General features: G+C 39.3%; 7 non-coding genes across 7 annotated transcripts; all 7 read right to left on the reverse strand.

The window, feature by feature from the left end:
* Window positions 1-43,539: 43,539 nt before the first annotated feature.
* trnal-aag (transfer RNA leucine (anticodon AAG)) lies at window positions 43,540-43,621 on the reverse strand. The gene has a single exon. It is a non-coding gene; the product is annotated as a tRNA-Leu (tRNA).
* Window positions 43,622-45,420: 1,799 nt separating this feature from the next.
* On the reverse strand, window positions 45,421-45,492 carry trnam-cau (transfer RNA methionine (anticodon CAU)). The gene has a single exon. It is a non-coding gene; the product is annotated as a tRNA-Met (tRNA).
* Window positions 45,493-45,985: 493 nt separating this feature from the next.
* On the reverse strand, window positions 45,986-46,057 carry trnam-cau (transfer RNA methionine (anticodon CAU)). Its single transcript has one exon. It is a non-coding gene; the product is annotated as a tRNA-Met (tRNA).
* A 2,926-nt stretch (window positions 46,058-48,983) lies between these two features.
* Window positions 48,984-49,055, reverse strand: trnam-cau (transfer RNA methionine (anticodon CAU)). The gene has a single exon. It is a non-coding gene; the product is annotated as a tRNA-Met (tRNA).
* Window positions 49,056-51,766: 2,711 nt separating this feature from the next.
* Window positions 51,767-51,848, reverse strand: trnal-uag (transfer RNA leucine (anticodon UAG)). The gene has a single exon. It is a non-coding gene; the product is annotated as a tRNA-Leu (tRNA).
* Window positions 51,849-65,291: 13,443 nt separating this feature from the next.
* trnam-cau (transfer RNA methionine (anticodon CAU)) lies at window positions 65,292-65,363 on the reverse strand. The gene has a single exon. It is a non-coding gene; the product is annotated as a tRNA-Met (tRNA).
* A 372-nt stretch (window positions 65,364-65,735) lies between these two features.
* trnam-cau (transfer RNA methionine (anticodon CAU)) lies at window positions 65,736-65,807 on the reverse strand. The gene has a single exon. It is a non-coding gene; the product is annotated as a tRNA-Met (tRNA).
* Between the last annotated feature and the right edge of the window lie 6,282 nt (window positions 65,808-72,089).

The following is a 72,089-nucleotide window of genomic DNA, read 5'->3' on the forward strand; positions in this document are numbered from 1 at the left end:
AGTGTAAACATCTTGTTGCAGGAGATGCAGTTCTCGATTTCATGTATTTTAAATTGGCCTCAACACAACACTGATTTTGGATCCTGGTGCTGGTTAAAGATCAGTGAAAAGGTACCCCATGAAATAATTTTAATTTAAGACACTACCAAAACAATACTTGATTACAAGAATCAGATGTGCTTCTATTCTCTAAATGAATGAGTCCCTATGCTGACCTAAACCAGACCACTAAATTTTGTTTATGCTGTTGTTTGCATCAAGGATTAGGACCCTACATTGATCTGTATTTTGTAACTTTGAATAGCTGAAGCACAAAATTATTTCACCTGTATTCTTCACTTAAAGAACTCCATGTCTCTGAATATATGTATAGCTTAAATTGATTATAACGACTGACATGAAAGTTGTGAAATTCAACTGATTACAGTATCAGTTTTCTCAACCCTTCAAGCAAATTTTTCTGTTAATGAAAGTCAGGACTTAATGAGCTCACAATAACATTTTTATATCAAACCATACAACATGAAAATTAACCAAGTGGATACTGGTGAAACAAAAGCAGGATAGTCACAAATATTTGATACTGTCACAGTTTCAAGGTTCATGTTTTTGCCATTATCTATTAGTTTTTGACTCCAATGAACTACTTCACGCTCTACATACTTGGCTATATACATCATAAATGCTAAATTAGAAGGATAAATTAAATTTCTGTAAAAACCAGATAAAAAAATTTTCATTTCTAGAACCCTTCGAAGCCAGGAGACACACTTTGCATCCACGTCCCTTCCTCTCAAAGTATTTATTGCAGCACTTGACCTTTCCAATAGTAGTTTCTTGTCTGTGCAACAAAGTGTCAGTCAGAAAAAAAAAAAATATATATTTTTAATTTACATTGAATTTATTTACAGTTAACAGCCTGCAAAAAAATCCACATTAATCTTACACCGATTACGCTTGTTGATTTATTCATAAACTCTTCATCACATTGATATGTTAATGTTTTCATGTGTTAAGATCTGCATAGAACAGATACAGCATGTATGGCTAGCCCTTATAAGGACTAAGGTAAGAGACTCACGGTAGAGGACATGAACTTACCCTGAAAATATCCAAAGGCCTACATGGTTAAACAACCCAAGATCTGTAGAAATCAAAAGCATTTCCTTCTTAATTTATTCATTTTAAATAACTAAACCCCGTCTGTGAGTAAAATACTGAATCTATTCTGGTTTCCCTCTGCTGACCTAAAGGTGTTGGAGTGTGAAAATAATAAATAGGTTGAAAGAAAAAGCCCTAAAGCCTTGTGCACAACAGAACCATTGACTATGCTGCTTATTGCTGATTGGTAGGCAGCAGTGAACAGCCTCTCTAAAAGCTAACATGTCAACACTCTCTCTAATCCAGAATGTGCAGTAAAACTTCTGTACGGCCAGTTAACAGCAATGTGAGAGTGCAGTCAAGTCCCACACAAGTGCACAAACGACATTTGGAGGATCACACACACACACACACACACACACACACGCACAATGCTTGGTACATCAACATGGTGCCACTCAGTCATTTTGGTGATTTCATGTTGACCTATTTAGTTCAAAACTGCATTCCTATGGGCGATTAGCATAATATACTGTGTGCGTGTGCGTGTGCGTGTGCGTGTGCGTGTGCGTGTGCGTGTGTGTTTGAGCTGATGCCAGCCTTTGTTGGTTTCCAATGCCAGCTTTTGCAGTGTGCACGCATTTGATTATGTGTGTGTTTCTGCATGTGTGCTTTGTGCAGTGTTTGTGTGCGGAACTGTGTGTGTCTGTGTCTGTGTGTCAGTATGGGTGTGAGGCAGTGGTCTGAATCCATGGAGTCTCATTAATGGTTTCATTAAGGCCAGGGAGATCTCATTTGGACTGAGTGAATTATTCAACCCGCGAGTCACTCAGACCCCCGTAGACACCTGCAGACACCACCCAGGTAAGGAGAGAGAGACGATGAATAGAGATAGAAAGGAGGAACTGACTGAAATTGTTATTTAGTTCACCCAAAAAACAGAAAAAAGAGTGGCAGAGAGGATAGCTTAGTGCCGAACAGATTGCTAAGGGACACATGGGTAGAGCAAGGAACACAATAGACATGAAGTCTTGTCAGCATGTGGATAGGTAACTCTGATTTCTGTGGAACAGATGGAGACATGAAGACTGGACCATGACCAGTAGGTTTGGGAGGTATAAGGTGTGATAACAGCTGTTGAATCCATAATAAATGCTTTATTGTATTTAGATAAATAAATAAGAGTTTTGATGTAATCATTAAATTGCATTCCTCTGATTATACAATGCAGTGATGAGCCTTAACAGGAAGAACACTTGCCTAATACTGCCCAGCTACTGTGGACAGAGGACCTTCCTTTGTGTATGTCCTGTATTTTGCATCCTTTGGGTCCTGTGTATTGCTGGGTGGGGCCTTCATGGATTGGGATTATGGGAATTTGACAAACCTGGAGGCCAAGTCAATGTGCTGGGCTCCTGATCATGTTCCTCAAGCCATTCCTGATTGTTTCTTGCTTTGGGGAAGCTACTGGTGTTGGGAAATCCCATTGCTGTGACTGTTGTGCAATGTTTATGAAAGTGTTAAAGTAACATCTATGTGAATGTCAGGACCCAGTGTTTCCCTGTAGAACTTTACACTGTAGAGAAGATCAATGTTAGCCACTTCACCTGTCGGGGGTTTCGATGTCTTGGCGTATTACTTCAGATAATTTTTATGCTACTAAAATGAAATCTGAATGGTAAGGAATGCTTCAAGGTGTTAAATAAGTCTAGCCCAATGTATCTGAATCTCAATCCACCTTTTTTTTAATTGGATTTGGATGAACACTTTATCATCCCTATCCATCTTTCAATGCATCTCCTGTGCCTATGAAGGGACTAAATATTTACTTTGACTGATCCAGTTTGTTCATGTGATGCTGTATGGTAATTTTGTTATTGCTGAAACAGCAGAAAGTGCAGACAGAATCATATTGAGGCAGGTATTGTGTAGCAGTCTTTTTATTCACTTTGTGTTGAATCCAAATTATTGAAATTTTTGATAAGGTCTGGTAGTTGAAAATAAGCACTTCAAACGCAAGAGAGACAATTTGCTGCTAAATATGATCCTTTTTGTTGAACTCAAATGTGTTTCTGTCTATTGCCTTTGAGCAAAACTCTTAAGTCCAGTTTATGCTTTCTGGGATTTAATATATTATATATATTTTGTGCATGAAGAAGGTCTGCAAACTTACAAAGGCTAAAATCTAACCCAAAGGGAGTTAACCTTCTCAAAAAACATTGATTCTTATCTGCTTGAAATGTCTCGTTTGAAGTCCAGGCTTTTCTTGCTGTGTATGTTCATGCTTATCTACATCACTGTGTAACAGATTTGCATAACACCTGCAAGGCAAGTTAAAAAAAAAAAGAATGAATAGTTGCCTCATAGTCAGCCATTATTATCTCACAAGAGCCGCTTCTGCTAGAACTACATCTCTCTGCCTATACACAGTGATCTGAGGTGATGTTACTTACAGTTGTGGTCAAAAGTTTACATACACTTGTAAAGAACATAATGTCATGGCTCTCTTGAGTTTCCAGTTATTTCTACAACTCAGATTTTTCTCTGACAGAGTGATTGGAGTGGATACTTCTTTGTCACAAAAAACATTCATGAAGTTTGGTTCTTTTATGACTTCATTATGGGTTAACAGAAAAAGTGACCAAATCTGCTGGGTCAAAAATATACATACAGCAATGCTAATATTTGGTTACATGTCCCTTGGCCATTTTCACTTCAATTAGGCGCTTTTGGTAGCCATCCACAAGCTTCTGGCAAGCCTCTGGTTGAATCTTTGACCACTCCTCTTGACAGAATTGGTGCAGTTCAGTTAAATTTGTTGGCTACATGCATGAAAGTCTTTGGTATTTATGACTTTTCTGAAGCACTGATCGATATCGTGATGCACCTAACGGCTTTGTTTACATTTTCGGCGGAGTTCTGACTTATGGCGAAAATCAACTTACGTAGATCAGTAGGAACGGAACTCCAACATAAGTGGAGGATGCCCTGTAATGTGTTCTCCCTTTGAGTTATTGTTAATTGTTCATGAGCTGCATATAATGTGAAAAACACCGCTGACTGATTGGAGATGGGTTTTTGTGTGGTACATTTTGGACAGAGTGAGTTGCAACTGTATAATCAGCCTGTACATGTTTCTTTTATTTCTTGCACTTATTCATTCGGTCCTTGGTCCTAGTGAGGATAGAATTGCAAATGTGACACCGCATGGTTGCTGTACTGAACATATTTTATTTTGTTCCAGAAAATAAGTCAGTTAGCGCACAACAAGGTGGTCTGCTGTCATTCTTCATCACTACAAACAACGCAGAGAGAGATACAGAGAAAGACCAGAACGGCCACACAGGCATATTCTAGTAAAATTAAATGATGAACCTGTAAATGTGCATAATACAGGCTCTTTTAATAACCTCTAACTCTAGCAACTTGATTTTGGCCCAGTGTAATTACACAGTAATCTTTGTTAAAGCTTGCTGTTCACTTGTTAGTGTATTTGAGGTGCCTTAGCTTTTGCCTCTGCTTACCTCCAAGGGGAATAATCTGTTGGTTTACAACCAGTTTAATAATCAGACTGTTCATTTGTTGCCAGGCCAAACTCCCTTATTGTTTTTCTGTCCCCTAATCTAAAGGTTGACGTTGATGAGTTACCAAAAACAAGACACTCTGCCGCCTCATTGCTCACCTTTGATGCACTGAAACTCTCCCCTGTGCATCTCACATGGATTGTTTCAGGTGCCTCATAGCAAAACTGAGATAGTAAAAGCAGTCTTATCAGTGTGGTATATGTATACTCAGCCAAACCTATCTCGCAAAAGCTAAGGTTGAATAAATACACATTTAGATTATCCTTCTGGTGCAATTCTAGAGTGAAAATATGAAATATGGTAGCAGATATTGGGAAAATGTAATGATCTACCCAACAACATCCGTTTTCAAGACATTAAAATGATGGAAAGTGTTGAGATTGACGTTAAAGAAGCTTTCAATGCTCATTCTTATTAATTTTTTTGCAAAACTTGCTTGAAGAATGGATGGAAATACAAACAAAGGTGTTTATTTCCCCCTTTGTTCTTAGCTTCTGTTTTTCTTCTCCTGCCTCTCTCTCTGTCTCTCTGCCATCTCCTCTGTTCTCTGAGTGGCACCAGCCATCATTCAAATGTGACATTGCAACTTTTAACCTCAAAGTACTGTTTGGGTCTAAAGAAGCACAACAGTGTTCTCATGCACACAAACAGACACACTCTCACACACACCTTCTCTAATGCACATTTCACAAACCGCACCTCACCACCACACTCATATATATACACGCACACATATTTCTTTAACACACACTTATGAAATGCACAACTTCCCTTTCTGCAGTGGACATTCAGAAAACCCACATGGACCAAGTCCACACAAACATGTGTGCACATACACAAACATACGCAGGGCAATCAGTATGACTAAACAGCCTGTGTGTTGCAGTGAAGGCTCTATCAATCATTCCTGAGGTTGAGAGCAGGTAGGGAGCCCTAATAGCCTTTGTGAATGCCTCTGTGTGTGTGTGTGTGTGTGTGTGTGTGTGTGTGTGTGTGTGTGTGTGTGTGCAGGTGTGTATAGCAGTGAATGATGTGTGTGCAGCAACTAGTGTGTGTTTCTGAGGTAGAGAGGAAGGCAGGGATTACTCATAGTCTGCAAATGTGTGTGTGTGTGTGTGTGTGTGTGTGTGTGTGTGTGTGTGTGTGTGTGTGTGTGTGTGTGTGTGTGTGTGTGTGTGTGTGTGTGTGTGTGTGTGTGTGTGTGTGTGTGTGTGTGTGTGTGTGTGTGTGTGTGTGTGTGTGTGTGTGTGTGTGTAGACGAGGGCTGACTGAGTGTAGTGTATTGCGTCTACTTACAGCCTCCCTCTCTCGAAATTGACCCTCCGGACTGTTCCCTCCCCTCACATAAGGTAAATGGGGTTTCTGACTGAGCTGAAAGGTCAAGATGGTCCCCAAACTTAAATGGATTTTTATTTCCATTTCAGATTTAAAAAATGATCCATCAGAAACGAGAGAGGGAGTCTGAGGGAGGCGTTATCACACAGGGAGGTGGCAGTGATAGGTGTGCAGATGCAGCGGTGAACGATGAGCCATAGGATGATGTTGTTGATTATGATGACAATGGAGTGAGATAACATGGAAGGGCAATGAACTATGCAATGGGACTGTTGCAGCAGAGGGGAGGAAGGGGAGAGGCTGCAATGCTGATGGTGGTCTGCAACATGAGATATGTGGTGACTGTTGGAAATAGTGGAAATCCAACAGAAAGACAACAATAAGCTCATGGGGGAGAGAAGGTAATGGTGGGAAAGACCCCCATGTTCACAAATTGTGATCATTCACTCAGTCAAAGAAGATACTGATAAGGTCTCTTCTTGGGGATTTTCTTGAGTTTTCTGAGCTTCACCTACAACAGCAGCTGCCAGTCTCCTGCACAGCTGCCTCTAACTCATTGTTGGAATTCAGCTGCTTAAACTTTTTCATTTTGACATTAAGGAAATCAGGTAGTATCGACGTATTCTAAACCCTCTTAACCACAAAATTCAACAAAGGGTTTGAAAGACGTGTTAATTTTCTTCTTCTTGTTTTAAATTACACCATTTAATCAAGCCAGAGACTGTGAAATTTGGTATAATTCTCAGATTTTCAACTTTCAGACTGTCCTTGAACTAATCACGTTTGACTTGCAGTCAGTTTCAAAACGTAGCTAAATCAAAGCTTAAATACATGGTGTTAAAAAACAAACAAACAAAAAAGAAATGCTGAATTTTTCATGTTTCATTTTGAAAAATTGCCAAAAAATTGACCATCCATTATTTATACACCGATGCAGATGTGGAATGAGTGTGTGCGTGTCTTTCAGGTGTTGCACATGCAAATATCGTTGTACCATTTGGTACAATGACAATAAACCTTCTTGATTTCTGATTTCTTCCCCCCACAGTCCAAAAAAAATCCATCCATTCCTCATCTATACATCGCTTAATCCTCATTAGGGTCGTGGGGGGCCTGGAGTCTATCCCAGCTGACTGAGGGCAAAGGCAGAGGACACCTGGACAGGTCACCAGTCTGTCACAGGGCTACACATAGAGATAAACAATCACACTCCCATTCATACCTACGGACAATTTAGAGTCACCAGTTAACCTGAGCATGTCTTTGGACTGTGGGAGGAAGCTGGAGAACCCAGAGAAAACCCACGCATTCACAGGGCAAGCATGCAAACACCATGCAGAAAGATCCCAGGTAGGCCGGGGATCTTCTAGCTACTGTGCAGCCCCCCCAAAATAGGCCATGTCCACCAAAAATACACAAAATTCTTTGTTCCTCAGCGCAATGAAATTCCATGACTAACTCAACTGAAATCAACACATTGGCTGAACTACAGGCTGTGTAGTTTGGAGACAAGGCTATGTGGTTCCTACATGAACTTTGTTTTTGTTCAGTTTATTTTGACATTTTTTTCATAAAATATCACAAATCAAAACCTACACCAAGAATATCGAGATATATACTGGTCTTTTATGAGCAAAAATGAACTTCAGTTTCAGTTAACCCTCAGAAAAGATAGACAGCACTGGAAACTGCCAGATGTCTGGTTATAAGAGCTTGAAAGAAGAACCCATTCATGAGATTACACTTAAACAATGTGTCTCTTCTCACAGATAAGAGGGATTGAATCTCCTCTCCACAGTGAGAGGACTCTGCTACACAGATTGTGTTATGTCATTTCAGTGTACATTATGATTAACAGTTGTTTCAGCATTTATCAGATGTTTTGTTGGTTTACTTGGTATGACATGATGGTCAGGCCACCATTTCCTGGCACCATGATTTGTACACAGACAATCATGATGCCAAGAGCATGAATCCTAATGAGTCCCATGATCCCCTGACTTTTCCTCTTGCACCACCACACCATGACCTTTGCAGCTTTTGAGGGAAATGTCTCGACAGCTATTGGATAGATTGTCACGGATGCACAGACGTTCATGTTCCCCTCAGGATGGATTGTAGGAACTTCAGTGATCCGTTAATTTTTCATTGAATGCCACCATCAGATCAAAAGTTTAGTATTTTGGATTCTGACTGGAGAATATGTGACCTGAACAGACATTCGATGTTTCAGGCCATTTGTGTGTCCATGCACCTTTCGTGTTTTGCAGTTCTCAACCAACGGAAATCAATCCTCAGATAATTATTCCATTCTGTTACAGTTTTTCAGATAAGTTTTTCAGACTCTGGTTAAATGGCATTATAAACTGGAGCTACATTGTGTATTTCTCCATGTTTGTAGATGCCTTAAGGAGGGCTAATAAGAAATGAACATGTTGGAACACAGTTTGTTTTTTCAAGAACATTTAGAATTTTAAGAGAATGTTTGCACACAAAGTGTGGAAGCTCAGCAAAAAAAAAAATCTTTGCGTTTTGGATCTAAATTTAGAGTTATTTTCAGTAATTACATGCAGCACATGACTTTGTAACTCAGTTTTTCCTTACTAGTGTATATTTGCGCATGTATGAGGGATGGTCAATGATCACTGAGCCTGTAACACACATTTGTTGGATTTGGGCATCAAATAAATTGTTTCCTGCCTTGATTCCCTTGTTACTTTTTTTTTTTTTTTTTTTTTAACAATGGCACCGAAGGCATCATTTTAAGGCTGTTGTAACTGTGATTCCTCCACCCACGCCTCCTTAAAGTTTACACTGAATATAAATCCTTCATCTCATTGGCTGCATTGCTAGTATCAAAGATACCCCAGCCTTTGAGGGAAATTACACTGGAGTGAACCAGAATTGAAATGATAAGATGAGCTGAGAAGAATTTGATGTGTGCAGGTGGGGGGGCAAGGTATCCACATGTCTTAATAACTTTCAGAACAAGTTTGAGGACAAAATGTCTTTCCCAAACTTTTCTGAGAGATTTTTCTCTGAAGGCACACTTTCAACGAGGCAATTGCCCTTTTGCTAATATGTGATCCTTCATGTTTCAAACATGCATTTGGGCAGCAAATAACATGTGAAATAGGACGAGTCTTTGTGCGTTTATTGCCTTGCAGAACCATGCACATGTGCTGTGTGTTTTCTTTATACTTTTAAAGAACCTTTCAGGGAGCAGATGCATTGGAAATCTACGTTTTGCATACAGTTTCAGTGTTTAATCCCACCTTGCAACACTTTCGAGTGGCTGGGAGGGTTACTTTAAAAATGTAATCCCAGTGTGACAATATTAAAGGAACATAACTTGATTACTTCCATTACTTTTGAATTACCTCAGTACCGAATATGCAACAAAAAAAAAAAAAAAACATGATGAAAGACAAAAAAAATATATTTTGATTCAAGTGAACCGTGTAATGTGTACATTGGTGCATGCTGGCAATATATAACTCTGTATTAAAAATGCATTTTGACAATGTAATCCTGCAAGTGATCCCCATTTTTACTAACATTTACTAATTTTCACAAAAAATATTATTAAACAATGAATCTATCTATCTATCTATCTATCTAAACTAGGCTGCAGAGGATTCGTAGCCACCTCGACATCGAAGTAAGTTACAGAGTAACTCCAATAAATTCTTGCAGTCATGTGAATAAGTGCGTGTAAAATCTCTGGTGGAGTCATCAACCTCAAAATGTAGAAAACTGAACTTTGTAACATCTGATGAACTAAGTGTCATGGTGTATTTTAATGAAATCATGATCCTTTTCTAAACCTAACCAAGTATTTAGATGCCTAAACTTCACCAGATACCGACTGAAAACACATATGATAAACTGAATAACGCCAAGTGAAAACGAAGGTTACATCAAGACTTCAGCAAAAACAAAAAAAAAAAAAAAGACTGTAAGTATTGCCCAAGTCAGGACTTTAATAGAGAGGCCCAGATTTTACATATACCAATGAGGCGGAAACTGAGTCCCAAATCATGGACCACATTCTAAGACCTGACCGTGTTTAAATGTCCAAGAAAGTTTCTTTAAAGATCTTCAGAATCACCCGGAGAAGTCAGCATTCGAGGGCATCAGGAATTATTGTAGACTGAAAATCCAGGAGTAGTTCTTAGAAGTGATAAAACCCCCAAGAAAAACCAGAGATACTGAGCTGTGCAGAACCTTTTATGCTGTGAGATCTTGTCATTTCTTCACACCTGTAGGGCATTTCTAGAGAGACAGTTTTGACACCATTATAATTTTCGAAATCTATTGGTCATATCTTGACATCAGGTTATCATATTTTACCATTAGGTCACACCATACAAAGAACATGTGCATGAGGTTATCATTAGGTCATGTTGTACAGAGAACATGCCCAGACGTTCAGAATTTGCCCTTTTATTTTGTGACAAATTTCATGCATGTTACACCATTATATGTTGTTGTTTCTAACATAATTTAACAATTATAATACCTTAAGCATGCACCATTATGTTATGAACACTCCACATGTCATTTTCTAAAAAACATATGATTTCTCTTTACACTAAAGTTACAGGTTATACTTTGTAATGTCCCACTAACCTTCCAGATATCCTTTCTTCTACACACACAGCTTCCAGCCCTTTCTTTTTTTTTCCTTCTCACACACATACACAATACAATCAAAGCATCGGTGATTATTAGAATATTCAACATTTTGGATTACACACACATATTTAACATTACTCAACAATTCAATAGCATTTGCAAGGATTACATCATCTTTTACTTTTAGCACATCATACCCAAAGAATATTACACTACACCAAGAGGAACAAATGCCGGATTTTGGCATTTGGAGGCGCTGGTGGAGATTTAATCAGCAGGCTGGTCAACTGAGCCTGCTCACCAGTGGAGGAGGTTCCTATTGGATTGTGTCAGGAAATGACCAGGGACGATTTAATGGGCTGATAACATCCAAAACTGATGCTACGGAGATAAAAACAGTTTCACGCTGTATGTCAATATATATATATATATATATATATATATATATATATATATATATACACATGTCAATTCCTCCTGTAAAGTTGAGCATTTTAACATGGGGGTCTATGGTGATTGACTCGCTTTTAGAGCTAGTCTCAAGTGGCCATTTGAGGAAATGCAGTTTTTCTTATTGGCTTCATTTTTCAGCCCCGGAGGTTGCCGCTTGATGAAAATATATGAATTTTCTCTTCTAAATTGTGCTTCCTGCAGAGGCAGCAGCACATCCAAAGCACCAGAATGAAGTCATTCAGTCAGTTACTGGAGATCTGGCTCTAGCCATTATTTCATGCACAGTTACACATGCCGTGGAAGCGTGAAGAAAGTCAATTATCTGATTGTGGATGCACATATAAGCACGTTATATAAAGAGTGAAGATGAGTGAAGGACCACAGAGGAGAGACAAGATGAGGAAATCAGGAAGGATTAGGAAGAAAATGGAGAAAATGAAAGGAATTTTCATATCATGGCTCCACATAGGTTCACTTGACAGATATTACGGAAACAAAACAGAGTGACTAAGAGATGATGAACAGTATCTCCCCATGGTGCAGTCGTTTATTCATGCAGATGTGATAGTATACACAGACACACTTGATGAATAGAATGGCACGGATTGAAGGGAAAGTGATAAAAGACAAATAAAAAAGATAATTGGATCAAATATATTCAGGGGCGTCATTGATTCATCTACTGTAGGTGTGTGCATACACGCATAGCAGGTGAGCAAATATTTTATGTGTTTTTCCTGGAATATTTGACTCCAAAATTGAAAAAATACAGCAATATTCAGGCTCAAAAAAAAGTGTGATTGGAGTTTGAGATTTTCTACTCAAGACTTTAATATGACCTCACTGTTAATTGCTCTAAGTTCGTTATGCAGGCTGCTTTGATGCTATTTCTACATATATCTATAGTTATAGTCTTAATTGCGTTGGCTGTATTTACAGTTAACGGATGATATTTTTATGTAGGCTAAGTATCCTGAGAATATTATATTGAATGGTGGTTGTAATAAACATCATTCTGTTTTGTTGTTTGTTTTTTTTTTTGTATTCCTTTTGATATGAACAGTTCATCCAGTGCAGATATTGTGGAATGGAGGGATGTTGTAACACTGATTTACTGCATTTAATGCTCATAAGTCAATTTAAAAAGCCAGTCATTGACAGTATACAGCTATGGAGCTTGTGTGAGGTTGTTGCTCTGACTTCAGCTGCATCCGTGGTTGAATCCACAGTGCTATGAAAATGTCTCACTGTAGTGCTATTTGAACCTGCAGAGCTTCTTTGACAGGTGTGTTACCGAAACGCCACAGGAGCTCAGGAGCACGGTCACTTCAATACAACACAAAGCCAGCGATACCAGTGAATGGAAACAAATGTGTCACAGTCAGACTCATGAAAAGTAAAGCACAGCCATGGTAACAACCAGAATCACAGTGGCAGCTGCATCATCACCAGGCCGCCATCATAATCACAGCTCCAGCGTGTCTCAAACGGCCTCGGCAGTGATCCGGTGAACTAGCACCTTTAGTCATCTTTTTAAATGTAATGATGCAGATTTTTTGCCTAAGCTGCCACACCTTCAGGTGCAGTGATTCTCAAAGTAGTTACCACCATCAGCAGTCTGCTACATAATACTTAATACTGTATCACAATACAGCTCAGTCTTATTTTGTACAGCTACGAAGAAAGACAAAAGTAATTGCAAGTAAAAGGCAAAAGCAATCAAGAAATGAGGTTCTGTATGGCCACTCTGCCAACGCAAGAAATGAGAATTTTTTTCTTTCTTTTCCTATAATGTGAAAAATAAAACGAAAAACAATACACAGGTGCTAAGAAGCAAATACTACCTGATTTGACCAAGAATTGTGTTTTTTATCAAAGTCAATGCAAAACATGTACAAAAAAAGATGCTGCAATTTCTTTTCCACTCATAGAAAGAGTTCAGTGCTTCCACTAATGAAAAGAACAGGAGATATACACACATCAGCCACAATATTAAAAAAAAAAAACGACAGGTGAAGTGAATAACTTTGATCGTCCTGTACCTAACCTCTGTTGTAGGTCAAGCACAACCCCTCTTTGCAATGGCACTTCCAAACAGGACGATGTGCCACATCATAAAAGCTGCTTAGGAACAGCACGAGGAACACAACAACAAGCCCAAGACGCTGGCCTAGCTTCAAAATGATCCAGATCCCAATCTGATCGAGCGTCACCAGGAGGCACTCAAACCTTCCTGATCCGTGGAGGCTTCACCCCTCACAGGAGCTAACGCATCTGATGGTCCAAAAATGTTTTGTGACAACGGGGAAAGCAAAGGTGCAAAAAAGCAAATTATCCAATTTTATCATCCAGATTTTCTAAGTGGAAATCAAAACAAAACAGCATGTCTTAATGTCTCACCTTATTCATTCCTCAGTACACAACACCTGGAGTGAGAGAGGGCAACTAGTGATTGGAGGTGATCACACAAAACAGCAGCTAAAATACCCTGTGAGCAAAACTCAGCTTATCCCAAAGCCCGCAGGCACATTCTTCTTCAAAGTACATCTGTATTCAACCTCGAAAATACAGTTTGTGGGCTAAACATTCCTTTGTGGAATTTGTTATTTTAAAGAGTTCATTGAATCAAAGAGCCGTCCAGCTGGTTATGTATTTACTGACACTGACCACTTTACTTTATTCAGATTCCATCTCCATGGAGAAGGAAAATAAAAGGAGGAGAAAGCACTCTGATTGCAGTTATAGTGGCCAGACTTCTGCTGACTGCTGCTCAAAATATCTTTACAGGTCAGTCAGAGTCTGTTGGCTGAAGAAAGAAACACTAATGATCACCAGTCATGATCCTGCTGCAAAGACGATGCAAATGAAGGTATGTGGCAGTGGCATCTGAACAGATATGAACAGGAATAACATGATCTGAAAGAGCTGAACCATATTGCTTAGTTGTACTTTATCATATGAACTCCAGAAGCAGCTTTAAAGCAGCATGATTTTATTTCATTTTATTTATTTTTGGTCACTTGTGAAGTTAAAACACAGTAACTTCAGATTTAACAATAATTACCTTTAGATTTATCAATTTAACATAATGTAGTCATTCCAGCCACTGTTTATATAAAATTCTGAGTGCAGCTTTAAATTCAGACCCTAAATACTGAAATTAAATTAAAAGTTTGGATAAGGTCTTGTGTTTAAAAAAAAAAAAAAGTAAGGATTCTGTAATTAATTCTTCAGTGTGGTTCTTCAAATTGCCCTCTCCAACTGAAGTGCCTCTTTGTTTAGGAAATGGTTCTTTACATAATTTATGTGGTTCTTTAAAGTACAAAAGTGCTTCATTTTTATCTGAATTATTTAGTTTGGGGTCAGGGAATAGCATAAAATTAGAGCTGCAACCAATTATTTTACAGTGGTATGTAAAAGTTTGGGCACCCCTGATAATTTTCAAGATTTTCCTTTATAAATCACTGGTTGTTCGGATCAGCAATTTCAGTTAAATATATCATATAGCAGACAAACAGTGATATTTGAGAAGTGAAATGAAGTTTATAGGATTTACAGAAAGTCTGCAATAATTATTTAAACAAAAGTAGGCAGGTGCATAAATTTGGGCACCCTTGTTTTATTGATTTGAATACCTTTAGCACTAATTATTGGAACACAAAATTTGTTTGGTAAGCTCATTGACCCTTGACCTACATACACAGGTGAAGCCAATCAAGAGAAACGGTATTTAAGGTGGCCAGCTGCAAGTTGTTCTCCTCTTTGCATCTTCTCTGAAGAGTGGCAACATGGGAGCCTCAAAACAACTGTCAAATGACCTGAAAGCAAAGATTGTTCAACATCATGGTTTAGGGGAAGGATACAAAAAGCTAGCTCAGAGATTTCAGCTGTCAGTTTCCACTGTGAGGAACATAGTGAGGAAATGGAAGACCACAGGCACAGTTCTAGTTAAGGCCAAGAAAAATCTCAGATAAGCAGAGGCGAAGGATGGTGAGAACAGTCAAACTCAACCCACAGACCAGCTCCAAAGACCTACAACATGATCTTGCTGCAGATGGTGTCACTGTGCATCATTCAACTATTCAGTGCACTTTGCACAAGGGGATGCTGTATGGGAGAGTAATGTGGAAGAAGCCTTTTCTGTGCACATGCCACAAACAGAGTAAAATTTGGTGGTGGTTCCATCATGCTGTGGGGCTGTGTGGCCAGTGCAGGTACTGGCAATCTTGTTAAAGTTGAAGGTCGCATGGATTCCAGTCAGTATCAGCAGATTCTTGCGAACAATGTTCAAGAATCAGTGACAAAGTTGAAGTTGCGCTGGGGCTGGATACTTCAACAAGACAATGACCTTAAACACTGTTCAAATTCTACTAAGGCATTCATGCAGAGGAACAAGTACAACATTCTGGAACGGCCATCTCAGTCCCCAGACCTGAATATTATTGAAAATCTGTGGTGTGATTTAAAGCCGGCTGTCCACGCTCGGAAACCATCAAACCTGACTGGAGATGTTTTGTAAAGAAGAATGGTCAAAAGTACCTTCAACCAGAATCCAGACCCTCATTGGAAGCTATAGGAAGCGTTTATAGAGGCTGTTATTTCTGCAAAAGGAGGATCTACGAAATATTGATGTAATTTCTCTGTTGGGGTGCCCAAATTTATGCACCTGCCTATTTTTGTTTAAATAATTATTGCAGACTTTCTGTAAATCCTATAAACTTCATTTCACTTCTCAAATATCACTGTGTTCGTCTGCTATATGATATATTTAACTGACATTGCTGATCTGAACAACCAGTGATTTATAAAGGAAAATCTTGAAAATTATCAGGGGTGCCCAAACTTTTACATACCACTGTATATATCAATTAATACAGTGTAGCATGACCTTGAAAAAATGTGATAGTACAGTATGTGGTTAAAAAAAAAAAAAAAACGTCATATAGTATGCCAATTTTTTTTTTTTTAAATCATAGTTTAGTATGTGGTTCACCAAACACCAGAGTATAGCACTTTGATTTAAAAAAAAAAAAAAAACTAACACCATAGAATAGCATGTTGCATCAATAAACACCATAGTATAGTATGTGGTTAAAAAAAATGCCATTCTAAGAGGAATGTTGTGGCAACATTCTCAGAGAAATGCTGCCATAAAACTTAAAGAGAAACATTGCCGGAATCTTCTCAGAGAAACATTGCTCTCTTCTTAGATCTTGACATTTGTGGAGAAACTTTGGTGGCTCAAGTTGAGATGTTCCAAGGACCGTCCCATTCAACCTTTTTCCTAAATGTCTTCAGGGAAATGTGGGACATTGAACATTTGAATGGAATTGGCCTTGTGCATCCATGAGATGATTCACCTTTAAGTATTTCACTCTTGGATATTTAAACACAAAATTTTGTACATTTCCACATCAGCACAATGATAGACTTGACAAACCACAACAGATTCCCAACAACTTTGCTGCCAGACTAGGGAATGGTCGGAATGGGCACAGAAACTCAACTTTGCTGAGGTTATTAACACTAATGGTTGGAAGTAAAGTGCCTGAAGGAGATGAACCATGGACCATATTAAAGGACCTTCAAAAATTTGTGCGGCTTGCGTTGTCTCCAAATTTCACAGGAGTCTTTTCAGTACATGGAGAAAATCAGTGAACACAGACACGAACTTGAAGCAGTGTTCCCAGATTTCAAGTTGAGACTGAAGCATCATTATGTTTTGAACACTACCCAGAAATGACAAGGCACTTCAATCCTCCTGTTCACCTTTGGACAATGAGGTTTGAGAGAAAACATCGCTTTTTTAAGAGAGTCACACAGGACACGCACAACTTCAAGAATTTTCTTTTTTCTTGAAAAACTCTTGCCACCAGGCATCAGCACATGGTGGCGTATCACTTCAGCGCGCCATCATTCCTCAAACCCCACACACAAGCCTCAAGTGTCACCTCTGTCCACATTGCCACGTTGCCTCAAGTGACAAAATACTTCGTACATACAAAGATCGACAGCCAAAGCATATACAGTATGTCAAAGGTCTCTATAGATGGCACAGATTACGCAACTGAAATGTTTATTTTTTTACAAGCCAGGCTAGAGGACTTCCAAAATTCAACAGGATCAAGCAAACACTACTTGTGAATAACTCTGTTTCCTTTCTGTGTAAGAACTACGAGAGCTGGTACAGTGAGCACTTGAGGCCATTTGAGCTGAGATCCTCAGACAACTTTTCTGTCCACAAACCCTCAGAACTAAATGACATGCTGAGTCTGAGCAAAATTTTAACAAATCATCAGTAACACTTCCTACAATTACAATAAAGAAAGACTAAGCAATGCTGCTGTGATTTCATTTCAAACTGTATGCTTTGAGGTTAAAAATACAAATAATGTTTTAATCAATACTTAAAGGGATAGTATGTAGTTTTGGGGAGGAAATTTTAAAACAGAAAAAAATATTCACTATTGGTACTGATGTCAGCAAACTTAATAAAAAGTATTTTCATTTCATAACGGAGTAAACAAACTTGTATTAGGGGACAACAGTTTCGTGCTATCTACTTTATCTTTGGCAGGGAAAATTGCTGTTCTCGGGTTGACATCTGTTACAGCCATATTTGGTAGAAGATACAATAAGAACCTTGTTTCTAATAAATATTTGTCTGTCAGTGCATTTTAATTTGTGTATGAACTGGTCTCCAAACTTTCAACTGGATATAGTGATACCAGCAGGTCACACAAATGGATTGGACAGCTGAAGAGAATTGGGCAGTTCGGCTTCGCTAAGAGTCCCAGAAACCTAACTTTGTCCCTGTGGGTCAGCCAAACGGCTCAGAAGAAAGAAAGATGTTGGCAAAGTGACAGAAACAGACATGAGACTGAGAGCAGGAACAGAAAGAATGGAAATTAATTAAATTTCCTGCTGAGTTATATTCCAGTCTCTCCGAGTCATCTTTATTCCAGCTGATTGTTATCTTTTTTCCATTTCTGTTCCAGCTCACTGCCAATGAGAAGGCAATTACATTACATCTGGGTATAAATATACATTTCTTAGACTTTTAGTAAGTGGTTTCAAATGAAGTAGGTTATTGAAGCACATATCAACTTAAGAGGACGGAAGCAATTACTACACTCTAAAGGATGAATTCCTCCAAGGGCAGAGGACTCGTTCATTAAATATTTATTGTCAGATTCTATATGTTGTATTTCCCCAAAGAAATTTCTTTGCAGTTAAATATCAGCAATGCATTCCACCTACACGTGTCATTGTTTTTTGCTTACACGTGATTTCCAAGCTCAGATAGAAAGGTAAAGTAATGAAGGTTCAGTAAAATATATGTGATGTGAAGTGCACAAAGCTGCTTTGAGACACATTTTAAATATATTTTTTAGTTTTGCAAACAACATGCTTGTATGTAATAGCTGGAAATACTGAGCCATCCTCTTCCTCTTAAGCATATCTGCCCAGATAGAGGCAGGTAGAAGCTGCTGGTATCCAGATGCAGATGTACAAAGGATTGTTTGTGCACAGCTGGAAAGTTTCTGCAGAGAGACCAAAGTCCTTTTGATTGTGCTGAGGTAAACAGCAGCTTCAGGCCACCTCGATCTGGGATGTTGAGTAAAGATAGCCGTCAGCCTGGTGTGAGGGCCATGGAAGTTTGGTCTGGTGATGCTATCATGCCTGAGGGGAGAGCTACAGGAGGCGAAATTGTGTTGTCTTCTGAGAACAAGCCTTAAAACTTTCAGTTGTTATTTTTACATTTTTTTCTGAATATATACCATTCCAATAGCTAGAATCTGTTAAATATGCTCCTTACAGGAAGGCAGGATGATGGTTGGCATCTGTTAAGCATCTTGTTTATATGTAACAGCTACAAATACTGAAACACAAACTGCTTCTTGAGCAGCTTTGGCCAGATGGAGGCAGATGGAAGCTGCTGTCCAATGGAAGACTTATAAAGGATTGTTTGCACACAGCTGGAAAGGTTCTCCAGAGAGACGAAAGCCTTTTTCCATTGTGCTTCAGGCAGCACCAACCTGGGATGCTGAGTAAAGATAGCCGTCAGCCTGGTGTGAGGGCCATCGAGGTTTGGCCCGGTGATGCTATCATGCCTGAGGGGAGAGCTACAGGAGGCGAAATTGTGTTGTCTTCTGAGAACAAGCCTTAAAACTTTCAGTTGTTATTTTTACATTTTTTTCTGAATATATACCATTCCAATAGCTAGAATCTGTTAAATATGCTCCTTACAGGAAGGCAGGATGATGGTTGGCATCTGTTTAAGCATCTTGTTTATATGTAACAGCTACAAATACTGAAACACAAACTGCTTCTTGAGCAGCTTTGGCCAGATGGAGGCAGATGGAAGCTGCTGTCCAATGGAAGACTTATAAAGGATTGTTTGCACACAGCTGGAAAGGTTCTCCAGAGAGACGAAAGCCTTTTTCCATTGTGCTTCAGGCAGCACCAACCTGGGATGCTGAGTAAAGATAGCCGTCAGCCTGGTGTGAGGGCCATCGAGGTTTGGCCCGGTGATGCTATCATGCCTGAGGGGAGAGCTACAGGAGGTGAAATGGTGCTGTGCTCTGAGAATAAACCTTAAAGCTTTATGTTGCCCTTTTCACATTTTCAGAAAATATACTATTCTGATGGCTAGAATCTGTTAAATACTGTCCTTCTGGCAAAAATAGTTGGCATCTTTACCTGAGGCGATAGAGGAGAGAAGTTGTGCTATTAAAGGAAGCTAAATTCAAACTGAGAATGATTTGTTTGAGTTGTCCCACAATTTGGTGTTTTGTCCCTTCTGAACTTCTGAATTGTTATAAGCTGCAGTTCAGAACAGTATTCACAAACATTTGGAAAACTTTTGGTTGGAAACATATCTCTGATGCTATCACTGCAAGCACAGCTACTAAAATTTAAATATATGTGTTGCGAGAAAAGGTTTAAACATGCATCAATATGTAAGCAGTAATGATAAAATGTAGCAGTCATGTCAGTTATGTTAACATCCATCTGTCCAATCCTGTTCTGTTACTTATCCAGATTCAGGATGTGGTGGCAGCAGGCAGAGTATTCCAGACATCCCTGTCAACCCGCCAGCCAGCAGACAGATGGGTCCCCCTACATAAAGAGCTGGGTTCTGCTCAAGGTTTCTTCCCATTAAAAGGGAATTTTTTCTTACCACTGTTGCCTTAGGGCTGCTCTGGGGTTCAGACATATGGATTCTGTAAAACGTCTGAAGACAACATGACCTGTAATTGGTGCTGTATAAATAAAATTTAATTGAATTGAATCCGTCTCCCCAGCACCCTTTTCTAGTTCCCTCTTTTGGGAGTTCCCAGGCCAGATTAGATAGCAAAAACTAAAAGAAATGTCAATGTTTGGCCATAAGAAGTAGGCAATATGAGCCCAGCTCAATGTCAGGTTCGTTATATGGCATTTTAGAGTTATTGTAATGTTTTTTTTAAACCTGATTAGGAGCAAAACAAAATAATTCAAACATGTACTATTTTGTTCTATGCAACCTCCTCCCTCTCTCTGTATTCACTGTGGTCTTGAATGATGCACATTCCTCATTACTATCTGATTGGTTAAACATCACAAATGTTAGTTTGTTCTTATAAGTTTTGATGCCAATATTTTAACTGCATATGTACTTCACTTCCAACTATTGGTAATTGGTCTCCTTAATAATTATTAATTGGTATTGCCAAAGGGGAGAAAAAACAAACAAACACAGAGGTCAATCCGTAATGCTGAGTGAAATGTTTAACTTGTAGTGAACTTCTAGAGAAAGTTTTGCAAAGTTCTCAGAATATTTTCTGCTGGAAATTCCATCTTTCTTTCTTTTTTTTTAGTTGCAGGATTGATCCTCTTAAAGGCAGGATAATGTGATCAGGACATTCTGACAGTGTTACGTGATAATATTGTTAGACATTAATACACTTATATTCCTGAAACATTTTCCGAATGTTGCTTTGAGAATTCCCTTCCTTGTTATCAAGTGACATTTTTTAACATTGTGTGAATGATGTTAGATAGAAGAAGATGATAATGTGTTACTGCATCACATCCTCCAAGCATCCTCAGAATATTGGAGGAAAAATGTTCTACCTTTGTTAATATGTCACATTACAGGAAAGTTTCATTAAAAAAATATTTTTAAAAAAAACATTCTGTGGTGTGAGGTTGTGATAACATTTTTGAAAACATTTTTTTGAATTTTGATATGAGAATGGGGCTGCACAGCTGCTTGGTGGTTAGCACTTTCCCCTCGCACCTAGAAGATCCCAGGAAGGCCGGGATAGGCTGGGAAAGGCTGGGATAGACTCCAGCTCCCCCACGACCCTAATGAAGATTAAGCAGTGTATAGATAATGGATGGATGGATGGATGGATGGATGGATGGATTTGAGAATGTTCTTACTATTATTATATGTGGCCCTGTAAACATCTTGAAGACATTTTCTAAATATTGCAGTTAAAACATGTCTTATTTTGCTTTAAACGTTATATGAACATTATTGGAAATGATAAATATCCTTAAGACATTCTTTGAACATTAGATTAAACTGTTTCCCATAAATCATTATTAGAAGTTGCAGGTAGTAGTCAATGCTGTGGAAATCTTCTGTTAGATGGGATTTAGCAGTAACTAGAGACATTTTGAACATGCAGCAATTACATCACAGGCTGATGTAATCATTGAGTTCTGCCCACTCGTTTATTAAGTTGTTTCTGCCAAAGGTCTGTCTTTTGCCTCGTCTTTTACTATTTTCCTTCCTTTTCCCTGCTCAGTTTCATACAATCTTCGCTTTTCACTGTTTGGAAGCACATCCTGACTGTGAGACTAAGTTTAGTCCAGTCTCCACTCCAACACATGGCACACCTTATCGGTTATGGGGGCCAAACTTTTAATTGGTGCCACCTGAAACAATTGTGAATTTTTTTTTCCGAGGTCCTTTTAATGAGCTCTAGTGTGCTGTACATGAACTTTCACACTGGCAGCTCAGTTTGTGCTGGTGGAGTCTTCCTCAGAAAGTGGAAGCTTTCTCATTTAGTGAAGGCTGGAAGTGGGAGTTTGACCTCCCCATGGCACATTAAGGCTAGTGATGTGAAGTCACGGTCAGACAGGACCTCGTCTCCCAGGTGGAAGAACTTTACAAACAACCTGAAATGTGCTAAATGTATCACAACGTTGGCCTCCCCATACTGCAGAGGAAGGGAGGCTGCAAAAAGATATTTTTAAAGTGATTTTGGAAAACTAACTGAATGTCTCAGACAGCTTTCTAACATCCACCTGGATATTAGAGTAAAGCAATTTAAAGCATAATTTTCATCTGTTTTCGATTTGAGCTGCAAGTGACTTGGCTAGAGATTAAGATTAGATTGCATGTGGTGGACAAAGAACTGCATGATTTATGCACATTGCTAAAAAGCGGTCAAATCCAGTGAGCTAATTCTGTATCTGTTTGATGGTGGTCTAATATGATGTATTTGCCCTTTTAACTTTCTTCAGTGTATTCATTTTCTGCACGTGTTGGCGTATAACATGAAAACAGAATTACTTTAATCTTCTGCATCTGTTAAAACAGCTGCAAGAACAACAGCTATTTAAAGAGATTTATTTTGCCATCTTATTGAAGAAATCCCATCTTGGGCTATCTTGTAGATGAGAATCTGCGTGAACAGAATAATTAGCAGTGCACATGGAATGACACACAGGAAAGCTGATCTGGAAAGCATGAGAAATTCTGGGGGAAAAAAAAGCTTTCATTTTATACAAAAAATGACACCTAAAAATCATGTGAGCTGAACCATCAAAAACTCTGACTTGACAAATAAAGAACAAAACCTGAAGTAAGATTTACACTGGCTGATGAGTCCATCTACAGATAATGCAGGTAACATAAAACACCAACACCTGAACTAACAGCAAAGGAAGCAAAGAATAACACAGTTAGCATTCTAATCAAAAGAATATAGCATTTATCAAATCCAAAAATACTGAAACATATAACTCAAGTCAAAAGGAATGCACAATATATTCACAATAAATAGTCCACCCTTGATGTGACAGACACTTGGTACAGTCTAATGGGCATTTCTGGAATGTAGGAATGCTGCTTTCATGGCTCCATCTTTTACCAAAATCTGGCCAGATGATGCTTGCAGCAGAAGCATGGAAACCCCCAACACCAATAAAACAACAAGAAACAAACAAAAAACACAGCTTTAGATAACTTTTACATAGTCAACAACATGTTAAAATAACTAAATTCTTGTGCTATGAATGGAACTATTTCACTTCCAACACATGCAAAACAAACCTGTCTGAAATGAAAGAATTATTTAATTTTTTTTTTTTTTTTTGTGATTTCTGTTTTTTTGTGTATGTGTAACATGGATTTCAAAAGTACATTAACATGTACGAAAACAAAGCGCTAACAACTCTGTATATAGTTGTGTGGCTGCAAGTGCAGAAATGTAGGTGCAATCATATGTGTATTTGAGAATAATGGTAATGTTAGCAAGCTAGCAAGTTTACAATGCTAATATACTAATTTTTAGCAGCTATAACGTTGACTATAGTCACTATTTCGGTTTACAATGCCAGCATGCTAGCGTTTGCTGATTCGTCCTGCACACAAAATGATGTGGCATCACTTTTGCAGGTTCCTGGTCATAAATCAAAGTACTGGACAAACCATAACTTGGACTTATTTCTTATGAGAACATTTAGAAAATGCCATTGTGTCACAGGGCCATCAGATTTGCTTGAGTAGCTCTGCATTCCAGCTTTGAGGTTTGGCCTCAGATGCAGAATGTGCCATTGACTGTGTAGTATGCCGGGGCCAGGACTGGATGATTTACTGTAGCAGTCCTGTCTTGCTTCAATGCCAGCTGCTAACAGCGGCTACAGACAGCTGCTGGCTGAGGGTCTGAGGAGCAGCAGCACATTGCTGATCATGAGCCAATCAAATCAAACCCAAATAATGGCTCAGACTCAATCGGGCCTCTAATTTGCTGCCTGTTCTGCTGCTCTGCACAAAGTGGTATCATTGAATTTAGATCAAATTGTTGCTCCTGCTACCATGTTATGTATTGATGACCAACGTTGTGACAGAAATACAAACTGCTCACAAGGAAGAGTTCTGATCATTTTCATATGTCTAGCTGTGGTTGTGTTTGTACCCTGAGGTGTCAGCTTCCGAAACATTAAGGAGCCAGACTGATTGATGAAGTGGACAATGAGGGCTTCATTTTTATGAACATATGGCAGCAACATCGCCATTAGTTGCCCAACCAGCTCAAATATTCCAAACTAAAACACACCTCTAAGGTGTCTTGGCTTTCTACCATCAGATTTATACTTCTGGCTTCCATGTAGCAGCAGGGATTCACAGAGTGCAAATTTTATCAGCAGCTTATGTTCACGAGCATCTGTGAGGCTGAAATTTATGAACCTGCAGAATGTATGTAGCTGCTCCCAGTAGCACCATGTGCCGAGCTGGAGCACCATCACAAATAGCAGAGACACAAATTAAAAGAATAAAAAAAAACCCTAGTGAGCATTTGTGATCAGAACATGTTTATTAAAAATGGATGCACAAGATACTCCTGACTGGGGAACAAACAAGGCAAGAGGTTTACTTTTCAATTTTAAAGATGGAGATGAAGTAACATCAGCGATCAAACTGAACAGCATCCCTGCATCCCAGAGCTGATAAAAAATGATTTGGAACACACTATACAACATTTGGGACCAGTTCTGGTTGATTAGACGGAGCGCTACCCAAATGATACAAATGAGTAATTCATCAAAACCATCAGGCAGGCATAGACATTTGGTGGGAAGAATTTTATGACACCTTTTTTTTTCTTCCCCTGCCAATCAAACAGAAAGAAAAACTTCATTACCCTTTTGCGGAAGCTGGAGCAGAACTTAAGCGTACCTTTATAGCAGGTTGTGGGAAAAAAATGTGTGAAATTAAAGTGTGGAGAGAGAGTGTAAGGTGTGCTAGGAAACATTTCAGTAAGAAGGATGTGAGGAAGGCGGAAAAGAGAGACAGAGAGCAGAGCAATAAACGATAAAGAGACAAGGAGCTTGAGATCATTGCTCCTTAAGTGTATTCACACCCTAAGTATCAAGCCATCTGCTATGCTAATGCAATCTTCTCATTTACAAGAATAAGTGGTAGACACACGCAGATGTTTAATTCATGTTAAACTAATGACTGCAAATGAGGCTAAACTTCGAAAGACAACATTAACCTGTTTCAAGCATGAAAATAACCACCAAACAGATGCTCAGGACATGTGATGAATTTCTATATTTCTGTTGTTTGTTTTTTTTGTCCCTTTCTTTCTTACTTGTATGACTCTCTGCATTGCTGTTCACTGGTCCTTTTCCTTTCCTAAAGTGACAACAATCACAATTTTGAACAATTATGAATGCACAGATGAGCATTTCTATGGAAATCCTTGTGTTCGCTTCAGCTATATGGAGATTTAAATTTTAAAGTTTGTTTTGCTGTCTGGCTTCAACTTTAGTATTTTCATTTCTCTTTGTGTCCATCCTGACTGCATCAGGGGCACCTGTTTTCAGCAAAAAAAAAAAAAAAAAAAGCTGTAAGACCAAAGTTTAACATGGCTAAGCACATTCACTTAGCTACAAATTCAGACGATTAGCATTAAAAATTATCAACACATTCTAATGTACCATCATTGGTCCACAAAAAAAATAAATAAATAAATAAAAACTCTGAATCATGTTTAATTTGACTTGGTGTTTTGGTGCAGAACAGCAAACACTGACAAGTTCAAGTTTTTTAAAAGTAGGATTACGGAATAAAAAAGCAAATGTTGCAAGCTGAATAAACACAAAGTGTAAGCCAAATACAAGGACGTGTAGCTAATTCAAAGTATTAAAAGTAATGCCAAGTATTTATAATGTGGAGGAATGTGCAAATATGCTACCTGAGAATGTGCAAGATGTCACATTATGCAATGTAAACAACTTGAAATGTGCAAAATGATGATATTAATCCTATCTTAAGGGTTCTGCATTAATTTACCAGCATGAAGCAAAGGGTTCATTATTTAAACTTTGCCCCACATGTCCTTCACCAGCTACAACATTCATGCACACATGACATTCATGCACATGTCAAATATTCAAATAGTAACTGTCACGAGTCTGAAGATCATGTGATGTAGTGTTTTCAACAGCAGGACCTGTGTTACACAAGTTCTAGAGACAACTTCAAGGTGAGCATTTGCGATTTCTTCATGATCTTCAAATTAAGGGCAAGAGTTCAAATCAGATTGTGTGTATGTCCTCACATGAGTCAGATTTGTAAGTCTAGGATCATCACTTGAGGCACTTAGAGACCAAACAGCAGCTTTTACAGAGGACGAATGAGCAACACCAACATAAGGGACAATGTGTCAAGTCAGGAACACAGGACGAGCATGTCTGATGCCTTTTTCAAAAGGTTCAAGTTTGGCCCCAGGATCGGATTGTCAAGACAGAGTTCATCTTTAACGCCCTGAGGTGTCTGGGGGAGAACATTTGGTGCAAATAACTTAAACTGTGGCACAATGGCATGTGATTGCCCCAACACTACACTGGTGCTGTAGTTACTTACAGTTTTTTTTGGCCACAACAACATATCCATTGCTCCCCAACTGCACTTCTCCCTAGCTGTGGCTCCCTGTCACATTGTCCTCATCACCAAAATGAAATTCAAGTTGAGTTGTCACCATTTTAAAACAGTTTAAAAGACTCTGCGCTCACACAGATGATGCTTGACATGTCAATGTAACAGAACTTCCAGACAGTGTCACAAGCATTGCATAAGGGCTGAGAGTGTTGTAACACTGATTACTTTGACAGGGATGGCGACCACATGTAAATCAGGTGCAGTTTTTGATCGCATCTTGTGATGTGTTGATCCAGAAGATACTTATATTCTCACTCCATTTCATATGATTAGCTCAACAGTGTGTGTGGAAACTCCAATCTCTTTAAAACATGTAAATGAATTCCAGAATATTTTAGCCGTGGTTTCCTCCCTTTCTCTTTAATGACAGCAGCACTTGAGCTGCATGTAATCCACCAGTTTGTTTAAACCTGACATACCATGTTATCCAATCACGATCTGACAGTGTTCTAAGTCACTCATAATTGTTCAGTGGGGTTGAAGTCAGGTGACTGTGAAGGAAAGTTCATGACATTCAGCACTCCTTAGTCTTCTTTGTTCTTCAATTCAAAGCTTTAAGTTTTGACTCATTATCCTGCTGCAGCATCAGTTCTTCTCTGCAAAGATGCCAGCCAAATGGATGCGTAGGTCTCTACAGAACTGCTTCCTCTTGGTCAGGATGCAATGCAGTAGATTTGGTGTAGGTGTCCAACAAGCAAAACACCCGCAGACATGAATATTCCCACACTATTTCACTGTGGGTTTGATCCGCTGCAGTATCATTCTCTTTCCTGCTGGTCTTATTACATTCACACTGCTGTACCTGCCACTAACTTCTAACTGGGTAAAAGGTAAAAGGAGCCTTTTTTGTTTTAACATCATTCACCAGCCCTCCACGACCCTAATGAGGATTAAGCGGTGCATAGATAATGGATGGATGGATGGATCATTCACCATAAAATGCTGTGTCTTCAGCCACCCTGACTGTTTGTCCTTGCTTCCCCTCCTGAGAAGTGGTTTAGAGACGCCACTCGTCCTCTGAGAACGCTGCTGGACACAGTGCTCTTCACAGTACTTTTGTTGATTGAAGTCTTGTGTTTTTATTTATTTATAATTCTGTATCTTTGATGAAGTTGCTTTTTTATCTCTAAGTGCAAAAACATGTTGCATTATACCACTGATGATGTGCTCATTTGGTCAGCCTGATCCTGCTTTAGATAGAATGGATCAAGATTCAACTGTATCCTTAGGTGCAGACATGATTTCACAATGAGAAATATCCTCCTTCCTCGGAACAACAGTCCGGTTTCTGATACTTTCACGTAGTTCTGATGACATGTTTCCCGCTATTATAGTTCCCACTATTATATGTTCTATTGGAAACCTGCGGTGCAATCATAATCAGGTGAGCAATGGCTACAGGCTGATTTAGTTGAACAAGCATTGAGGAGTTGACAAAACCCACCAGAGGGTCATCTGAACTCTGCTTTAACGAAAGGATACAACCTGAGGGAATCTGGACATGAATTTCATCTTCATGTCACATGTAAGAAGTTGTTTTTAATGTTTCTAAATCCTCAAACTCTCTGAATATCTCCAGGTTTACATGAAAATATGACACATTTTCCATCTGGTCTTGAACTTTTGTATCATACTGTATTATTATTATTATTATTATTATTATTATTATTATTATTATTATTATTATTATTATTATTATTATTATTATTATTATTATTATTATTATTATATTGTGAAACTAGCCATTCTGCATAAAGACTCATTTTGCTGCTAGTTCTCTTGTATTTCTACTGGAGAAAAATGTTCAAATATGATTCAATAAAATAACCCTTTTAAGAAATAAGGTATAAGCAAATAAGCAAAAAATATGCAGAATACATACACTATATACAGAATAAGATTGTACAAATTCTTCTGTATGTGGAAATAACAGTATTGTGGATATCAAGATTCTTTCATGATCAGAAATACTCATAGAGAAGTATAACATTGCACACATATTTTATCTGTATTGCACAGGTATGTCCTTAAGTCTTGCGTTTTTAAATGTACTATATATAGTACATTTAAAAACTGTGTATGTACGTATATATATATATATATATATATGTATATATATATATATATATATATATATTTTTTTTTTTTTTTTTTTCAGGGAAAGTCAGAAATGACACAAGGACCAATTGATTCAATTTTGGCAGTGATGCGGCTTATAGTCTGGATCCATGGATTTGTTAAAGATTTCTGTATCATTGTGGGATAGCATCATGGCGTCACTGTAACTATGACTACAAGTGAACACTATGTCAGCTGCCTGCTGATGATCACATGATTGCGATCCTACTACAAATCCACCATTGCGGACTTATCAGGACTTATCCGTCGAAAATGATACAAGGAAGACTTGATTAAATTGTGGGGGAGTTTCTGAGTCCCATCAATTCCCGCCGCCCGCTACATATTTAGATCACGCAGTTCGGTATCTGTATATAATGTACACATGCATAACACACCTGTTCTCAGTGCAAGGTCATTTTGTTGGTGGGTACATCTATATTAAATGGCCACATTCTATGATGCTGTGATTCCTGATCATCAATAACTAATAAACAAACGCTGCATTCCTAAAAACTAAAAAGACATTTCTGACAATGCCATATGAGGAATGAATAGCCTTAGAGGAATATTTTGCTCTCTGCTTGCTTTTCTTGTTTAGTCTGGGATCTAACAGCAGCACAGGCCATTCTGCACCCTGCAGACTATTTTCGTCATATTTTGTTGAAATACTTTTTATTGTTGATGCCAGTAACATGTTTTCAGTTTTATTTAAACATAACTTGCCTCAAAAGACAAGTCAAATAGCTCAAAGAGGCCAAGAGTCAAGTATGCGTCCATAATTAAGGCTCCAGTAATGAAAATACATATTTATCATTTTTGTGCAGTTTTGGTGTTTCCTCAAAGCTCTGCCTGGGCTTGTAGTCCATACACATGGATCTCCTGCTTTCCTGCATACTGTAGCTACCCTGTGATGTGTATAGGGTTGATGTTATTTCAACACTGGTATGACACACTGGGCCAATCAGCTGGACAGGCTACTGGGAATTGTCATAGTGCCCCTGGTGGTCAATACAGTTCTGCAGCTGCAGGGCCATGAAACTGTTGATGTGTGAAAGTATTACAGTACTTGGAGGTATTACATCCAGGGTTTGCATGTGTTGAGATCACAGAGCCTCGGGAAGAGAAAGTCACATACAAAGGACCTGCATGACCAGTTGAGCAAATATCACGCATGAGGGCGCTCACACGCAATGGCACTCACATATAAATATGAAGGGCACAGCTGCCAGATGAGTAAATATCACAAACATGCACTCAGACATACACACCTCTGCTTTCACACATACAGCCAGCTGGGCAACATGAGTAAATATCAGCTCTGACAAAATAGATCTCTGGAGGAAAAGTCCATTTGTAGGCTTGAATCAAGTTTTGAATAGACAGGGAAAAGATATCCATTACAGATCTCTGGATAATGTAATACACTAATCACAGCTCCCTTTTCACACCAGATTGATTTTTTTTTTTTTTTTTTTACCATCACATCAAAATGTATTCCATGAAAAGGTCTTTCTGAGAGCACCTTTAGATGAGGCTGCAAGCTGTTCTAAAGATATTGAAATATCAACTAAATGCATTACAATCTGTTGTTGATTTTTTTCACTGTAAAAAGTCATTTTTCATACTGGAATCAGACACTCTCGCTCAAACGTTGAGCACTATGAGAAGAATTCATCTGCTTTGACAGAAATCAGGTCCTCGCGACATATTTAAAGTGTAGCAAGCATGACAATGATTCTAAACACTACGTGCACTGGAAGGGATATTGGTTGCTGTAATCATTTCTACTGTTCATTCTTTGATAACAATGGATGTAAAAGTTCAGCTTCAGTTAAAGTTTCTCTCACTGTGGATTTACCTTGTAAACAAACAAAAAATCAGTTTTTCATCATAACACACTGAAATCTTCAAAACACTGAGTGCTTTTCATTCCTCAGAAAAACATTTGCACAGCCAATACAGAGATGTTTTATTTTTCTCCTGTTCACTTGATAGTAATTTTCCTCTTTGCTACTTTTGTTGGAATATGTGAAACCATGTGAAATTTTAAAATGCAAAAGACCTGCTTGAGACCAGACCAAACCAGACCAGATGAGATCAGACCAGAGTGAGATTTAAAAACTCCGGCAAAAATCTGCATTTTTACCTCTGATTAATCAAAATGGTAAGTTTGACATGAAAAATATCTTTGTTGTGAAGAACCCATGACAGTGATGTTGTTGAACCTGTTCTAAATATTCTTTGTCAGGTGGTAAAAACTAAGCTAACATGGAAATAAACATGTTTACAGCCTGATACAGAAGTCAGGTTTGGTCTTTATAGCTGGTTTCCAACTGTACAACTGTACAGGTGTGGATTTTATGACTCACCTGTCAAAATTGAGTGAAAGGTGGGTGCCATCAAAAGAGCAGTGTGTGGCTCAGAGATGTTTGTATGACCACTACAGCTACTCACTCGCTCCACATCTTTGCTCATTTATGCATTGGTTTGGACTTAGGAGGTGTCATGTACTGCCAAATGGTGACAGCCTGAGCCACCACACTGAGCTGCAAAACCGCTCTTAGGGACGTCTGTGGGTGATTCCACAGACGGTTCATCCATCTTCACACAGTCTCAGGACAGGAACGGGTTAATATGAGCATCAGCAGTTTGGTCGCCAACCATCTGGGTACATCCCTCCTCGACAACATATCAAATAAATACTAAGACAGATACTAAACAGATTATCTTTGGAAGAACCAACTTGATTTTGGTCGATTTCTAATCCCTTATGTTGCTTAAGTTGAACCTCAGGATGTGTTTGCACAGAATGTCCCCCTTTCGTACAATAAACCCTCTCAAAATCCATATGGTTTGAAAGGACACAAGCCTTAAAAAATCCAAACCTATCATCTCCAGCTGGGGTCATAAATGTCAAGCTCTTCACCTGTATCACCCTAAAAAAAGTCAGCAAAATCCATCAAGTAGCCAAAGCACCTATACACTGCAGCAAAATCTTTTCAATATTTACACTTTGCCAGTACAATGACGCGGCTGAACATCTTTGTGAGTTTGTTTTAGCAAAGAACAAAGAATACACACACTGCACTGTCTGTGTGTGAGACATCAAGGTGACAGCATCTGGCGTGTATGATGCAACAGAACATTTTAAATTTTAAAAGGAGCATCAGTCACAGATGATGATGTTTTCAGGTGCAAAATCCAACTCCCTGACAAATGTGGTAAGGGCTGAAATTCTGCTTTGCAACTTTATAGCAGAGCACAATCTGCTGATGGCTGACAAAACTTTTATACCATGATGGAGTTTATCTTTAAATATGTATGATTCCATTGCCGCCTTAGGGCTTGCTCTGGGGGTTCAGGCATATGGGTTCTGTAAAGCATCTTGAGACAATTTGACTGTAATTGGCGCTATATAAATAAAATTGAATTGAATTGATACAAAAGCAGGTTAAAGGGGAATGTATTCTGCAATTCATGAACAATCTGAACAAGCTCACATGTATGTGAGGTATTTACCAAAACATACATCTACTGCCATATGTATGATGTGACTGATTCACACACTTATTCTGCATGTGGCAAACCCCTTATTTTAATGAGCAAATCATTTTTGGTTAAATATATTTTTAAAAAAGCAGTCACACATGTTCCAACAGCTGCACTGAGCCCTTATTAGTGTCACCACGCTGTGGACAAAATCCTTCAATCCATTGTTCACCCAGTGGCTGATTCACCCAAGCGGTAAGCAGCATGGTTCAGTTTTTATTGCTCTAAATTAATAACTAAGAAGGAATTACTTATTATTGCCAAATGAAATTAGCAGGCTGTGTTTGAGAGGCGCAATCAGACAGAGAGTCAGCCAGACGGAAACACAGACAGAAACAGGACAGATAGATGGAGGCAGGCATGTTATCGACTCCCTTACAGATGTTGTTGAGATAGAATACATTTCAGTTATGTAGCTGTGAGGATGCAAAGCAGCATGCAAATACTGCAGAATGGATTACATGAGTCCTGAACATACATCAGATAATCACCAACATATGGCTGTCTGGTAAACAAAGGCACATTTAGACTTTTTCTGTTAAACAAGCAAATGAAAGATCTTTTTTGCATATTATCATGCCTTTTTTTTTTTTTTTTTTTACAAAGAAGGGATATCTGCAAGATGTGAGAAGGCAGCAGCACACGTGCAGAATCCAAACTAATCCTGGAGAGGCTGACAGGCTGTACAGTACACTCCACAAGGAGACCATCCTCCTCACTCGAGTGTGTCACCTAATTGAACTTTAGCTGCATGAGAGGCATGAAGCTGGATCTCATTAAGGCAGCGAGCATGAAGGATAGATCTCTCTCATATCTGTGTTTTAATTGCCAGCTCTCCTTTATAATCAGATTAGCCGGAGAGAGCAGTGAAGAGGCAGATAAGACAAAGGAGTAATTGAATTAGAGGCAAAGCAAGAGGGAGCAGGAGGGAAGAGACCAAACAGGAGAGGCTGTTTGTGAGAGAATGAAACGATAGTACACCGACTGGTGGCGAGTAAGAAATCAAAAGTGTTGGGGATTCAGAGGAAAAAAAAAGAGGTCAAGTGGGTGAGAGATATTCACTGACAGTCTCCCCTCTGATAACCACAATGTACTGTCCGGCTCAGAGTCGTGCCAGGTTTGTGTGATAGCGTTGGCTGGAGTTTGGGCATCATTATTCTTTTTATTACAGGGTTATCGTTATGGCAACAGCTCTGTCCGCCTCTTGACAAGATAGTGGTTATCAAGCCCACTCATCACGCTGATGAAAGAATTGAGATGTCTGTTATGGTCTGATCAGTAAGCAAAATAAAAGCAGCAGTTTTATCTGTTTGGACGCACGCTGAGCAGCCGAGCTCAGAAGGAAAAAGGTGCTACTGAGGCCTGCTGGAAAATCAAGTGTTTCGACTCGAGGAGGATCTTCTCACGTGGATTAGCACATGCAAGGTTTATGTGGGTATATCTGGAACACACATGAATGATGCAGATAACAACAGTCATGTTATTTTCTAGATACGGAAGGTGTCAACCTATCAGTGAGGGTTCACAGTAGGTTTCATGATAGCATCAGTGAATCCTGGAATCAAGATAGCAAACAGTCCCCCAAGGTGTAACAACCAAAGGCCACATCATCTGGATAGTTTTGTTGTGTGCAGTGATTTTACACTTTTACACATGCTTCTCATGCTGCTGCTTCTATGTCTTGATCATCACTAACTTGTTTCTCTATCAAAACATCACTTAAAAGCAGTAAATAGACTGCATTTATACAAGATGTGGGTTACACCTGCACCACTGGCAGCAAGCTACCATGCAAGGTGTTGGCCTGATCTGATTGATTCAGGGTATAGTTTCATGCCCAAGAACACTTTGATATGCAAACAGGAGGATCCAGGCATCGAACTGAAACTTGTAACTGCTGGACAACACAGTCTTTCCATTCTACTGGACTTCACATCAGTATCCATCCATCCATCCATCATCCATCCATCCATCCATCCATCCATCCATCCATCCATCGACTTTATTTATTTAGCACTTTACATACAAATGAAATGTAACACAAAATGTTTTCCAGATGAAATCAATACAAATGCAATAAAATAATACAAACAACCACCAACATTATACTCTAAATAAAGAACTCCTAAACAGTGGGATCGAGGAACTGAGGAAACGCCATCCGAAGTAACATATGCAATGAGGAAACACCAGATGAGATAAAATGAAGTAGATAGATAGATAGATAGATAGATAGATAGATAGATAGATAGATAGATAGATAGATAGATGCATAAAACCAGAATAACAAAGTAATAAATAAATAAAATCCATCAACTCAGTCAAAAGTCTGACTATAAAAGGTAGGTAAGTAATGCCAACTCAGACTCAGAACTCTTCGAATTACTGAACTGTTAGTGACGCTGCTTACACAAGAATTTATTTTTAAAATGACAAAAGGATCTCAGGCCTATACTTGTAGGTAAACAATTATGTCCTTTTATCATCCTCAGTGAAGCTACCTTGTTTTCTGTCAGATTGCTCATAAGTCGAACGGTTTCCCTCCCCTCAGTTTGTATTCGCTCACTGCTGCTACGTATTAGCAGCGTTTCACTGAATAGAGCAGCATGTCTGCAGCGTCGTGACATCCCTTCATGTATTGACTGACTGAGTCACAGCGAGGACAGCCAGAGCCAATCATTCACCTGATCGTTTATTCACTGACTGATTAGACTGAGAACAGCTGACCGAGCAAGAAAACCGAAAGATCGCGGCAACACCAAGGCAGCAGTGACCAAGCTAAAGTTCACTGAAAGCTACCCTAAATGAGACTCTGTGGAAGAGCTAAACTGGCGAACAAACCATTCTGATGTCTGCATTCAGTAAATTTGGTTATATTTTGAACATTTTGTTTCATGATTATCATTGGGTTTCATGTTTTAGCAACATGAGTACAGTTTGTTATTAGAGTGAGAACTGTTGCATAATAAATGAATAAACTTTATCTGCTCTGATGATTTTACTTCTGTGGCTGGGTGTGTGTATAATTGTACGATTATGAAGGATTTAATTAAGGGTGGCAAAAAGAGGCCTGTCTGTGAAACAGAGATTAGTTGTGTGAAGACATACAAAGACTCTGACATTATGGGAACATAATCGGGGCTGAGCCTGGAGCAGGCCGAAGGATGACAGCATAAGGGACTTCTCTGTACCAGATGTATTAAATGGTGAGTGAACTGAAGCTGGGAGCAAAAAGTTCAGGCCCCTTCCCCTCCACATCTGTCTTTGGGAAAGACACTGAACCTGGAGTTGCTCCTGAAGGCAGACGGGCACCTCGCACGGCAGCTCTGTCACCATTGGTGTGTAAATGTGTTTGTGAATGGGTGATTGAGAAACACACTGTAAAATGCTCTTTGTAGAAAAGCGCCATATAAGTGCAGGCCATTTCCCATTTGTTGTTAGTACTACTTGAACCAAGATCACAACCAGATGGAAGCGATTCTCACACTGCACAACACATAGTAAAATGTGTAACAGGAGTCCAAATGTACACTTTACACATAGGTAGCTAATATATGAGGCGTGAAGATATTTCTGAAGATATTTCTGAAGAGTTTTGCACAAAGGTGGATTGTTAACATTAACTTTGTGAACTCTTGAAGTCCTCGTGCTTTAGATTGCAAAGTTTTTGCTGGCATCTCTTCTCAGACAGCCACAACTTCTAATCGTGTCTCCTTCATCCACTTTCTTAGAGTAAGTGGTGAGGTGGGCAGGGAGGGCTGACAGACGTTAACAGTAACCAGCTACTGGTTGCATTTGAGAAACAAATGTTTACCTCCAACCACAATAATGATGTTAATAATTTATAATTTGCTGATATTGAAATAAATCCAGAGTCCTTTTTATCTGATACTGAGACAAGATGGACTAAAAATATAATCTCAGATCTTCAAACAATGACCTCAAGACCAATCCTAAGTACTACAACACTACCTCCCAGACTTCTGAAATTGCTACTCAAAACTCCCAAAAACGTGCAAAACTGCAATCCAGCTTTCTCTTCTTCTTGTATGCTGTGTCAGTGATGATCTCTGGTGCTTGTCCTGGCACCTCAGATTTTGTGGAAATAATTTCAGGCATGCCAGACAACACTGGGGATACTGGGGTGACTCCAAGAGCAGGAGAGGGCACATCTGTGGCTACTCAAACCTACAAATCAGTGACAGAAACCAGGGGAGATTTGGCCACACATGGGAGTTTTTGTCTCAGAGCTCCAAAGTTTGTCTTGGACAAGAAAATCACAGCTATAATCTAGTAGTATGGCACCACATTGCTCTTAACTGTGTAGTCTTATTGAGCAGCTGTCAGAGTCTTGCTTTCAGAATGCATTAAGAGGATAACAATCCACATTTTCTCTTAGCGGTATACATCAGTATAAACTATGAAGTGCAATCCACACACAGCCTCATCTGGTCTCTAATGTGGGCTGGAGTTAGTGGAGGATGCTGGCAATCTGTAGGTAGCAGAAGGCTAGGATAAGTAGCTAGCTTAGAGAGCCAAAAGACAACAGCTGGAAAGGGATTTCCATACTGCAGGTTTATTCTACAGTACTAAACATCAGCAACACGAGGCCAGATCTCTTCTACACTCCTCACTAAAGCAGCATCATAGCATAACCTACACCAACACATTGTCTTTGTCAGATGTCAGTCTGCGCAGCACGGCAATCACATTAAAGAGAGCGAGGCACTGTCTTGTGGCATAAGTTGGTATTACAGCAGAGCTGAAATACAAACTCAATTACAGCTGGTTTGCGTCATTGTGAAGAATGAGTTAAACAATGTGCTTTTTGGATCATTGAGCAGTGCTTAAAATGTCTCCCTACACAAAATCCCAGTGACGGATTTTAGAAATTTGTGTCGTTTTACTTTTAAAACAGAAAATCCACTAAGCATGCTCACTTTGTTGTCTGATTGTCCAGGTGTGCCGACATAAAAGTTTGAACTTCTTTTAGCTTTTCTTTTTTCCCATCTTTATCCGTTTCCTTTTGTGTATACAAGCAAGTGCAACACCATGAATGCCTTTAAGGACAGAGCGTGTGAAAGCCTTCATCTTCATTTACACAATTCACTGCATCCAGGCGACAAAGTCACATGAAAGACACAGAATTCTTGGAGGGAGATCAGCGAGTCAGTGGGATGCAGCCAGAGGAGGCTATTACAGCAGGCTTTTTGCACTGCCCTCGAGTGTGGCATTACAGAAGTGTGCTGCAGACTCTCTACACAGAATGCACAACGTGAGAAGCATGTCAGCAAAACACCACCAGAAGCAGCTCCAGATCTCAAAGTGTGTCTGTACAGGAATGCATCCAGGTACAGCAGGTTATTTTGAAACTGCTGAGAACCCAGTTATATACATAATGCTCAAGAAAACAGACTTGGAGTCTAAAAACATACTTACGACACAAGCTTATACAGGCTGTATAAAGTTAGATTTGTTGAACTTGAAGCATATCAGTTCTGTTCAGTTTATCAGCTGTAACATAAATCTCGACATCTGCATTTCATTGGTGACACTTGTTGGGGACTGTTTCAGGACTTGCAATAATTTCTAGCTGCGCGGCTATTTATATTACCAGTGGATCAAATCACAGTTCATAGTATGAAGGAACAGAAAATTAGAACTTGACTCTGCAGATTCACTTAGCTAAAAGCGTTTTAGTGTCATTCAGCTCATTGTTTTGGTTTTATGGACCACAACTTTACTGTGTTGTTTCACACTGTTTTCATCAGACATGATCCAGTAAATCACCTGAACACCACTTGCTCAGAACCACACTGAAGACAGGCTAGTTCGTGACTACCTGGTGAACGTTGTAGAGCATAGAGCAGCTAAACAGCCACACCATTCCTTCAGGATTTGGCTGGGAATGAAACACTACAAAGGAAAAGGACTGTTGACCTTAAATCTACCATTCAAATGAATGCTAATGCAGCCTGCTGACTGTATGTGTAAATAGGCAGCTGTTTGCTAACATGTTCTCCATACAGTGGAATGTGTTTACAGCTTTGTGTGTTGTCCCAAGAGGCAAATACATCAAATAATGTAGGTTTAAATAAGCAAATAAAGTAATATCCTGTTTACACATATTTGAGCAAGACCATTTGCAGTTAATTAACATATTAGTAGCATGAGCAGGGACAATGGTTATTGCTAATCTGAGATCATGCTGGAAATTAGCCAATATTTTATGAAAGAGGTGGGTGATTTTTAATTTTATGATGGTGCCTGTCATAGACATCAGCAAAATGTTTATTTCCAATAGACTGGAACTGTTGAAGATGATGTGATTAATTTTTGAGTATCAACATGCTATACAAACTAGCGGCAAGGAAATTGCCGAGTGCATTAATTATTACTCACTCAGCTGCAAACAGCTGTCTAACCACCAAACCCAGACATATCAATTTTCTTTTCAAAGTCAAGAGCCAAGCAGAAATCCAATCAGCTGGAAACAGACAGCTTGTAAGGTAAGAGGTAGGTGCAGACAAATACTTGGAAAAATCAAGTTTTTTTTTTTTTTTTTTTTTTTTTAAATGATAAGCTAAACATACTATAAAGAAATGCTTTGCTGGAAAACCTTGGGTCCTGACATTCATGTGCACGGCACTTTGACATATCCACCTACATGAATATTACTGTTGACCAAGTGCAATCCCCCTGAATAGAACTCCACAATGTCATCTGGCTCCTCCAGCAGGACAGTGCACCCTACCAAACTGCAAAAAATTGCTCAGGAATAGCTTAATAATGAGCCCAACATGTTAATTTCAGCTTCAAACTCCTCAAAACTTAGTCCTATCAATCATCCACAGGATGCACTGAAACAAGTCCAATCGATGGAGACATAACCTATAAGACTTCACTTCTTACTACTGTGACAGTATCACAATGGATATGATGAATTATGATGAAACATTTTTAACAGTATTTGTGCTAACAATTCTTATGATAATACACCTCATAAGACCAAGTAAATGCACGCCTTAAACCCATTATTTCACATGCTTTTGGTTTATAGAGTTAATGCTGCTGTTAACAAAAGTAGAAGCTGATGCCAGTCTGCTTTCATACTGAATAATTTAAATGCACAATTATGTAAGAGGGGAACTCACACAATTGAAAAATAAAAATACATGTCACAAAACTGGGATGTCCTCATTTATTTAGAGACTGAATAAAAAAGGGTTTGTCTCACTATAGAGCTCAGGATCTGGGTTATACGAGAAGGCCACAAAACCACACAGAACACTGGTGGTAAGAGCATCCTGGGTAGAAAACCTGAATCCAGACTGATTCTTGGGATTTTGCAACATATCAGGTCAGAATTTTTTTTGTATCCTCAAATTTTAATTGGACAGCTGCTCAGTATCAAACAGATGGCCATTTTAGTGGTCAGTTTACCCAAAGTAAACAATTTCCCGTCTCTTTATCCATCCTTTCAAACAAAAGGCTATAATTTCCCAAATGAATAAACTTACTTGTTTTCTTTCCATGTGTTTCATGATTTCAATGGTTAGATTAAAAGTTCAATACCACTTTTATTGCTGTCATGGTTAGTTTAGCTGCATTCAGGGGGAAACAACTAAGCTGGTTATCCCTAATAGTAACACAATCTGGCTTTCATGTACCAAACTCGTTAATCAATATGTTGTATCTTGATTGTCTAATCTATAAGTGTCACACTAACAAACAGGGAATGAAAAGGAGCCTTGAATTGTTGACCCACCATCCACCCCAACCTCCTCCCTAAGTGGGTTTTGGGACTCTAAAACAACATTGCCTCATTTTTTCTTTGCTCTTGTCATAACTAATACAGAGACTAGAGGGTGTTGCTAATTGAACATAAGCATGATTTTATGGGACATTTAGTGAAACAACTGATGCTGTTTCACATATAACAACAAAACATAACAATGGGCCTGCACAAACAACCTACAGGATTACGGGAGGTATCATCATCATTCTGCACCATTGTTGACATGCATAAAAGTGCACAATGTATCTGTCTACAAATTGATTTTTTGTCCATTGAGCTATATTGTATGTTACATAAATTTCCCAAGAAAAGAACATTTATTCATCTGTCAGTGTTCTCCTGTTGAGAAAAGTTGGGCCAAAGACAGTTAGTGTTGATGTAAAAATATTTAAAGCTGCATTAAATGAATCTTTTGGCCACCTTGGGGTACTGGAATGGGCAATAAATACTACAGTAATATATAAGCACCATATAAAAAGTGGTGGTGAAAATGTTAGCAAACAGATGCCTCTTTACACATCCAACAGACCAGGAACAACAGTAGCATTAATTTGGAATCAAATTTCCCTGACAATTTTTTTGCGCAATATTCACTTTTCCTTTGAGGATTGTGGTGCTTCCACAAACTCCTCATAAAAATAACTTGCTCTTCAGCAGCTAAGTGGTCAATAAAGTTCACCAGCTGGTCACTCAGTCTCTTTGCCATTTCGTGCTGATGTAGCATACTTGGATTGATCAAGCCTATCTTCACCAGAAACACATCTGCTGCTGCTTGAAACAAGGTTGACGACAGAAGAGGTGGGACCTCCATCTATCCATCCATCCATTAGTTAATCCTCGTTAGGGTCGTAGGGGGCTGGAATCTATCCCAGCTGACTTAGCGTGAAGGTATGGGACACCCTGGACAGGTCATCAATCTATCAGAGGGCTACACATAGAGACAAACAAGCAAACTCACATTCACACCTACGGACAATTTAGAATCACCAATCAACCTGAGCATGTTTTTGGACCGTGGGAGGAAGTCGGAGTTCCCGGAGAAAACCCATACCCGCACAGGAAGAACATGCAAACTCCATTCAGCTGGGACCTGGACAACCAAAACAATGAGCTGAAAGTAGATCTTCTGTGGGTTCATTTAAACAAATGACACTTTTCACACCACATTCAATGCTGATTAAACCTTGATTTGTGCAGATTCAAGTCTGCTATTCATTTTCTAATAAACACAAAGAAAAACATACCCCACATGTAAGCACATTTCCAGCATTATATAAAAAGAATCCATGTGGGCTTCTGAGGTTAAAAGCAGATAAAAGTAGACAGTGATCGATAAAACAGAGGAAGAAAAAAAAAGCATCTGAAAAAGTAGAGATGTAATGACAAAAGGTCAAACTCAGCTTAGTGTACTTAACCTATGGCACCTGTCTCTACCTGCTGAGCTGCTGGGAGACCCCATCATTGTGAAGGGCTGCTTCAAAGAGTGCAGTCAGCAGGGCACAGCGGCTGCCCCTGGGCAAGCCCCGGAATAAAAAAATCAAACGCACCCCAGCAGTGTGAGTAATCTCACGGCTAATGTCTAATATCTAATGGCCTTAATCAAAAGCCCCTGCTACGATCCTCTCAGCACTGTGTTGATAAATCACAGCGTTAATGAAAAATGGGCCGTATCACAGCACAGTGCTGGTAGGCCGCGGCATAGCCCCATTTGTTAAAGCAGCTTCCTGCGGTTTCCATGTCAGCTTCGTTTCCTGTCCGCCTGCCTCGCTTCTATTTCCCTCACCGTCTCCCATTTGTGTGAGCGTCTCCCTCTCATTCGATTTAACCTCTCTTTGTCATCTGTTTTAATTTCTTCTCATCTTATTTTGGACTCCCACTTATTCACCAGCTTCCTGCGGCTTCTTCTTCTTCTTTATTTCCCCGTTTCTTGCCTCCTCTTGTCCTTCCTTCTCTCCCACATTCATCCTCCTTCTCTCCGTCCAGTTCTGTAATCTCATCTCCTCTTTTCACTTCCTTTTCTTCCTCTCGTTTGTTTCCTAACACTGCTCTGTTGTTCCGTCGTCTCTGTCTCCCTGCCTCTCTTTGCCTCTCTGTCTAATTTGTTAACCAGAGGTGTCGTGTTGTGTTCTGTTCTGTGGTCTTGGTGGGTAGGCTGCATAGTGAACAGAGCTGCTGTGAGGAGGTAATTAACCGCTCCTCATTTAGACAACAGGCTCAATCAGCAAGACAGAATGACTACATGTGGGCTGGAATGCCAATTGCAGAGGCCTCTGGCGCACACACACACACACACACACACACACACACACACACACACACACACACACACACACACACACACACACACACACACACACACACACACAAATGCCTACTCAAACGACCTTCGGAGAAAAAACAGAACAGATAATGAAGAGTCTACATTCATGCTGATGATATATAGATTTTCTGAATATGAGATGAGAAAATTTGCCAAAGCTTTTTTTTTTTGTATTACTGTGAAATTTACACTTGGCACACTGGCGGCTCCACATGGCAGCAGCTGGTAACTGTTTGAGGACTGTTTGAACTACAATTTTCAGAAATCCTATGAGGCAACATCAGTAAATTACACTCATGTTTACAGACTCAGGCAGTCTGTGATGTTTTTTTGCTGAAAGCCAGTACAGGGAGGGCTGGAGTGAAAAGAGAGGGGGAGTCCAGCTGTCTTTAAGAGCCAAAAAATAATGGGAGTTTGCTTTAGAAAGCAGAGGCAGCAACGAGTGGTCCACTTCAGGATGTTTTCTCTCCTTTGACATTTTGCCCTTAATAAACAGTGGAAAGACTCAGAGGAAGCCTTGAAGAGAGAGAGAAATAAAGGAGAATAACAGGAGGCTCCAACAGCTTCATTATTATTAAAAACAGTGCTGCAAACACAAGGTTTGGTGGGGATTTTCTGCAGTGTTGTAATTCTTTGTATGTAAAGTCTGTTGTTTTTTGTACAGTGGCAATAATAATGTTATTGAAATTTGCATGTTTACATATGTGTATGTGTGATTGACGCTACAACAATAAAACGTAACAAATGTATTCTTGTTTCATATTGGATATATATTTAATTATACATATATACATACATAAATATATATATATATATATATATATATATATATACACACACACATATATATATAAATTCATCCGTTTTAAGTGGCATTTGATTAACTAAAGTCTATGGTTTGTGAATATATAGATGGCAGTGGTGGGATTTGAACCCACGCCTCCACAGAGACTGGAGCCTTAATCCAGCGCCTTAGACCACTCGGCCACACTACCTCATGTGGTCCAGACATCTCTGCTCACACCAGTGCTATTTCAGAGAAGAATGCAAAAAAAATAAAATAAATGCAATTTTACAGCACTGCTGGCTGCTGAGATGTCCATTTATCCATTTATCCATTAGATAGACCAGACTTACACTGTGGAGGGTCATGTGAGAGCTGGAGCCTATGCTACTTGCCATTGGCCTACACATTGGAGAGGTCATCAGTCCATCTCTGGGCTCCAGTGAGACACAACTAGAAAAGCACTCAGACAGCACAGTACTCCGCCAAGGCTGTTCATTGGTCCATATGGGATTGTCAAAAATGCAGCACATTTTTGTAGAAATGCAGCATTTTTTATTAGTTATTGGTGATCAGAAATCACAGCAACATAGAATGTGGCCATTTAATATAGATGTACCCACAAACAAAGTGACCTGATGCTGAGCACAGGTGTGTGTTATGCATGTGTATGTTATGTGACTTGCAGTCGTTGATTTGTAGTAGGTTCGCAATCATGTGATCATCAGCAGGCAGCTGACGTAGTGTTCACTTGTTGTCATAGTTACAGTGACGCCGTGCCGCTATCTCACAATGATACAGAAATCTTCAGACTATAAGCTGCATCACTGCCAAAATCTAATGAGGTGGTCTTTGTGTCATTTCTGACCTTTTTCATTCAAAAAAAATCATCCAAATCAGTTATTCCATTTTTGAATAATGGTGCACACAGACAGAAGGACAGATTAACAGACGGAAGGACAAACATACACCGATCATCACATATCTCCATTGCGTCCCTTGGCGGAGTAATAAAAGAAAACCAGTGCCATCCTATATTGCTGAGCACCAAGTGGCACAAGTGGCAGTTTCACTCTGATGATTAAGAAAGACTTATTCTGACAGCAGAGCTCAAATATTTACTTCCATTACCATGACAGTGAGATGGCAGGGAAACTAGCTTGCCAAAGGGAAATGTGGGTGTTTGTAATCTTATCAGTCACACCTGATATCTGCCCTATGAAGCAGGATTTGGGGTTTGAGAGAGACTTTGGGTTTAACTCTTGGTTTTCAGGACTACAATGGCGATTTATTCCCTACCAGTACATGACTATGGAACTTCTAATCTGCTCCCGAGCAGGTGATGTTCTAGATAACAGATAAATGTGTATTAAAACACCACCTACTAAGCAATAAATTCTCTCAGAAAATGAAATCTCAATTCCTAGAAGATCCGGAGTGCAACGATTTGCAGTAAGTCAATGTATGGATTTAAATTGTGTTAGTTCTTTACTTGCTTCCAGAACCCTTTACTATCCCCAACCAGCTATACGAATGACCCTGCAGCCGTCCAACACACAATAAGAATAACACACTGAATATGAAATTTCCACATCACCATGAAAAAAATAATATATATACATGTACTGCTTCTATCCTATAGCATACTTTTAAATGTCCTATATTCATTTAGGACTATAGGTTATTCTTCTTGTGAGAAATCTCTGCAGCTGCCTATGGTGGCAACAGGTCAACTGGTTCCAACGACACAACTTTCACACTGCCTCACAGCTAGATCCAGAAACTCTGATTGACTTATCCGGTTGATAACCAGCTTCATGTGACTACTCAGTGAGACAGCTGATGTTAGGTGTAGTGAAGAGGTATAACAAAGAGAGTCTGCTTATTAACTAAACCTGCTTCATAATGCCGACTGCAGTGGCACACCTAGACATGTTGCTGCTCAGTTCCCATTTCAGCCATCTGCCTCAAATCTTGAAACTTCTGTGTTTAGTTAATAAGATTTACCATTAGCAGAGGATGGTTTCGATCCATCGACCTCTGGGTTATGGGCCCAGCACGCTTCCGCTGCGCCACTCTGCTCCTGTTAGTTACATATGCTGTAGCAGTACCACAATGACATTAGGGCTGCACAGTGGCGTGGTGGTCAGCACTTTCTCCTCACAGCCAGAAGATCCCTGGTTTGCATTCTGGCCTTCCTGGGATCTTTCTGCATGGAGTTTGCATGTTCTCCCCTCGCATGTGTGGGTTTTCTACGGGTACTCCGGCTTCCTCCCACAGTCCAAAAATATGCTGAAGTTAATTGATTTTTCTAAATTGCCCACAGGTGTGAATGCGAGTGTCAAGGATGAACTATTCACTGACATTACAATAACAGTGAGTGAGTGGGGGCAATACCACTAACTTGTGTAATATGTTTTCTTTTGTTGTTTTTGTTGCCATCAACTATACCAGTGCACTTTCTACAATGCCAGAGATAAACATGTTGTTGCTCATCAGCCTGAAGTCCTAATAGTACATCTACTTAAATATGGCACAGAAGCATGGGTCAGTGTGCTTCTCCATATCTCAGCCCTAGCAGAGGATGGTTTCGATCCATCGACCTCTGGGTTATGGGCCCAGCACGCTCCCGCTGCGCCACTCTGCTGCTGCTGCTTGCTGAAGTCAGGGTTTAGAGTATTAATTTCCAGGCTTGTCTGATTTGTTAATCCTGAAATTGTGATTACATACTGTGCCTATCTGCAGAAGAAGACATACAGTTGTGGCACTGAGCAATGAGTTAGCATTTTCCTGAAATATAAAGAAACCAACAAGATTAAAGAACTATAGAGCATGTGTTCAGTGAATTTCTTATTGTAGGCACTTTGACAGTTTTCATACACAATACTTCAGCCTTTTAGGACAACTAAAATTTCGTGAAGTTTGGAACATGGCAATTTTTCCAGTTCTCAGCTGCAATCCAGAGAGTTTGACCACATATTACATCTGCCTCAGGAAGAAAACCTCTCTGTTGCAACACTTGTGGCAATGGGGAACATTTGCATTAGATATATGCAGAGATCAACATGTTTGAGAAATTGTGGAGCACAGGAAGTTGACAATATTCTGACTTAACAGAATGTGGGTTTTGATCCATCACTGTTGGATTATGGTAGGAGGCTTTCTAAATCATTACAGATCGAATATTCACTGACATCATCGATACAGTGAATGAGCAGAGGCAATACCACGACGTAATCCAGATATTGTGATCACACATCATGCTTACCTGAGGAAGAATTTAGTGAAGTTTATAACATGTTGATTTTCCCATTTCTCAGCTGCAATCCAGAGAATGTGACCACATATTGCATCAGCCTGAGGAAGAAAACCTCTCTGTTACAACACTTGTATATATTAGATATATGCAGACACTAACATGTTTGACAAATTGTGGAACACAGAAGACTGACAACATTCAGTGACCCGTCACTGTTGGATTATGATAAGAGGCTTTCTAAATCATTAAAGATCAAATATTCACTGACAGCGTCAATACAGTGAATGAGCAGAGGCAATAACACAACCAATGAACTAAACTGCCTAAGCATAAAATTGTTTCAAATATGTATGTTTGTGGGCTGCACAGTGGCGTAGTGGTTAGCACTTTCGCCTTGCAGCAAGAAGGTCCCTGGTTCGCGTCCCGGCTTTCCCGGGATCTTTCTGCATGGAGTTTGCATGTTCTCCCTGTGCATGCATGGGTTCTCTCCGGGTACTCCGGCTTCCTCCCACAGTCCAAAAATATGCTGAGGTTAATTGATCATTCTAAATTGCCCGTAGGTGTGAATGTGTGAGTGCTTGTTTGTCTATATATGTAGCCCTGCGACAGACTGGCGACCTGTCCAGGGTGTCCCCTGCCTTCGCCCGAGTCAGCTGGGATAGACTCCAGCCCCCCCGCGACCCTAGTGAGGATTAAGCGGTGTATAGATAATGGATGGATGGATGTATGTTTGTCCTATACCTAAATATGTTACATTTCATTTGTGTGAAAATGTAAAGCAACAGCAGATCAGATGACTTCAACTTAGCAGAGGATGGTTTTGATCCATCGACCTCTGGGTTATGGGCCCAGCACGCTTCCGCTGCGCCACTCTGCTTTTGCATTCTAATGTCAGGGGCTTTATGTATTTCCAGGCTTGCTTTTTAGCTGAGATCTGTTCTTGGATATTTCCAAAATGCTAAAATAGGCAATTGATTATCATCTATTCCACAGACTGTAATCACACCTTGTGCCTAACTGAGGATGAAGACATACAATTAAGTCACTTGAAGAAATGGGTGACTATTTTTGTGAAATTTAAAGAAGCTGACAAGATTTAAGAACTGTCAAGCATTTGTTCAAAGAATTTGCTATTGTAAGCACCTTGGCAGTTTTCATCAAGTGAAGGAGACCTCTGGGAAGAAGGAACAAAGAGACAAAATCATTTGTCGGGATAATCTGCTTTAAAAAAAAATTAAATGTTCAGAAACTGTTAATGATAAAGAACAGTGAAAACCAGGAATCCATCAACATCCAGTACAGGGAAACACAGCTTAGGTACTAAGGCAGTACATTTTGCTTGTTTGTTTGTTTTATTGGTAAGTGACATTTTCTTAGATAGGTTTTCTCAGTTCCTGGCAGTTCCTTGCAATTCCGTGAGTGACTGGAAGTGGAGTGTGAGATTGACAGGCAGCTTGGTGCAGCATCAGCAGTAATGAGAGTATTGTAATGGACTATCGCAGTGAAGAAGGAGCTGAATCAGAAGGTGAAGTTCTCGATTTACCAACTAATCTACATTCCAACCCTCATCTGTGGTCATGGACTCTGAGTAGCGTAGGATGGCTGTGATCAGCCTTAGAGATGGACGGTGCTCAGAGTAAAGTCACTGCTCCTTCACATCTAAACAAGCTAGTTGAAGTGGTTCAGACATCTGATTCTGATGCCACCTGGGCCACTTTCTCTGGAGGTCTTCCGAGCATGTCCGCCTGTTAGAGACCCCAGGGCACACCCAGAACTCGCTGGAGAGACTATATATTAAATCACTTTAAGTGCCTTGTTTCCTTACTGTAATTCTGAGGTTCTGACCTAATGCCTCACTTCCTGAAGATAAAGGAAATTGTGAACCCACACGTTAGACCATTCAGTCGTAGTAGCCCACTTCCCAGTGCATTTATTTGCTGGACGAGAGGTATTTAGTAGAACAATGCAGTGAGGCAATGAAATATTACTTTTTGATAGAGATAGTAATTAAGAGAAATGTTGCCATCTTATAATGCTTAGTGTTAAGCAACACGAGCAGCCACCTTACAATACCTCAGCACCTCATTTCATAGTAGAAACCTCAGGTTGACAACCAGCTTCATGTGATTACTCAGCGAGACAGCTGATGTTAGGTGTAGTGAAGAGAGATAGCAAAATGACAGTCTGGTTATTCTGAACTTGCTTCATAGTGTCAGCTGCAGTGGTACACTTAAACATGTTGCTTCTCAGCATATGTTTCAGCCATCTGCCTTGAACCTTGACATTTTGTTATTTAGTTAATAAGATTTACAATTAGCAGAGGATGGTTTCGATCCATCGACCTCTGGGTTATGGGCCCAGCACGCTTCCACTGCGCCACTCTGCTGTTGTGCTTTATTGCTTCTGTATTACATGATTATCTTTTCACATATACATGTGAAAAATGGAGGGATTGAGCTAAGTGACTCACTTAGAAGAATAGAAGTCTTCATCAGCCATTAGTCTTATATGGTAAAATATTGTAGGATACTCAGCACACATGCACACATCATGTTAATACAATAATACGAGAAATTGTTCTACAAAGTAAATCACTGGAACCTATCAGCTTTAATTTGCCTCGTAAAGGTAAAAAAAAGCATTAAACAGACACACAACAAGTATGTCCACGTTATTTTTGTCCTTTACTTTAAATCAACTTAATTTTGACTCCACTAACCCCCTTTTGCACTGAGGTCTGAGTTCCACTCATAGCTGTATTGCTTCCGGAAATTTAAAGGTTTATTTCCTTTTTTTCAGTGGTAATGAAAAAAAAGGAATATTGTATCAATTTGATTGATGAAACATGAAAAGAAATCACACTGAGATTTGATAGAAATAGCAACCTTCAGTGCACCACTGAGACTGGGGAGAAAAGAAAGAAAAAATAAGAGAGAAGACACTCATGGCAACGGGTGACCATTTGCCTGACATGTTAGTAATAACCAACATGGTAGGGAAAGCACAGACAGTTAATTTTCAATCTAGCACATGATGATTTTGTTCCATTGGCCTCTGGGTTATGGGCCCAGCACGCATGCCACTTGGCTTTCATTAACTGATAGACCAGTATTGTGTAACAAATTTATCAATTGTCAGCACCACGGGACAACCTGTGGAAAATATGACTGTCGGCTTGAGTCTATTCCAGCTGACATTAGGATAGATGGAAGTTTTCATACAGCTCATGCACTACATTAGATCAAGCACCTATATTGCAGTGCTAAGATCTCTAATCAGAAAGTTTCACTGTCATAAACATCTTCAGTCACTTGTTTATTTCCTTTAATTGTGCACACTGCACCACCAACTACATGGTTGTGTAGTTGGTGGTTGTGTGCACGGGCAACTACAGAACCATTCTTAAGGTGCGTGTCCAATAGACGTGATTTTCCTGCATGTGAACGTGTCGCATCTGAAAATTGCACGCATGGTGGGAAGTCACAAGCGGGCCACTACATTGTCACATGACAGCGCTTGAGATTCAGCGGGCCACTATGTGGTCACGCTTTCAGCTCAACAGTTCGGCAGATGTGTCGGATAAACACAGCGGCTCGGCCACAAACTTACTCTTTTATTTTTACTGTTGCTGTTGTTGGACCACCTGGTTTCACAACCATTCACACCTGCACGCAGGTGGGTAATTTATGGGCCATTAGCCATGCTGGATGATGAGAGATGAAAATGTCTTAAAAAGCCTCAAGTCTTCTCATGAAACTCCAATTATTACCATTACTTGGATGACTGAGAATATAAACTGGTGCATTATATCGGATGTTTGTTTTTATTTGAAAAACATTTTTTTGACATTTTCTGAGCATATATCTCTGGTTGTGGAAGTAAAGATGACAGCAGTGGGATTTGAACTCATACTTCCATGGAGACTGGAGCCTAAACCCATCACCTTAGACCACCGGGCCACACTACCCCAGGAGTAGACCAAGATGATCTCTGAAAAGGAGGACCAGGGGCTTGAGTCGATCCCAGCTGACATTAGATTAGGTGGAAGTTTTCATGTAGCTGTTGCATTACATGAGATCAAGCACCAAACACAGTCACTCCTGACATGGCAGACTAATCTCCTTTTTTGTGTAAACTGGCAGCTCCGCAACTATTATTGCTGTGATTGCTATTGAACCATCTGGTTTCACAACCATTCACACCTGGAGGCAGGTGAGTCCTCTGTCATTTGTGAGCCATTATTTATGTAGGCCTCTTGGATGACGATAGGTGAAAATGTCTTCAAGGACCTTAGAGAGTAGTCTTCTACTGAAACTCCTAGGATTACAATGACCAAAGAGGTAGACTATGAAGCCAGTTTGACATAACTGGGCTTTTTTGTGTAAGTCAGCTCAACAAAAACTAAAATCCAAGTCAGAGTTAATGGGTATCATGAAGGAGGTTCCACTTTCTGCTTCAAACTCTGTGCGCATTCAAATAAAAGAGGGTGCTTAACACGTCGTGACTCTTCTTCTGCACAAAATTAACCAATCGTGTGGAGCTGCTTCAATCAAGAGGTTGTTTTAATGGACAGCAATAAGATAAATAAAAATGTATGACTGTTAAAAGCGCTGCTACTGTAAATGCTGCAGGACAGGAATGCTGGTAGAAAACTGTTGAACATGTGTTAATGTATTTATTTTACAGATCAATGCAGCTGATTATTTTTAACAGGCAGCTGCACAATAGAGCTGTTAAACTTTAAATGTCATATATTTAAACTCAATATTGTATTGAAGTGCATTTAGGTCTGACACTGTTCCATAATGCAGGATATCACTTTAATTTGTGGCCAAATCAAAGTGAAATGAATGTTACTGATTTGATATTCTGTGTAATAAATACCATTAGAATTTTACCATGGAAATCTAGCCAGGTAAAAAGAGAGCTACCTTCTTGATACTGAAAACTCGGACTTCCGGCTCAACATAGCTCGCGAACCGGCTAATCTTGCTTCGTATTGTGGCCCTCTGAGGGCTGAGAATGAACACAATCACACTTTATTTGATGTTGGTTTTTATTTGAATGATTAAATACCTCTTTATCTGGACATAAAGATGGCAGTGGTGGGATTTGAACCCACGCCTCCACAGAGACTGGAGCCTAAATCCAGCGCCTTAGACCACTCGGCCACACTACCTCAGTTTCCAGTGCGTTCAGGTACTGGATCAAGAATATTTAGGAGAGCAATACAACAAGATGAAATTGTAATTTTTGATAGAGACAAGAAAAATGAAAATTGCACTCAACTTAAAATGCTGGATGCTAGGTGACATAAGCAGTGACTGTGCACTACCTCATCACCAGCTAAGTAACTTCAATTTGCCTTAAAAGGTGTTTTGCTAGAGAAAAACCAGGATGTATCTGCAGTTATTCATTCATTTATATTGTTAGTTTACTTATTTTTTAGATAGTTTCCCATTGTGTATTACATGATCATTTGAAGATACTGTACATGTGACTCACTTGCATGAAGTCTTCATGGGCCATTCGTTTTACAGACTTAAATGATGTCACACACACACAAATAATCATACATGCAAGAAATTGTCCTACAAAGTAAATTACTGGAATCTGTCAGCCTCAGTTTGGCTTGAAAAAGGTATAAAAAGCATGGAAACTGCCACACAACAAGCAGATTCATAAAATTGCATCATATAATTAAAATCAAATTGGATTTCATTCCACTGACCTAAACAGAGTTTTTATGTTTATCAGTTGTTAAGTACCAATGAGATCTGAGCTCCACTCATCAATGTGTTACAATCACAAATTTAAAAAGATAAGATAACTGTTGACCAGGCTGACAAAATCATAATAATAATCTGCAAGGAGGTTTTGTAACAAACTAATATTTTTGAATTAAAACAGAATTTTTGTTTCTTTCATGTGTGTCATATGTGACGACCCTTCCCCCATCTTGCCTCTAGTTGTGTGTGTGTGTGTGTGTGTGTGTGTGTGTGTGTGTGTGTGTGTGTGTGTGTGTGTGTGTGTGTGTGTGGTTCTCTCCCTGTAGGTGGTGCAGTAATTGTGCCTGATAATCAGCCATTGGCCAAACCTGGGCCAGGTGTGTGCCAGGGCCTTTATAAAGCCTTCCTGGTGATCATTCTCCTTCTCTCCCTCTCCTGAGATGGCCACTTGTTTTGCGTTGGTATGATTTGCTTTCTTGCACCGTTCAACACTGCATAGACCATCCTTTCACACATGCACTCACCTACACTACTGACTTTACTGATGACCTATCACATTGTTAGTTTAAGTTAATCCTTTGTTACTGAGTAAAAGTTTGGCTACAATGGTTTTGTGTGCATCTCCCCTTTGTTTGTCATGGCCGTGCAGCCGGTTTATGACAAATGGGGGCTCGTCCATCTTAATTTGATTGTTTTGTCGCTGTTGGAGACTTTTGTGAGATTTGGATTGAATTTGGGCTGCAGTTCGTATTGGGTGTGTCCTGGGTGGGAGATGCATTTTTGTTAAAATGTTGCTTTGATGGTTTTGTTTGATGGTTGTTTCAATTAGGTGAGGCTGGTCCTGCATTTAGCTGAGGTAATTTTTGTGCAGGCCTGAGCTATCAGCAGTGATTGCATGGTTCTCTACTGTGGTACGTTTCAACATTGTGGAGTTTCCCTGCAGGTATAGCAACGTGTTCCATCTGGGTTCGTTGGTTTGTTTGTTTTTTTTTTTGTTTGTTATTTTTGTGTGGGGTGCGGCTAGAGCAGTTGTCTCGGGTACACCTCTAGAGTTGTCAGGTGGGTATCCAGCTCGCTGGGGGCCTAACTGCACTACTGGGCTTGGTGTTTAAATATCCCACTGCTGACCCACATGAAGACTAGGGATCAGGTAGATAGATTAGTTTCATTTAAGCAGGTTAGATAGAGGGAGACTTCCGCATTTGTTTAAGGGACAAATTTATTGTCTTCTTTTGTGCTCTGAAGGACTTAAAGTGTCACTGTCTGTTGGTTCTGGCTTGTTGTGTTCTGGTTACTGGGCCTAAGGAGTAACCACAATGGCAGGGGTAGAAGAGTTTGTTGCTGCTCCATCTGAAGCCTTTTTGGATCGCTGCACTAAGGATCAACTTCTTCAAATTGCAGATGAATATAAGATTGATTTAAGTGATCTTGGTGATAAATGGCGTAAGGACATTATAAAGGCTGTGGTTAAAGTACAGTTGGTAGAAGGTGGGGTGCTGGTGGTAAAGCAACCATCCCCCATCCTGCCTCTGTCTGTCTGTCCCTGTAGGTGGTGCAGTAATTGTGCCTGATAATCAGCCATTGGCCAAACCTGGGCCAGGTGTGTGCCAGGGCCTTTATAAAGCCTTCCTGGTGATCATTCTCCTTCTCTCCCTCTCCTGAGATGGCCACTTGTTTTGCTTTGGTATGATTTGCTTTCTTGTACCGTTCAACACTGCATACACCATCCTTTCACACATGCACTCACCTACACTACTGACTTTACTGATGACCTATCACATTGTTAGTTTAAGTTAATCCTTTGTTACTTAATAAAAGTTTGGCTACAATGGTTTTGTGTTCATCTCCCCTTTGTTTGTCATGGCCATGCAGCCGGTTTATGACATCATACCACAGGACACTGTTAAACTAAAGGATAGAACTGGTATGCTTTAAGGAGAAAATGATAGGTATTATAATAAAGTATTTTTTATTCAACTTTCAATATGTCAAAGAAGAGCAATCGTTTAATTCGAATGCCAAAAAAGACAAAACTTTTCACCCTGATGATGCAAATATTTTCAAGCCCCCCCCACAAGATGCCACTTTAAAACCCAATGTCAACAACTGTTTCTAATCAGATGTTTGACACAGCTTCATAAATCCATCTTAGTGATGGTAGTAATGCCTTTACTGATTGAACATTAGCCAATCAGTAGAGCTACAAAGTGCGGTGGATTAACTCTGGCTCAGAGATGACACCAATCATCTGTCTTGAACAATAAATGCAGTCACATGAATTTGTCTCACTCTTCTGAATTATGCAGTTGATTTGCATCTCATCTCCACCTTATTCTGCCCAGCATATGGCTTGCTGTCATTTTGCACAATCAAAAATTCCCCCCTGCACATTCATCATCTTCCTCAAAGGAGTCATCCAATTCACAGTGGTGCTGAGTGGCAGCTTTGTCTCCAATATGTGGAGCAATTTCAACATACTTTTATTTATTTTTTTTTGGTTTATGGCAAGAGCTTCTTTGGAATATGTACAGAAACAACTCATATCTTTGTATGAGAACACTATAGGAGATGATGGGAACACTTAGGGTATATTGAGCCTTTCAGTGACTGGTCGAACAGATGAGTGGAGCGTTTTATCAGAAGTTTCAATGTCTGACTTGTCAATCCATTTGAATTTCACACTTGTCTGCTTTATAGAGGACAGAATCTAATAGGCAACTCCAGGAGATTGCAAATCATTGCCACCCTGTACTTGCATGTCTTCCATTCGCTTGACTGCACCTCCCACACCATCTGGAGACCCCTCGCCAAATGACCTTTCCAAGCAGTTCCAGGTTCCATGTTTGTGAAGGAAACTTGTGCGTAATGAGGTCCAGTTGATGATTTTCCTTTTTGTGTTTTCAGTCCATCACTGAAGACATGCTGTGTGTCAGTGTCTCAGACATGTTTCAGTTTTAAATCTTCCAGAGAAGGTTTGACGTGAGCCCAGAAATGCTATCTCATTATACCTTAAAGTAATATGTGTTCTGAGTTTGTCACACCATAGAAAACTGTATGATGATCCATCCAGCCAAACCAGTTAGCGCCAAAATTTGTGAAAAAAGGACAATATTTTCTACTCTGAAATGCTGGGGATATGAGCCAGGCTCTGCTCAAGGTTTCTTCCCATGAAAAAATAGTTTTTTTCTTGTTATTGTTGCTTTGGGGCTTGCTCTGGGGGTTCAGACATATGGGTTCTATAAAGTGTATTGAGACAATTTGAAATGTAATTGGCGTGAATTGAATTGAACTGAACTGGGGATGTGTCCACTGTTGGCAATGAAACTAAGGCCACTTGATGGAAAGGTGCAGCTCCTTTCAATACAAATACAACTTGAAAAAAAATTGCTCTGTTAATGATGCAAGTTGGTGTGTTTGCTTTCCCACAGCAAAGAAACTGCATCACAGTTCATCTGACAGCAGATCCACCCTTTCAACTGTTCTCGGTTCAGTTGTTTGCTCTGCAAACTGTCAACTTTCACAGCGGTCCAAATGAACTATGCTAACAGAGCAAACAGATATGATCAGGTTAGATGTAAAATCATGGGGGCACATTTTCTTCAAAGTTGGGGTTGGGCACATTAAATTGGAAGTCTGGAGATTCTCCCTCAGATAATTTTGGGCAACAAACACTTCATTATCTGCATTCTGGTGAATTTTTATGCACTGATTTGTGCCTTTTATGCATCAATTTATGTTTAGATATGGAAATGTATATTTATGGAAAGGAAAATATTCATAATCTAATGGAATGCACTGCAGGCTCAAAGGCATCTTGTATTGCTTTCAAATATGTATTCAGTAGATCCACTTCTCTCATTTCATATTATCAGCTCTGAGTCAGCTCACATAAGGGCACACTTTACTCCTCTGTCCTGTTTTCCTCTTTAGATGGGCATCTTTTAGCATCAATGATGAATTAGTTGGTTTTAATTTTCAAACCCTTGAGCATAAATAGTTCATAATAGTTCATCTGTGTTTTAGTGTAATTTTTAGGATACATGTACATGTATCAACTATGCTCTTGAATCTCTATAATGTTGTTTTTGAGATTGCAGAAGTTTAAATAACATGAATACCCATTAGACTCTGCTTATGCTTTTAAATTTTAAATATTCATTAGCTATTGCTATTATAATTAATATCCACAACATCATACCACAGATAGCCTAAATGGAATGTGACTGGGATATTTTAAACAGATAGAAATGTTTTCACCCTCCCTTAAACTTTCCAAAAGCGAAATCAAAGAATTTTAGGAGATGTGGTGTGATGTTGGTTGAGAAGATATAATTAATTAATGGGGAATTGTTTTGATTCCCAAAGAATTGCAAGCACCTGAGGAATTCACTAAATTAAGTAGACTTCTGTAAAAGAGGCTGGAAAATATTTTCCAGAGAGTAACTTGATGCAAAGGATTGTGTATGTGATGTTACACAACCAGTGAATTCTTGGTCAAGTCATGCACCTGATAGGTGTATCAATGAGATAAAAGAAGCTTAGAGAGCCAGTGAGTCAAAGATCGCACAACTGGCAGAGGATGGTTTTAATCCATCAACCTCTGGGTTATAGACCCAGCACGTTCCTGCTGCACCACTCTGCCTCCTACTGTTATATTTGATTTTAGTTTTTTATTGAAGATGTGTAAGCTCTCAGAAAAGGCAGACTGGGCAGCTTGTTGGCAAGTAGCTGGTGACTGAGTGTTAGCCCACAGTCTGAGGAGGTTAGACTGGGACCACCACTCAAATAAACATTTTTTTTCTAATTAAGCTTTTTGACAAACTCACCATAAACACAACTTAAGAACAGTTGTATTGTGAGATTACCAATATTTCCAAACAAAATAAGTGCTTGCAGAGGAAGCTGTAAGAGATAGAAAGTCCTGGTCCCACAATCTCATTCACATTAATGTCTGACCACTGGTGTGGTCACAGGTGCAGAGAGAGTCTTGTTCTTGAAGGAGGCATGGATGGCAGCAACTCACTGCATTTAAATCTACAGACACTGAAGCAACAGATTATTACAGGGCTGAAACCAGGAGTTATACAATTGTAGTTAAAAAATTATCCCTAATGCATTTTGAACTGAAAAACTTGTTTTCCTTGTGATGTCACCATGTTTGTTTATGCTTTATGTTGTCTTTTATTTTAAGTCTATGTTCTGAGGCAGCTTGGATACATTGAAATGCAATTTTATGAATTAAATACGTCATTATCATCTAACAGCATTTTGTTTTTGCCATGCGTCAGTGATGACTCATTTGCAGTTAGATCAGTGGTAAATAATAAAGAGTAGAGGATGATTTCGATCCATTGACCTCTGGGTTATAGATCCATAGCTGCTGCTGCTGCACCACTCCACTGCCATGTTTGGGAATAGGGTTTGGACAAGTATTGTGTGATTTCAAAAGCATTTGTTAATTTACGGAGAGGCAATGTGCCAAAGTGAAATGTATCTGAAAGGTCACCTTGTCACAAAAGCTTGATAGCTTTCATTTGGGATCTGCTAATGGAGCAGAGCACGGTGAGACTACAAAATTCATCATCTTTCAGCACAGAGAACATGCTGTTAAACCATTATGGGAGATTTATTTTGAGATTTTTAAAGGCTTGAATGACATTTGTTAAGATGATTTCCCCTGTCACCTGCTGTAATCTTGAGATTGTGATCAGATAATGCAAATAGCTGAAGATAACGGATCAATCATATGGGATAAACTATTGGTAGCTCCAAAGAACACACTCACAGCTCCTAGTCTGTTCCAAACATTAGGTTCTGTCTGCTTCTATGAATCAAAAGACAGGGAAGCTAGTTACTTGACAAAAATAAAAAGCTAGGGAGCTTTTTAAGTACTAGAAACGTTGCACGACTTTAAAATAGCTAATGTAGTCACACTAGTAAATGTGTTACAAGGTAAACAAGTTAAAAATGAAAAACAAAAAAAGTGATTTTTTTTGCCTTTAAGTCATCATTTTTCATCATATCTGACAGGTCCAGGGTCATGCAAATGTCTCAAAGCCCATTTGCTGTTAGATCAACTGTGTGTTTTTGTACAGAATACTGAATGAATGAATGAAAGAGTAATTTGGATGCAGTGTGACTGTAACAGTGGCAGCTCATCCCTGTTCTCAGGTAACCAAGAATGGATCACGACAAGGCTCTCAATGCTTAAGGTTTGCACAATTAGGAGAAAACTGATATAAAACAGCAAAACAGTCCAAATGTACTTGTAAATTTTAACATTTTCCTCCTAAATGGGTGGGAGGCTGAAGAGCACTAACTGCTACAGAGCCTGGCAAACGTCTGTGAGGAGAGCTGGATGGCTTTCAGCCTGGGCTCCAACCAAAGACACTGATTTCCATCTGTAGCTACTGGCACATTTATCATCTCCTTTGGTCTCAATTTAGTCCGAACAGTGCTGCCCGTTATCTTTTTTTCTTTTCTTTTTTGTGTGTAGGGTTATGTGCACCCTGTCAGAACAATGGCCTTGTTGTAGTCCAGTGTAACTATGAGTGTCGAACACAAGCCTTTAAAGTCAGGTCTTGGGGTTCAATTCCTACTCATAAACCTCAGAATGTTGCATATCCGTATTAGTTTTGACTGATTTTATTGTGCATTTTGCTACAATAGTGCATCCTTTAATTAGAACTACTTGATATGCGATGGGACAACACTCAATAACATGTTAACTACATCTCTATCATTATTCTGAAAATGACTATTGCCCAGTGTATGTTGAATGTGCTGAAACTGCCTGTCTGCACCTTTCAATAGGATAAGTGGTTTTGAATTTAGATATATCAATTTTTCTTTTAAAAAATACATATTTGGGTACCTTCAGCAGCTGCATTTAAAAGTACTTTAAAGTTATCCCACATAAGGGAAAGTAGGAGGCCTGAGCTCTGTGGCCTTAAATTTGGAGTCTCACTTTTGAGACAGATTTTCATCTACAGCTGTTGGAAGGGGAGTAATGACTTTCCCCCTGCTTCTAAAGCTCGACTCGCATTGCTCTGCTAAATTCCATATGGGCCACGAGAAGCTGCAAAGGGCACTCCAGGGGAGAGATTAGTCATTGTCAGAGATCTTTGATTTAAAACGCTGAAGTGGGATATTTCCTTGAATATAAAGCAGTGGTTACTCAAACCATTAATATTGGTTGCAAAGGTGAGTGGTCTTAATGCACTTTTGCACACCGTTCCACCATGCGCTGACAAGTTCAGTATACAGGGAAAGCACAGCAAGCATTGGTTTGTTTCAGAGCTGTCGCCATACAAGTTTGTGAATGTAAAACTGCTAATGCAGAACATAGAAAAGTCCATTGCCAAATTGTTGTTGTTTATGTCTTTTAGGCCAGCAATCTCAGTATGTGGACTCAGATAGCAAAATATCAATAAAAAAATATTTTTAACAAGCACAGTTATTGCAGTATTTAAGGTCTCCTGCTAATGCCTAAAAGAACCAATAGTTGACTTTGCCAAGTGATTCCAGCCAGTGTTGCTCAATAGGAATTTACCCACATGTGGTGTCAGGAACCCTGATTTTTCATTTTCATCAGGTACATCCTGTATGTACATAATTGGCTTTGGATGGATTTTGCTCAGTTCTCAGCTGTTGTTTGATGCTTTAGAGAAAACTAGAAAGTGGGCGTTGAGTTAAGATTATTTTGTCAAATGTATTCTCTACTTGTGCTACCAGCACCCTACATATTAGAATTAAATGAATCGTCATCAACCACACATAACGGACGCTCATGGACGCAGCAGAGTTCGGCAAACCCACAGGGCTGTGTTCTTGCCTAAAGGTTTGGGTGTGGGTTGGGCTCGAGTTGAATTATTTTCAAATGTCCAACCATGTGTATGAATAAGCCATTTAAGTCATGCGATACATTTCTTGATCCTGCTGAGGTTTTGGCACAATTGCTGTTGATGCTAATTTGATTCCCATTGTGGCAGGTCTTAATACGATTTAGCAGATATCAAATTTACACTTACAGTGTCTAAAAAGTATTCACACAGGTTGGAGGTTTTCTCTTTGCTTTTCAACATAGATTCAATGTCAATTTAATTTGGCTTTTAGACAAGAATTTGCAAAAAAAAAAAAAAAAAACTCTTTTTTGTGAAAGTGAAATATATCAGTTAATTCAAAACATGGAATTTAAAATAAGTGATTACAAAAGTATTCATCCCCTTTAAAGTGACTCACCTAATTCAACACAGGAGCAGCCAGTCAGTGTTGGAAGTCACACATTTAGTGAAATGAAGATCATCTGAGCTCAGTGAATGTGACTGAAGTGATTATATTATGAACACAGCTGTATCTAGAATAAAAGAAAATGTATCAATTAATATCATTTGGAGTACAGTTAAATCCATTGCTAAGAAATGGACTAAAAGACTAGTGAGTGAGGCCCCCAAGACACCTGGGACTCCACATGGTAAGAATCTTCAGTGGCTGAGATGGGAGAGACTCTGCATAAAACAGGCCATTGTCTGTTCTTCACCATGCAAAGCTTTATTGTAGATTGGCAAAAAGAAAGCCACTGTTGAAAAAAGTTCATATTAAATCTTGACTAGAGTTCACCAGAAACCATGTGGGAGACTCTGAAGTCAACTGGAAAAGGGTTCTTTGGTCTGATGAGACCAAAATTGAGCTTTTAGGCCACCACAAATGCACCATAGCAACCATGAAGCATGGTGGTGGCAGCCTCATAATGTGGGGATGCTCTTGGCAGCAGGCCCTGGAAGCCTTGTAAAGGTGGAGGGCAAGATGAATGCAGCAAAGCGTAGGGTAATCCTGGAGGAGTCTGCAAGAGAATGGCATTTTGGGAGAAGATTTGTTTTTAGTAAGTAAGACAATGACCTAAAACATACAGCCAAAGCTACACAGAAATGGATTTATGACAGCAAGGTGAATGTTCTGGAGTTGCTGAATCGGAGCACAGACCTCAATTCAACTGAGAATTTGTGGGTTGACTTGAAAAGGGCTCACCATGCAACCTTACAGGGTCGGCAATTTTGTAAAGGAGAATGTCTGTGCAAGCCTGTGAAAAGCTATTTGAGACCAAATTCATACAATGCTTAGTGCTATAATTGCGGTCAAATGTGCATCTATGAAATTCTACCTTGAAGGGGGTATGTACCTATTTTATGTTCTATATTTTCAAAGATTTGACACTACTTTATGGAAATCTGTTCTCATTTTGAACATGAAAGACTCTTTCTTTGAAATCTGATAAATAGGTCAGACCAAGACCATTAGGAGTTTCATAAACCAATGAACGGATCTTAAAACCAGTTCTTTAGCAGACAGGTAGCTAGTGCAGACACTTTAAAGTGTGTATAATGTGTGCTCTCCTTCTGGTCTAAGTCAATATATGTGCAGCTAAGAGTTGAAACAATGTTAATTGTGATTTACTTTATTCTTCTAGGGAAGACCAGATGGCAGAACATTACAATAATCAATCCTGCAGGTAATAAAAGCATGCAGCAGTTTGTCCATCTTGGCATCACAGAGAAATGATTTCACTCTGACAATGTTCTTCTAATGATACAGTCTCATTTGTGTTTCTAATAAGAGGCTAAAAACCTTTTAAACCTTTTGAATCTGGTTAAATGCTAGTGCTTGCAGTTTCACATTGAGTTTCTCTTTCTGGGTTTCAGTACTGCTGACCAGGAAGTCAGCTGTGTTCTGACTAAGCTGTATAAAATTCTCTGCCAACCATGACTTTCTATTGAAAATACACTTAGAAAGGGCATAGCTTGGCCCTATGTCCTCAGGAGACTTGGCAGTCAGATTAATCCTCCATTACTCCCTACAAAAACCACTTGCTTCCTCATTATTACCCTAAAAATCTCAAACAAGCCCTCATGAAAGAAAATCTAATGATTCCCCCTCACTTGCATCATTACGGATTGCATGTACATGTCTTATTTGGCAAATTGTGCCTCTCTTCATTTTGTGTTAACTTTGCAGGTTTGTTTTAACTCCATCTTGTAATCTGGCAAATCTCCAAGACTAAAGATCATTTTCAGCTGTGGGATCAAAAACAGACACTAATCTGTTTCTGTAGCTGCTGAAGCAAACACTGACCGACTCTCGATAATCCAGCAAAGTCTGACAGCAGCGCCACAACATGCTTTTGTTGGATCCCACGCGATTAACAGAAAGAGTTTGTTCAACTTTGAAAACACTCACCAGTCAAGCACCAAACAAGACAGCATCACTGACAGAACTGCCACAGAAAATTGCACTGACCAGGCTCTAAATCAATGGCTCTGACTCACAAAAAGGCATTTATTACCATCTGTAGATACTGGCACTGATTTCTCTTCTCTCTTCTCCGGTCTGATTGAAATTATTCGTCTGTTTGACTTTGTTGTCTTGCCCATTTGGGAGACTGCTCCATCTTCTCTCTGTCTGTATTCCCGTTCAATCATTCTTCTCTGTAGACAGTCGTGCGTTAGGAAGTTCCAGCACTAAAATAAATCAAAGACAGATTTTCAATGCGTCATTAACCTCAAATAAGCATCAATATGGTATAATTATGGAAACATGCAAAAGCTAAAATTAAACATTGGATGCATTGATTATGTTTCCACAAGCCTGTCTCATATCGGCATAAATACAAGGACAGCATTTCTGTGTTTAAACTTCCTTTTAAATCTGTCATATTTTCTACCCATATGCACACTGAAAGAGCTACTATTCGTGATTATAATGCAAAACTACATTCCAGTGTTGAACTGAAGATAATAGTGTGCCTCTGCAGTCTAAAGAAGCAAAACCAACTGCTCCAAACGTACAGTCCTTTTAAGCACAAAGTTGTGTTTCTCTGTTTCATTGGACAGTGTTCTTTTGCGGTGCTGTGGGGTGTAGATAAGAGGACACAAACCCTAGAAAGACCTACTTAATTTGGCTAATTCAGACCACTAATTCACTTCTGCTGAACTTGAAAGAGGCCAGTGGATTTTATCCGTCTTTACCTTGTGCTGAGGACAAGTGGAATAATTACAGCTGCCAATAAGAATTTCATCAAACACATGGCTGTATTTTTGAAAATAAAGACTGTTCAGTCTTGAAACAAATTGAAGCTGCCCTTTAATCGTAACACATTTTGCCGGTGATGGCGACAACGGTCGAACCTATTTAGGAAATTGTTCTGAAATTTGGTACAGACATAGGAGTAAATATCCACCGAAAACTATTACATCGCCCATTAATCTCTACAAGACTTTGTGTTTGCTTTGCTCATTAACAAATGCTATATTATGTTGATAAAAATAGAGCCTAATTAACATGAGCATGTTATAATCTATAGCATATTAGGTGTTAGTTTGTAAAGATAAACAGCTAATTTTACAGTCAATTGTAACTGAACCACTGCAGAGCAATGCGGTCCAACAAGATGAAACAATTTATACTGTGTTATTCAAACCTTGAATGGTGTAAAACAATGTAGAAATCATGATGCATGATGGAAACGTTTTTGTGTCATCAACAAATCAATCAATCAAATTTAAATTGTACAGTCCTTTGGGGCAGATGTGGTACAGCAGGTAGAGCGATTTCAGACCAGTGGCTAGAATGTAACATAAACAAAAGAAAAGGAATAAAAAAATAATAAAAATAAATACTCTGTACTCACCTAGGTTGTTCTTGGGGATACCAGATAGCAGAGCTTTACAATAATCAATCCTGCAGCTAACAAAAGCATGCTGTAGTGTCTGTACTGGCCGGAAAAAGAAATGATCGCACCCTAACAATGAATTGTATTATCTAAAGAACAATCCCAGTTATGTTTCGAATACGAAGCTAAAAACTGACTCAAATATGACTTCCATATTTTTCACTCACAGTGCTACAGTTCCACACTAAACTTCTAATTAACTCTCTGACTTTCAGCAGCAGCGATCATGTTTTCAGTTTTGTTTTGATTGCATTGTTGAAAATTCATACAGTTAAAAGAAGCATTGATTTCCTGAACATACCAGTGTTCTCTTCAATCAATCAAGTGCCATGCCATTTAGCGTAGGCGATCATTTCTCTCCAGCTCCTCTTTCTTTGAAGGTTCCATTCACATCTTGGAGCTTAAACCGACGTTAACTGAAGTGGTCTTCCGTTGCTTCCTTCAGCTGCAGTGTTCATACTGGACTTGTAACCCTGACCACTGATTTATGGATTCCTCTGCCCAGCATTGCGATTATACAACCATATATTCACTTCAAACTGAATCTGCTTGTACAATCATCCATCCACCTGCAAGTCATGGTTTCACGTAACCCTGGTCGGGAGGCTAAATAGGTGCTACACCTTGCCCAAGGGTGACCTGTAGGCCATCGGATGGAAGGAGCACCTTACACCTCCTTTTGCTGTATTAGTGCAGAGCAGTTATACAGCACCAACACCCAAAGTATTCTCTAACTGACTCTTTGTGTGGATGGACTGTGGTTCTGGTGTAACTCTAACTCAACTGTACATTTATATGTAAAAGTATGAAAACTTACCAAGTTAGAATTAGCTGTATTTTGGCTACGTCCATCATTGTGCACTGACTTTCTGAACATGTTCACCCTGATGTAAAACTGTGTTTGCGAATGGATGAAAGGCCAAAGCAGATAGAAAAAGCAGGATTTTGAGTCAAATGTACATGTGGACAGAGTCTAATTACAGCCTTTACAGAGCAGCTGGTGTTGCTGCAGACTCAGACTTGCTAACAGTGTTAGAAAACAGATTCTCAGAGACAAGAGTGAACAAATGGAGAGAAGTCTCCTGAAACCACATCTGTGTGCAAATGCTGGAGAAGACCAGAAGCATCAATGAGAACAAGAAAGAACTGATGACTGACAATATACATCTAGCAGAGGATGGTTTCGATCCATCGACCTCTGGGTTATGGGCCCAGCACGCTTCCGCTGCGCCACTCTGCTTCGTAAGGGCACCACTGTATTTGGACCAGTGTTATTTTACAGAAATAGTAAATTGGGATGGAAAATGTAAGCTGTAGAAAATCATCAGAGAAGGAATTGGTGAAAGAGAGAAACTTCTTGATTAAATTCCAAAACTCTGAACATGCTGTGCAGTATTAGTTACCATGGTAATCCAGCAGGTTATTAGACAGCCATCTTCATGACACTGAAAATTCAGCTTAAGCATTCCTCGTTATCCCACTAATTTACTTCATAGTACAGCCCAATGGAAAGGTCTGTGTTAATTAATTATTTTTTTCAACCACTGAGAAAAGTTACATGAAACTTGCCAATGCATTGCTTTGGATTTGTCTGAGGAACTATATTAACCCTTAGCAGAGGATGGTTTCGATCCATCGACCTCTGGGTTATGGGCCCAGCACGCTTCCACTGCGCCACTCTGCTTCCCAAGGGTTCACCTATGAAGCAAAAGCTGACATAACCAGACTTTCCTTGTGTAAGCTGGCTTGTCAGAGTCTACAGCCTCAGTGAGAGATAACAGGTATCATAATGGCGGTTATCAACTGTCTTTGTCACCAGGCTTTGTTCTTCAGACTCTGATCCGTCACCCCCCTTTATGTGTGAGCATGCACAATCAGTCAGTTTGAGAAAATGTAGCACGGCTGACTGCCAATGTTTTCATTTGAAATCGTAATGTGCTAACATGTAAAAAAGTTGTGTATGTGTGTGTGTGTTTGTGTGTTTGTGTGTGTGTGTGTGTGTGTTTGTGTGTGTGTGTGTGTGTGTGTGTGTGTGCGTGTGCGTGTGCGTGTGTGTGTGTGTGTGTGCTGCCTCAACAAAGCATAAAATCTCGGGTATCACGACTTTGGTCATCAATTTTCTTGTTAACACAAGATTTGTTCTTCAGATTCACGTTAAAGAGGGCTTCATGTGACTCTTCTTCTGCACAGAATGAACCAAAGACATGTTGCCTACTTCAATCAAGGAGAAGATATAGTTATAATGTAGAGTTATTTATTTATTATGATAAAAAACACTGTATGAGATGTATGAGAGGAATGTTGGTAGAAAATAATCGACTACGTTAATACATTTAATTCGCCATTCAGTGATCATCAGTGCATCGTACTGAAGTGATAGATGCACGTTAGAGCTTCCTTCAGAGGGATTAATAACAAACAGCTCAGCGGGCAGATCAAATATTCTCTTATCTGACAATCTGTATCTGTAAAATACAGACAATCTCTGCAAGTAAAATGCAATGGATGTAATTAAGTTTGCAATGTAAGGTTGACTATTTTGCTATTTTTTCATCAGACTTGAGAAATGTTCTTGTTAAGGCCGTGACATTATGTGGCATAGTTTCACTAGTGTCAAGAGATGGCACATCTTCTCTGTTATGTGCTATTCCACTTCTGATTTAATTGATGTCGTTCCTATCACATCAGATCAGATCAATCAGTTTAAAAATATGACACTGCTGATTGTCAGTATATTCAGTTAGCAGAGGATGGTTTCAATCCATCAACCTCTGGGTGATGGGCCCAGCACACTTCAGCTGCACCACTCTGCTTTCCTGCCTATCAGTGCTCTGCCTAAGTCAGCTTACTGAAAGGCAACATGCCAAAGTGAAAATGTTTGTATCTTAAAGGTCACCTTGTCATAAAAGCTTTCATCTGGAATCTACTAATGGTGCAGTGCATTGTCATCTTCCAGCACAGAGGAACATGCTGTTAAACCATAATGTGAGGAGCTTTTTTTTCTCTTTCAAATTTTGAATAACTTTAAGATGATTTTCCCAGTAATCCTGAAACTGTGATCAGAAACTGGATGTAGCTGGAAAAACCAGATCAATCATTTATCTGCCCCAAAGAACAAACTGGCAGCTCCCAGTCTGTTCCATACAGTAAAATCTTTCAAAAGACACTGAAGTGAAGGAAGAGAAACACACACTGCTATGTAATAAAGAAGAGCTTCTTTCTGGAAACATTACATGATTTGAAAACAGCTACATGACCACGGCTAGAAAAGCAAGCCAAACTAGCAATATTGCTACAAGCATTCCTCCCCAACGTGCTAAAAATCACTAAATGCACTCATTTTTCTATGAGTCATCATCATTTTACATCATGTCTGACAGGCTCAGGGTCACAAACTGTCTCAAAACTCATTTGCTATGTAATCAACTATTATGTGTTTTTTAGTATGGAATACTGAATGAGTGAATCAAGGAGTGATTTGGACACAGCGTAAATGTCACAGAGGCCGCTTGTTTGTGTTAAACAAGCGAGGATTATTAATTCTGAAATATCAACGTACTTCTTGAACGCATTTTTTTAAGGCCACATGTAAGGTGCAGCCTAGTTAACAGCTGTATAGTTTCAGTTAGTTTTAAAGTAACTCCAGATCTGTGCAATAGCGCAAGCATTAAACTGTACAGACAGAGCAGAAAACTTGTTTTCATCTAGTTGTACAGAATGATTGGCAGAGGTGGGTAGGAATGAGTTACATTTACTCTGTTACATTTACTTGAGTAACTTTTGGAAAAAAATGTACTTCTGAGAGTAGTTCTATTCTGCCATATTTTTACTTTTACTTGAGTAGATTTGTGAAGAAGAACTGCCACTCTTATTCCGTTACACTGGGCTACACTCGACTCGTTACTTTTTTAGTTACCACATTAGATCTGCTTTATTTTGCCAGAGAGATGCCCCCAGTGGATCTACCACATGACTGTGTTTCACCAATCAGACGAAGCAACAACTGTGGCGGCATAGCGGCACAAACTCTGCACATGTAGCAGACATGGAATGAAAAAACGGGGGCATTTTGGAGAAATTTGATCTTGCTTCGGAGTCGGACAACATCAGCATAGCATTAGCATGGATATCTCCGGCTTTTATCTTCTGTTTACTAACACAGGCGAAGTGAAACGTGACGTCAGGCTTCTAGGTCCACGTGATACAGTAAATATTCGGATCTCTAAATTAATATTCAGATATCACCACAACCACAGAATATTCTGATATTGGGGTCCAGCCCGAGTTGTATTGTTGTTTTCTGTCTACTGAGCCTGTGCCATTTGGAGGGAAATGAAATACAGTATATCTGTCACTGGAAGTAGTTTGCACTGTTCAAACATAAATGTTACCTTACTGCAGGTATTTGTTTCAAAAGCTTTATGTTGTAAAAAACTGAGATTTGGAAATTTGTGTTTCTTGTGCCTTAACTTGTCATTTGGAAAAGATGTTATTTATTTTTGCTATTTTTTTTTAATTTTATTATTTGGACATACCAGAATTTGCACATTATTTTACATTTTTGCCTGTCTGATCACATCATTTCTAAAAAAAATAAATCAGACATTTCAATCAAACAGTTACTCAATACTTGAGTAGTCTTTTCACCAAATACTTTTTTTACTCTTACTTGAGTAATTTTTTGGATGACAACTTTTTACTTCTACTTGAATGATATTATTTTGAAGTAACGTTACTCTTACTTGAGTACGATTGTTGGCTACGCTACCCACCTCTGATGATTGGTTGCAGCCATGTGCTGCATAACTGGGCGTTGAATAGAAAATGTCACTAAAACGTCTTACACTGCCGCATGGAGTACCGTGGTGATCAACGTGAATCACTTTTAGTATCAGGATATAAGTGAGACATCTAGCCGACCTCTAATTTCCAAGTTTGAAAACTCACAGTGTATAACAATACATCAGCGACACTCCGGCTCTTCACCCCTTTAATAACTCTGCTCTATTACAGTCTGCTCTGTTTTTCTCTCAACTTTTAAAACCCCTCATTAACTTGAGATGGTCTCCTAAATCCTCCATGATAGAAGGGAATATATTCTCTGCTTTTAACTTATCCGCGGAGATGAGACGGAGCGAACAGTTGGACAGCTGGGTGGAGGTAGCGAGTGAATTAGAAGAGGCCGTGAAGTTTTATTTCTCTCATGTGGACAAAAGCAGGAGCGAATAGGCTGATAGAGAGATGGATGGGGAGAGATAAAGAACAAAGCGAAGAGGCGGGAATCCTTAGAATGGATGGTGAGAGAAGCAGTTAGATGAAGTGCAATATTAAATTTCACCTTTATTTCCTTATTATGCTGTAGGTGTTTGATGTGATAATGAAAATCTGTAATCAATCTTAGGCACAGTCTGTGTCACTTCATTGTTCTCCAGCTACACAAAAAGGACAGAAACTAAAAGTTGCTGTTCCATAGTTTAAGTTAGCTTGAATATAACTCCACAGCACATCATCGATAACATGATCACATGACATTAAGTTAAAACTGTGGATTGTATGGAGACAGAATGAAGGGATGAGGGGAGAAGAGATGAATGAGAAGGAGAACTACAACAGAGGAGATGAGAAGATGACGAATAAAAAAGTAGGAGCAAATAAGGTAAGGTTTAAGGAAAACTATGAAGAAGAGACAGAAACTGATTCAGGACCAGCCCAGGAGTCAGCAAGTAGAGAGACAAGTAACATCCAAAAAAGAACTGATGTACTGAGCCAGACTAAATAAATGCAATCTGGACTCATCTGATGAGCTGAGAAGTGCAAAATGCTGGTTGCTGATGTACAGACTGTGTAAACAAATTAATTCCACATCTATCAGTTTTGGTATTCAGTTATCCTCCACATATTGATCAACAGTTAGGATCCGATAGGCTGGTCAGGCTGAAGCAATTCTGCCTCCAAGAACTTACATTCCTATACTGCTAAACTGCGTTCTAATTTCCATTTTGAAAGAAATAGAAATTCGATTGAGTGTATTTTTTTGGCCAAAGGGTACAACTGTGGCGTAGCAGAAAAGGAGAGAGATCCATAAAATCCATGTGAGGAGGTGTAACAATGGTTATGGTTGTTTAAGAAAGCAACAGGACTTTTGACCATTGCTCTAAGATGTTCATTTTTACTTGTGGTTTTCACTTGCTGTTTGGTTGAGTTTAGGCACTTTGTGCTTCAATTCAGGAAAACAGATTAAAATACAATGGTTGATGCTTCTCTTCAGTTTTCTGGGTTATCTGATATAGGATTGGTTGGGTGAAAAGGAGCAACATAAAGTAATAAAATAATTGGAAAAGACATGCTGATGAATTTTGAATTGAGAATACAGTTTAATTATATAGAAATATAATTTTTAAGAGACAGAGTTGGCTGTAGAGTTAAGCCAGCTTTTTAATTTTTTTTTAAATTAGTTATTTTTAACGACTAACCAGTCCTGCATGTACTGAAACAATTGAGGTAAGCAGGTCATAAAAAGAAAGCGGCAAATAGTGAAATAAGATTTGCAAATAGGCAAAGCAACAGCTGGGTTTCTGGACAGACTTGGGGACTTTTAGTGTGCTTGTGTGTCCTAAAGTTAGGGGGATGACTGTGTTCCAGTTAATGTTAGCTGTATGTTTACTGAATAAAACTAAGTTACACAAACTAGCTTGTGAAGGGCATTTGCACCTGTTTCCATTCAGCTTTGTGAACCAATCCACTCCTGATCAATCCGGCCTCCATGTCAGGAATAATTTGTGATTCATGTTTTTACTATTGTTTCATGTGCGTAATTGTGCTTTGGAAGTGGATACTGCAGATGCTGCAGGAGTTTAATAAATTAAGAGGGAAAACCTCCTACAAACAGCTGGAAGCAACAGGCTAAATTCCAGCTTGTGTTAATATTTTTTTATTTTAAAAAACAGATTACATTAATTATTGCCGATTTTTATGGAAAAGTAAGCTGGATGCTCATTCAGACATGAAGCCAACATGTTCCAGTTGTCATGTGGTTTGAAATGAGCTTTATAAAGCATATGGTGGCAGATGGGAACATTTCTATCATGAGGCTTGCATTGTTTTTGAAGAGGCAGAGAAGCCACTGCACTTCAAGAGGTCAGCTGTTTGGATCCAGAGCTTATGGAAAGCTTTGGTGTAATGCTAGGTGTTAGCATTTAGCTCACAGCTGCTGTTCTTCCAGATGTTTTGGTAGGTCACCTAGACTACTGTTCAAAAGTTTGGGGTCACTTAGAAATGTCCTTATTTTTGAAATAAAAGCAATTTTTCAAATGAAGATGACATTAAATTAATCACAAGTCCAGTCTAGATGTTGTTAATGTGTTAAATGACCATTCTAGCTGGAAACGGATGATTTTTAATGGAATATCTCCATAGGGGTACAGAGGAACATTTCCAGCAACCATCACTCCTGTGTTCTAATGCTACATTGTGTTAGCTAATGGTGTTGAAAGGCTCATTGATGATTAGAAAACCCTTGTGCAATTATGTTAGCACATGAATGAAAGTGTGAGTTTTCATGAAAAACATGAAATTGTCTGGGTGAACCCAAACTTTTGAACGGTAGTGTATATGCACAAGAGATTTCACAAATGTAAAACAAAAAAAAACAAACAAGCCTTTTAACCACTCTTGAATACATTTCTCATCATTTCCATACAGGTCTTGTGTCAGAGTCTGTTCCCCGTCAAACAGCCTTTCCCTGCTGTGTCAGAATGATGCAGTAATCACCACTTGTTGCCGCCACTCAGCATAATTGACATCATCTTGCTTTGAATCACCATTGCCCATGCTCTTAAGCATGACCTCGCTAAAGCAGACTTAAAGAGATCGCATGCAAGTTCATGGAGTTCGCTGCAGCCACAGTTATCAAACCACATCGTGATGCAGACAGTGGCATCACACTTTCGCTCAGTCACACACATCA

Source organism: Amphiprion ocellaris, chromosome 13, assembly GCF_022539595.1.
Source record: "Amphiprion ocellaris isolate individual 3 ecotype Okinawa chromosome 13, ASM2253959v1, whole genome shotgun sequence".
Lineage (NCBI taxonomy): Eukaryota > Metazoa > Chordata > Actinopteri > Pomacentridae > Amphiprion > Amphiprion ocellaris.